Source organism: Nelumbo nucifera, chromosome 2 (assembly GCF_055504915.1).
Source record: "Nelumbo nucifera cultivar China Antique chromosome 2, China Antique-T2T, whole genome shotgun sequence".
NCBI lineage: Eukaryota > Viridiplantae > Streptophyta > Magnoliopsida > Proteales > Nelumbonaceae > Nelumbo > Nelumbo nucifera.
This window is the reverse complement of record NC_142650.1, coordinates 62,938,850-63,010,585: the sequence shown is the minus strand read 5'-3', so window position 1 is coordinate 63,010,585 and position 71,736 is coordinate 62,938,850. Positions and strand designations below refer to the sequence as shown.

Sequence of the window (71,736 nt, the reverse complement as noted above, 5' to 3'; positions counted from 1 at the left end):
TAATAAATGGGTGGGTTGGACGGGTTCAATGGGTTGGTTGGGTTGGAAATTGCCACCCCTACCCACATTGACTTGAATAGTCTTACATATGAAGTTTCGAGTAGTAATTAGTAATCGCTTTATGTAGACACGGCTTTATGATTGCTTTCTGTGGAGTTTTTTATTCTATCACAATTCATCTAACTCCTTGTTCGTCATTCCAGGTCAATCACCTTGGCCACATCCCCTGGTACCCTTCCTGATATTAAGATGCTGTCACTATTTGCTTGTGGGTCATTAATTTTTAGAAGTGCTGCATGTACAGTGAATGACATTCTGGGCCGTGATATTGACTCCAAGGTATTTGTTTAACTGATGTTTGGTCCTTGGTTAAAATTAAAATTTTGATCTTTTCCGGGGAAATATATTTTTAGTTTGTACATGTTCTATATTCACCTTCTGAACTTCAGTGAAGTATGATTACTGGTTAAGGGAACGATGAAATCTTAAGTTTTGGGTGTTCAACTGACAAAGCATTGTGTACAGTCATGTTCTATTATTTTGTTTTCATGTATAAACTTATGACTACACGTAATACTATAAATTTGCTATGTTGTTTTTGTATATCTCATTTTTCTAATATATTATTGTTGTAAGTACATATTGTTCACCATGACTGTGATGGCAATGAAGGTACCAAACTAGAACCACAGAAATACCCACGGTGACACATAAGATAACAAGGACTTACGACGAGCTCATAACTCGCCATCGACCTGTGATGAGCTCGAAGTCACCATGGACTGGCGATAAGTTCAAAGTCACCATGGACCTGCGATGATCTCAAAGCCACCATGGATCTACAATGATCTCAAAGTCACCATGAACCTGTGATGAGTTCGGAGCCACCATGAACCAGTGACGAACGAAAATACCATCAACCAAAGTCGCTCGTAACAGGACATTCAGTAGGATTAAACAGGACACGTCAGACTAGCCCTGATGCCACCTATGCCACGTCAATATAGGAGACTCGCGAAAGGAAGTAGCACACATGTACTATGAGAATCCTCAGACGAAAGGAAATTTCATCTTAGAGAGATCCCATGAGACACGTGGTAAACCCCTAGTAGTGTCCACCTAAAAAATGACATCGAATCAAAGATCCCCTTTCCAAATAGGAATCAAATCCCTTTTGAATCATTCCCTTTAGAACCTCGAGATCCCCCCCCCCCCCCCTTATAAAAGCGGGTGTGAATCACAACAAACAGACGACTCTGTCGATAGAATCTTATAGCCTACCCTTGCTCTTAGCCTTTCTTTGTCCTTCAAGAAGACCACCACACTTAGCCTTATCACACCACTTACAATTATCATCTTTCATTATCCTCAATGGGGTCAATGAGGGGAACTAGTATGGGGGCTCCTAAAGATTATGATATCACATATTCAGATTATAGATGCTAGATCTTTGATATTCAGATTTAACTCTTGTTCCATTTTGGTTTCAAGATCAGCCATTCTTGTAGGTGATAGTTTAACCAGATGGGGTTGTGATAATTTATTAGGATATGTTGATAAATTAAAGGTAGTCCCCCTTCCCTTTTTGGTCCTGGTTATTGAGGATAAGAGCCTTACACGTATTAAAGAAACACATGATAAGGATAGATAGGCTTTCCTGATTGTACTCTGTAGGTGACAGTTTAACTAGATAGGGTTATGATAATTTATTGGGAAAATTCCTGATTAGTACATTGTACTTTGGGCCTAGTGCCACTTTGATCTCCCAAGCTTTAAAATGCGACAATTCAGTACTCGAACTTTCAAAACATGACAATCTAGTACCTGTTGTTAACCAACTGTTAAGTGGCATTTGAAAAAGACACAAATGCCCTTTGAGTGTTATCTAATATTCTTTATCAACCATATCCAAACATTGACAAAAAATTAACAGCCTCAGATCTTTGCCTCTTCTATTCAAGAAAGTTGGGGTCACCAAAATGCACAATCAAACATGACCCCAACTTTCTTGAATGGAAAAGGCAAGGATTTGGGACTATTAGTTTTTTGTCAACGTTTAGATGGTTAATAAAGAAAATTAAATAATACTTGAAGGGCATTTGTGTCTTTTTCAAATATCACTTAACCGCTGGTTAACAACTAGTTAATGACAAATACTGGATTGTCACATTTTAAAAGTTTGAATACTGAATTGTCGCATTTTAAATTTAGGGGATCAAAGTAGCATTAGGCCAAAATTACAGCGTACTAATCGAGAATTTTCCCTAATTTATTAGAATATGTTTGACAAATTGAAGACAATCCTCTTTCCCTTTTTGGTTGTGGGTATTGAGGATAAGAGCCTTACACGTGTTGAAGAGCAAACACATGATAAGGATAGATAGACTTTCCCGATTGTATTTTGTTAGCTTCCTTATTTTTCTCATTGTAAATTCTATCTTGATAGAGTCTTACATGTATTAGCCTTATATTCTGACTTTTGTAGCTAAATTTGAGGTTTTGTAAGACATTTTACATTTTCAGCATTATTATACATTTTTTAGTTGCAAATTTTAAGTAAAACAAAAATAAAATGAAAAATACAAATTGTATTCATCATTATTGTACTGTAAAGTTTCAGAGAAAGGCTAAAATATTGCAGAAATACATCATATTTATAAATGCAGAAAGATAACTCTCAAAACACTTTCAAATTCTTTCCTCACTCTCATCCCAATCTTATCCTAACTCAACCACCCAAATTATCTGTTACAATAATTCCTTACACGTCCCCTCAAACACATGTGGATTAGGGATGATTCTGCATGTTTGACAAAATTGCTTGCTGCAATTTGATGATGTCTCCAAACCTCCAAGTTTGTTGCGATGATGGCATGTGGCAAGAAGTTGATTTTGACGTCGCGCTGCTTCTTCAAGAGCAAAAGCTGTGGTTATTGAAAACATTAATGGGCCAACACGGGCCAAATTTAAAATGGGCCTGTGGAATTATATTGTCACCTGCAGGGGTTGAATTGACTTGGTTCTTTTATGGGATCGCCAAATTCTTCTTTTGGCAGCGTAAGACTACATGCCCATATTTCTTACATTCTGAGACAAGTCATTCGATTTGGATATATTCATCAAAAAGGTTGTCTCTAATCCAAAATCTAATTTTGCATCAAAAACAGACTAAGTAATGAATCTAATTTCTTCTCTGAGGGATTCTCCCAAAACTGCATCAAGGGTGGGTTAAGTGCCCCTACTGATATGAATTAAAAAATGCATCATCTTTCTGTTATCAAAATGTTCTTCATAGCTTTAATGCAGCAAGCAGAATTGGAATCACCCATATGGACCAGTTCATGTTCTGTTCACAAGTCTTTTCACCTTAATTGTGAGAAAATATCTCTTATCTCTATTTGTTACCCTCGAACGACGGTCAAACCTTTTTAACGACCTAATTGCCCTTCATGTAATATTGTTTGGATGCATTAAAATAATATATTAAAGGCTGAGACCTAGATGCTCTCAAAGAGGCAAGTGTGCAGTGTCACACTTAATGGTGGTGTTGCTTCTCTAATCGATCAAGATAACAAAAGCTGGAGGCAAGACCTCATTGTGGCCTCCTTTCCCCTTTCTGTTGCAGATGCTATCATGCAATGTTGGTCTCCCTGTGAACACGCACATGGAATGGACTATTGGCGCAGTGGTAGATCCAGGACCTTGAAAAAATATCTAAGAAGTCGAATTTTATTTGATTCCATTATTTTATTTATTTGAGTGGGGGCAATTGTAAAAAAAAATAAATTTCTTCGTATACATATAAAACATTTTCAAATCTGAGTGGAGGCAATTATCCACCCAGGCTTTTACATAGATTCTCCACTAACTATTGCAGAATGGCTCTCTTGTTACACGAGCTGTGAATTTACCTTTTTGCTCCGTAGAATGTAAAGCTCTGGCATTATTAGTGTTGCTGGTCAATATGGGCTGAGGGCGATATTGTCAATTCACTCCCAAGCCGAGGTGTTGACGTGCGGTTGATGAGGCCGAGGTCCGAAGTGGTCAAGGACTAATAGGTCGATCTTGCATGGAGTGAGGTGTATCTGCCCCGGATTAGTACTCAGGGCAGAGATTCAGACGATCAAGTTAATACAGGGGAGGTGTAGAGTGGACGAGGTCTGAGGTGTGAACACTCAGACAAGGCCACGGAGGAAGCTAAACACTCTCAAGCGCTTGTTCTTGAATTTGAGTTCCAATCCTTTTACCTTGAGGGGATTAATTTCTATTTATACTTGAAGCAACCTAAAAGTAGGTGAGCTGGAACGGCTCAGATGCGGTCCATAGACGAGGAGCGCGGTGTTCCGCAAAACCCGCCGAGCTCTATCCTGTGCGCGCCTTAATTGGGTCCGCTACGAACGCCGCTAGGGGTGAGAATTCGGTTTGTTCGATTAAAAATCAAACCGAAAAAACCGATTTTCAAAACCGATATTTCTATTTGGAAAATTGAACGAAACCGAACTTTGCAAAAACTGAATTAACCGAACCGAAATTTTTTTCGGTTACTTCGGTTGATTTGGTTAAAACCGAATCTGGTGGCTAAAAATTTTTCACAGTCCAGATTCGATGGCTAACAAAAATACTAGGAAGAAGTGAAGATTAAAAGGGAAAATAGAAAACAAAATACTTGTACTTAAAGATTCAAATGGCAAAGAAGCAAACAGGGAGGGAACTAAAATGAACCCAAAACTATAGATTAAAGAAGACCCACCGGACTCTATCACTTGTTGCCGCCAGCCGGAAAAATTAGTTTGCTGGATGTTGGACCTTGGACTTGGAGTAGTGGATCTGGAACTCGTAGCTTGCTGCTACTTTCTTGTTTAGACGCTCACCGCTGCAAGGGACTCACCAACGTAGACTTTCAACGCTGCTACTTTCTTGCTCAGACGCTCACCACCGGATATTGAACCTTGAAGATGAAGGTCGGTGGTCAAAGAGACAAAGACTAATAGGTTTTGGCATTTTGGGTTTGGCCTATGGGTAATAACCTTTGGGCTTTTCACTATATTTGTCTTAAAAGTTTAACTTTTTGGTTTTGACCAAAGGCTAAAAATAACCTTTGTATTTTTCTTATATTTGCATATTTATTGATTTACCCCCTAAAATTGGGTTTTTTCGGTTAACCGAATTATTAAATCTCACAACCAAAACCGAAAACCGAAGTTTGACAAACCAATTTTTAAAACCGAAATCGAACCGATTTTCAAAATAACCAAACTAAAAATATCAAAACCGAATTTTTTATTTCAACCGAACCGAATTATGGTCACCCCTAAACGCCGCCGCCTAGCATATTATTAGAATCTTTGAAGTTGGTGGTAGAGCTGAAGTTAGACTTCATTCAGATTGAGGGAGATGAACAAGTAGTGATCATTTCTCTGTTGGAGGACCACTCTGATCCTCCTTGGAGGATCCAAACGATTCTTGCTGATTGCAGAGACTTACATTCTAAGATCTCCCACTGCTCAGTGAATATATCAATAGAAGATACAATATGGCAGCCCACCGTCTAGTGAAGCATTTTACTTCTCTCTCCAGGCCTTATACCTGGCTCTATGATTCTAATCTAGGACCCCTCAGCATTTGGGGAAGTGTAAGAGATGCCGTTCTAACATTTGTCTTTCCTTAAAATGGTCCAAGAAGAATTGGATATTTCTCCATTATTTAGTAAATAAGCAGTGGTTTCCCACTATGCACCAATGTTTTAAAAAATGATTCGGAATCGGAACGGTTTTGGCCACTAATTTCTAAGTCAGAGGTTCGACCATCTGATTTGAATGGATGGTCCATTCCAAATTAAAAAAATAATTAAAATAGAAAACAGTTAAATTCATTGTTTGAGTCAAACATGTTGACAATTTGATTGTCCAATTCAACATGTCATTGATCAAGTCAATGGTTTTTAGCCAGATAACATGCTTGGGTGAAACAGAACTGGTTCCCCAGAAAACTGCTTCCCACTTGACTCCACTGACAATATGCTTTTTGCTACCATCTCATCAAAATTAAGTTTTATTTATCATCCTAAGGTCGGGCTGAAGTGGTTGAACTAAATAACTTATTATTTTGCTTTTTAGTGAATATATAAAATATTTGAATAATAATATATTCAATGGTATTGTGAAACAATAAATCCATGGCTGAGCCTGTTTCCTATGTCCGAGAGAAAGAGATGAAGAAATTCATTATATATCAAACAATGGAATATAAGTATGAATAGACTCTCTCAAACCCTAGTGCCCCCTACACCCAAAACCTTCTCTCTGTTTGCCTTGTGTTTCACTCTCTTCTGTTGAATTTTAGACTTAGTTTGGAAAGAATATAAATACAAATATGTACAGTACAAATATATATAAAATAATATAGAATACAAATATGTATTCTGTTTGGAAGGAGTACAAATACAAATATGTAGAATATAAAAATTTGTATTTTGCATTATTTGCACTATGCATACTTGTATTTGTACTCCTTCCAAAAAGAACTGTACAAAAACAAATATGTAGAGTGTAAAACCTTGTATTTTGTCTTTATTTTGTATGTATTTATTCTGTACATATTTGTATTTGTATTCCTTCCGATCCAAATATGTGAAAATGGGTTGGGTCCACCCAAGCCCTTTGCATCCACCACAGACCTCAATGAAAAAGTGAATTCAAGGCACAAACACAACGAAAGGTATAAATAATAACCTTGGTTTAAGCTTCAGCAATCAAGTAACTCACAATCTCCTTAAGAACATGTTCAATTAAGAAACCCACAACATTCAATATGAATTAGAGATTCTATATGAAAACCAATTATTTCAGTAAAGAAGCCATTTAGAAAATAAAGCCTCCTTAACAGCTTTTGTTAAGAAGAAAGCAGGATAGACTGTTCAATTGTTCATGGAGCAAATTTATGAATCCAAATGAAATTATAGCAGAAGTAGGCTTTTAAATAAAAGGCTATTTTCCAAGAAGAAGAGCCCTTAAAATGTCTTCACATGTCCTAGTATCAAACAGGATCAGATGTCCACCATCAGGAACCTCATGATACTGAACCCAAGGCAGCCTTTCTGAGACAAAGCGTTGTAGGAGAACTGGTATCATCCTATCTTCATACCCTTGCCAAATGTGAACAGAGCCCTCATTATGAGGGAATGGATTACTTAGCTCCATAGGATCAAATTCCCAGGTGCCAAACGCCACCATCAAGTCTCTATGAAGAGATTCAAACACACCTTGCTGCTTTGCCTTAACCTGAAATTTGTAAGCATCATTGCTTTTTGCTATCAGGTACTAGATATGACCCAAGTAAGGAAGCTTTAAAAACCTCCATTGTACAGGAAGAATGTCTACCTGTTTACTACTGCCCATGGTTCCTGATATCTTCTTCAGGAGTTCTTTGTCTTTGCTGGAGAAAATTTCTGGTTTCCCCATGGCAACAGAGGATGAAGGGAACCAGTTCTGAGTCATCCACCAGTACAGTAGTCTAGGGGTATAATGTGCTATTCCCAGTGTCCATTGATCCTGCACAAGCTGCTTCCCGTATGCCTCTCTTGAAAGATTTGAAGGAAAAGAAGGCCACCAGTAATTGATGGCAGGAACTACAAGGGATGCACCTGCTAGCCTGCAAATATGAGTTTAAAGGCTAACAGATAATAGAATAGAATGCTTAGACAAGAAAGATCAGAGTGACAAAAATTACAAAGTTAGTACATGCCTATGTGGTATATATTTAAGGCAACTCCAGATGGGGTAACCCCCCATAGAGATTCCAATCACATAGAACTTTGGTCCAATCTCCAACTGATCAGCCAGTTGTTGAATGTCAAATGCTTCACTCTTCACTGTGCGCTTTGGGTTAGGATCACTTTCTCCATAACCAGCTCTGTCAAATGACAGAAAATATATTCCCAACTCATCTATGAGTTTCTGTAAACAAAAACAGTGTCAAGTCAACTATAATCCTTAGCAATGCTTAACTGGGTCATAGAATTATGTATGCTAAGGGGAAAAAGGAAACCATAAAGAGAAATACAAACACCCAATGAATCTGGCTTTGGGTTGGGGAAAATGAGAAAAGGCAAGTTTTCTAACCTCATTACTGCTTGTTAAAACGACTAACTGAAAATGTGTACTTGTCTCAAGAAAGGAAGGAAAATCTTTACAGAGAATTAATTGGTATTGATTTCCCATTTGTGATTTGTGAACCATTTAAAGCAGTGTTTCTACATAATTTTGATATCTTAAATAATGCTCCAGTGCACATGGTTACTATTATTGATTTGTGCGCAGATTTCCAATTTACAAAATGTCTCTCTTAATCCTTTTTTTTTTTTTTCCTTCCTTTCTTGTAACCTCTCTCAATCCCAATTCAGGAATTGTTTATATGAACAATTTAAAACTTGCTTTCTCTTACTGTGGTGTGTTTGGCTCCAATATATAAAAGTGAAGCGGGAAGGAAATTCAAGAAAAGCTTAAGTTGATCAGCCCCATATAAATACAGAGGTGGGAATGTCTGGTTTTTGGAATTACCTGAGGGAATGGTAGTTCCAAATCTTTGCAGACAGAAAAGCCATGAACAACGATGATCTTGTACTTGCCGTCCTGCTTAGGAACTCCTGTCTCTCTGTAGGCTAGAAGTCTTCCATCGCTGAGTCTGATTCTAGGTGAAGTAACAGGGGGTCCTCCTGGGGTTCCGCAGATTTTTGGAGGGGGAGGCACTGTGGCCTGATAAAGCCATGCCGAAAGACCTGCCAGCAACACCACTACTATCCTCTTGAACATACCTGCAACAAACATACTTTGGTGATGCTTAAATGCAGTATGGATAAGAATAGTCGAGGCATAATTTTCCTTCTCTGTGCGTGAGAGCCATGAAAACAGACCTGAAGAATCGTCTGGTGAGAATAATTCCTTGGCCAGGACATGGAAATAATAGTCCCTTGCTTCAGTTTCTGGTAGTGGTAAATTTGATATTGACCAAAAAAAAAGATTTTGACTTCTTTTGACTATTAGATGGTGGTGCCATATACTTCTGTAAAATTGATCTATTGAGCAAAAAGGAATCTATGCAAGTTTTATTTTTTTTGTTTTTTATTTTCGGTTATTATTTAAAACTCTCGTTCACTTTTTCCCATTTCTCTTTTTAAACTCTTCCTTCACTTTTCAAAACCTTGACAGAGAACTTTTATTATCTAAAACTTACCTTGCCGTGGGTCAGGTAGTGACCAATAACAGAAGTTGTCCAAATAATTCATTAAGCATTTTTATTGGAAACTACCCCATTTTTTGTTGGTTGTGAGTGCGTACTATTCATCTTCTCCACCAACTGAATCTCGTTGCCACCATGGTGTTACTCTGGATCTGCTACCTACAAATTGTTCCCACATTCTTAAGCACAGACCGTGTTGACCATGTACTGGGAAATGAGAATAATTCCTCATGAATGGTAAGGGAGATACTCTCACTATGCAGCTGTAATGTTGAGTGGTAGGTATGTGGGAACAGCTTCAAGATAGCATATTCAAACCTGTTTAGTGTATGAGATATGGGAGATGGGCCACCATATCACATGGACACACCCCACAGGCGCCCAACATGCACATCTCAGCGTGACGTACTTGTCATTGGGAGATATTCCCAATACACAGTTGGTCCTTCCAACTGGCCACTGCAACCCCACATTGGGAATATGTTCCAGTATTGGGAGCATTTTTTTGGTAGCAGATCCCTACTCATGTCATACTTTGAAATATTTAAAAGGGTAAACCTCAACTATTCCTTATTTTCCGTAGCACTCTATTCACATGTGACATCCCATCAGTGTTAATTATTTTAAATTTTTTACAATCACATCAGTGTTAAATAAAAAAAGAAAAATAATTTACCCGAAAAGGAGTATACGGTTTACCGGAGATGATGTAAATGCATCAGTTCAGTAAAGAAACGGTTTATCAGAGCTGATTCAGCGGAGCTTCGTCACCAACTCCTTTGACTGTCGCTCCCCCAGATCCCAATTGGTTTAAATACAAGAGAAGATCCCAATCGATTTAAATACAAGAGGAAAATAAAGAACCAAAACGAGGCTTACCTGATGATGTCTTGGCCTGAAATCGTTAAGTGAACAGAGCAACTAGGATAGAAGAAACGACGCTTCAGGTGTGGACTTCGCCTGAACTAAGGGAAGAGATCTCCAGGTGATAGCTACTATCGCCGGTTTTCACTCTAAGGTGAGGTCTCAGGTGGCGACCCCTACCAAAGCAACGAACAGAAGGAATAACAGATTTCGACAACCAATAGGAGGGGAGAGTGAAGAGCAGTTGCTTGTGGTTTCTGTTAACAGGAATCTCACTGTGAAATCGTTGAACGGCAACATCTCGGCTCTGTTCCAGCTCTAAAACTCAGAAACCATCATCATCTTCGACCAAAGATTTTCAAACCCATCCTATGACTAGAGTATTTTAGGTGATCTCTTGGATGTATGGTAACCAGGTCTGGCACAAACCCAATTCTGCTACTTCACACTCAAATCCAATTCTGCTACTCGCTGCCGAGCAAGATGCCAACCGGTGAAAGAGAGGGAACTTGGATTTCAAAAGAGCAGCAAGCGATTATTGGTTATTTGAGCGAATCTGAAGCTTCTCACAGAGGTGGACTTCTTATGGATCCGGGCGATGGAGTCGGTCAATGACTATTAGTATACGGCACCATTGGTGAGGGGATGGTGTGATGGGTACAGTTGCAAGATGCTATGATTCAAACTCTCTCACTGAACTACGGTTTTTTGGCAACTTCGTCTGCACTTTGTTCATTTGAATTAACCCGCGACGAGATTCAATCGTAACTCTCTCTCTCACTCAACGGATGCCAGAGCTATTCGATTTTAATGGCAATGGAATCCACAGGCAACGAAGTTGAAGTTGGAATCGGAGTTGAAGTTGGAGCTCTGCCGTCATCTGCCTGGCCGAGTCTACTGGACACAACCAGAGACTTGGAACACCACGACCACAACCGCTGGAACAAATGGCGAGAGTCATCGAAAATGGCGGGTTTCTTCTCTTCTGTCGCAAAGGAGGCTTCGTCAGTTCCGCCGTTAACGTATAGGAAATATCGTTGGTGGTCGGACGAGCTTGAGTTGGTAAGATATAAGCAAGTTGCTGAGCGGGCTAAGCCAGTTACAAGGGGTTTGCCGGGAGTGGTTGTTCATCCTACAACTCGCCCAAGGTTAGAACAATGGTGGATTTGGTGCAAGATAAAGAGTCGATGGGTAGGTGGGGTTTGCCGGGAAATGCAGCAGTTCTTGCCTCAGGGTCAAGGGGTTTTTCGAGCAAAGTTTTCAAAAAATTGGAAATTAGGAATTTTTTTATTTTGAAAATTTGATAAATAATGAAGGATAAATTTAACATTTTGATCAGCAATTAACGATAATGTCAATTGTAAAAGAAATTAAGGAAGACGATATCTAAACAATAAGAGTATAGTTTGTCAATTTGTGAACATTAGGGATAGTTATTACCCTATTTAAAATGGGCTTTGCTCATGATTGAAAAGAGACAAACATGTGATGCCCAAATTACCCCTTAGGATCTGTTTACATGTTCTTTCTAGTGTTAAGTTTCTTGTTAGATAAAGACACTTCATTCTAGGGTTAATTTGTTAGACGAAAACATGGGAAGACAAGGCAGAAGAGCAGTGGCATTGTTGGATTGGCTACGAAGAGCAGAAAAGTCAGGAAGAGTAGTTGCTTCCTTTTGGCTATTTTTTTAGTCTGGATCACCTACCAAGAAAATATGTTCCAATACCCTACCAACATCATGACAAGTCCCACTTTTATGGTGGGCCCCAATTTCATAGTGAGATGTCTGAACCCAAATGAAGTTGATAGGATGTTGGAATGGAGTCTGAATCTGCTCCTCATCTCACACCAATCCCATAGCATGCCCTAGCCTCACATTAGGAACATCTCCCGAACTTATATTCATTATTCATAGAGAGATATTCCCAATACAGGGTAAGATGTGTCTGTGAGGCACGCTGTGTGAGGATCATTGGAATATATTTTATTGGCAGGAGATCCCAATATATTGTAGAAAGTGGTTCATTTGGTGGGCACGCAGTAGATTCATCTTTGATCATAGGAAATTTTTAAAACTTTTTTCCCGTGCATAGTCTTATTTGGAAAGCCTGGCACGGACCACGACACGTCCGCCCAAGCCCGTGCTGGCTGTGCCACGGGCCTAGGCTGGGCCAGGTCGTGGGCCTGGGCCTGTGTCAAGCCACGAGCCTGATCCTTTATGCTTTCTAAAACTGCCTTGTTTCAGATCTCGTACTTCAAACCTTGCCTTTACGAGTAGTGGACGGTAGATCCCGCCACCTATAAGGGATGTAGATACACAATCCTTGTATTCTGTCTAAAAAGTGGAAACTACAGCTTTATCCGATTTGGATCATGTGTTTGATTAAAGCACATAGAGTCTAAGATACTTATGTTTTTATCCTGAATTGGGGTAGTTTGGGCATGTATATTATTTAAATGCTTATGTGAACAATTTCTATTAATGATTATTGAATTTAAGAAAAATGTCAAAAAGTTAGGATAAATTTGATGATTTTTGCATAAATAACAGATGCATCATTATTGCTTGTGTGGCCAGAAACCACCTTGGCCAGATTTTAGATTTCAAAGCCTATGATATAGGAAGCTCGACTATCAGTCTTGTTGAAGCGTGGGCAGCTTGAGAAGCTCACAATCTCGCTTTCAATTTTAACGAAAAACCCATTATCATTGAAGGTGATTCAAAACTTATTATTGACTGTCTAAAGAACCAGGTAGACCCTCCATGAAGACTGAGAAGGATCATTGAAGGTTGCAAGTCTTTGGTTGAGAGGATGGAAGGCACGGTAGAGTACAAGCACATTTCCGATAAGGGAACTGAGTTGCTGATTGACTCGCTAATTGTGTTCATTCAAATCTAACGCAGCGTGGAAGCAATGAGAACCAGAGCTGGCTATGCAAGCACCGGGCGCTCGCTAGCACCTAGCGAATAACACCGATTTCTCTAGGAGAGAGAAAAGGTGGCGAAAACTCAAAGAAGAGAACTCAAGAAAATCTAAAAATCTGAAGTATGAATTGATGATTAACTTTGGGAAAATAGTAGTATTTATAATACATTTGGAAATTGTAAAAGAACTAGGAAATAATAACTAGGATAGATCTAAACATCTAATTTGATAGGATTGAACTCTCCTTGGTTCGATCTCCTCCGTCCGATCTTCCTAGGTGCATGGATCTTGGATTATCTTGCTAATCTTGATGCTTCTTGGAGTCTTTCTTAATAATCTTGGAAGAGTCTTGGAAGAGTCTTGCCTTATCTTGCTAATCTTGGAAGAGTCTTGATAATCTTGGGTTCTTGAATTCTTGATGTATCTTGAATTCCTGAATTATCTTGGATTCTTTGAGTAATTTGGCTTATCTTGAATTCTTCCTATGAGTTGTCGCCCATATGATGAGATGGGCCTCCATCAAAATCTTAATTCTGTTTCTTATATGCCTTTCTATTTAAAATGTCTATCTTGTGCTGACATTTGGGGATGGGCTACCCCTGTTGTGTGCAGCTATTTTTTTTATCTCTAGTTTATATAAAAAAATAGTGAGCTTTAAATAATATCTCTTTTCTTTTTAATTTTCTATTTCTAATATGGATGTACCAATATTTACAATAAATTCAAGGGATAATTTGATTTCAGTCCATCTCAGAATTCAAAATGAGATCTTACAGTTCAGGTCAGTGGGGGAAAGATTTTCAATTGGAATACTATTTAGTGAGGGCTGGGGATAAATAATACATTTGACAAAATAATTTATGAATTCTGAGATGGAATGGACTATAAAAAAGCCTAAATTTCAATACATCACGTCAACTTTTATTTTTTTAATTTTCTATGTCAAAGACTGGTGTTTTCACATTTCATTAGAATTGCATTCAACACCATCATATAAATTTTTTCTTACGAGATTCGGTCTCCAAAATCCATACATCATGACTTAGAAAAAATGGATTTTAGTGACGCTGAAGTCAAAGAGATGCACTCTTGTCTTATTTAATATACCATAAAAATTACCGTTATATTGGAACTTGAAAGCTGTATTTCTCTCTCTCTCTCAAGTTTGATTCACTTGCTTTGGGTACTGCAATTAATATATTTGTTTATTAGAGGTTGGAACAGATCCAAGAATACAAATTGAATACAAATTAGATATTTTTTGGTGAGATTGATTAATGAGCCTCACCGTAGGTTCATTAGAACCTAAGCCCAACCCGTAATGCTTGGTCAGGCTTGACCTGTAAAAGCTAAGTGCATAATTAAGAATTGGGGTTTTTATTGTTCAGTTCAACCTAGAGCCCCATGTACAGATGGGATGAATCTTGACCGTGAATCGATGCCAAATCGATAAGTAGGATTAGGATGTGGTTTATAAGGTGGAGGGCTACTAATAGATTAAGAGGGAGCTGTAATTTCAGATTTCTCAAGTGAAATGCAGTCTAGTTATCCTTAAGACTCAGTTTGGAAGCAGTACAAATGTAAATATGTACAGAATAAATATATACAAAATAATATAAAATGTAAGGTTTTGCACTCTACATATTTGCACTTGTACTCCTTCCAAACTCAGCCTAAAGAATTTAGGAAGGAAGATTCTTCTAGCAAGGTAGTTCTAACTCTTCCAAGCAGTAAGTCAGTTAACGTCTACCATCATTGAGGCTTTGATGAGCTTTTAGCTTGGGGCTGTCAAGGCCTTTCCATTCAATTGGTAGGGTTTCTGTCTATTTGGGTTGAAATGCCGCTAGTCCATTCAACAATTTTAACTTCGAGGCTCAAACTCGGATTCAGTCCTCACAAAACTGGTGTGAGGTTCTCAGTGCTCACAGCCACTTGCAACTGTGCATTGAGAATATATCAGTATTTTTATGTTTTTATTCATGGAGAGAGATTTCCAATGTGCAGGTGCAAGTGGCTGTGAATTAGGTGTGAGTACCATTTTGTGAGGACTGAATCCGATCTCGAGGATCTCAGACCGGCCAGTGCTACTCATCTCTACCATTTTGTAAGCACTTCACAGCTCTCCTGTGCTATTCATCTCTACCCTTAGCTCCTGAGCTTCCAAGCTCCTTCACATCAACTGACTTGATCGTCGGAGAACTCATCATGGAAACAAAAATTTAGGGTCTTTGATGCTACTTTGTGATTGTAGGTCCCATGAATCTGAAGATCATTCCGGTTCTCTCCTTGTTGCTGAACGAAGCAACCAAATATGTATCTATGTACTTGCGTATCTTAAAAATTCTAATAGATCTGATTTTTTAAAGAAGATTGTAGCATATTTCTATAAATTATTAGTGAATAAGCAAGTTTAAAATTAAATAAATAAGTAAAGAACAACAAATTGATTATTTATAGAAATAAAAAAATATATATTATTCACAACTTACAAGTTGACTTAGTTTTCATTAGTAACTTCAGAAGTTAAAGGCTTTCTCCATGTCTAGTTATTTTTAGCTAGTGGGAGACAATATCTCCAACTCTTCTCTGAGTTCTTAATTTGTACCCAATAAATAGTCAACCTCCTTCTATTTAATAAAAACACCTATTCATGTTAGATAGAAATGGAAGATCTAACAAAAATCAATTGCAACATCATAATATCATATGCCTTAACAAGCAATTCTCCCATAGAAAATAGAGGCCAAGTCTACCAACTGAAAAATTTCAACTAACTGGTATCAAACCTCAGAAGTGTAATTGTTAAACATTCTATATGGAAAGTATATACACTCTTGCCACATTAGGTTATTAATAAAGAAGTATCACATGGGAGATGGAACAATTTTATCAATCAAGAAGCCATTGCTGCTAGCTTGGCTTATGAAGCAGATTGCCCCTCTCCAAGAAGAAGTGCCTTTAACATGGATTCATATACCTCCCTATCAAACATGATGAAATGCCCACCATCAGGAATCTCATGATACTGGATCCATGGTAGTCTTTCTGCTACATAGCATTGTAGGAGCGATGGAACAAGCCTATCATCATATCCTTGCCATATATGAACAGAACCCTCATTGTTAGGAAATGGGTTATCTAGATCTAGAAGATTAAATCCCCAATCGCCAAAACCGACCATTAGGTCTCGATGATGAGATTCAAACACACCCTGCTGTTTTATCTTTTCCTGAAATTATAGACAGATGTGTTCTTTGAGTGCCATCATATAAAAGGAGCTGCTAACTGGACCAAGTGAAGAAGCACATTTTCTTGTGCTGAATTTTGACTGTGGGAGTAAGTAATCATATTTGTTACTGCATTTAACATCTTGTAATGGAACCAATAACCTTAGGCAATCACTGGGGAAAGTTAGTTAAATACCTGGCCAACACTTAAGTCTTCTGATAACTTCTCCAGTATCTCTGTGTCTTTTCTGTTGAAAGTTGCTGGGTGTCCCTCTAATGCAGAAAGTGAAGGGAACCATTTCTGAGTCATCCACCAGTACACTAGTCGAGGGGCATGGTGTGCAATAGAAAATGTCCATTGGTCCTGAACAAGAAGCTTGCTATAGACCTCCCTTGATAAATTGGCAGGGAAGAAAGGCCACCAGTAGTTTACAACAGGAACAATCATGGCTGCACCTGCAAGCCTGCAAGTATGAATTAGAGACCAAAATAAAAGGATTGTTAAACAAGATCAAAGGAAAACAGCCATGAATCTAGAATTCAAAGAGACGTGCCTATGTGGGATGTATTTAAGGCAACTCCAGGTAGGATAACCTCCCATGGAGAGTCCAATTACATAAAACTTTGATCCAAGCTCCAACTGGTCAGCCAATTCTTGAATGTCGAAAGCTTCACTCTTCACAGAGCGCTTTGGGTTTGGATCACTTTCTCCATATCCAGCTCTGTCGAATGATAGAAAATAAATTCCCAGCTCCTCTATAAGCTCCTGCAAACCATATTAGTGTCAAACACTCTCTAACTGATAGCAGTACTTAATAGGGAGAAACCCTGGCAGATTCTATTTGTTCCTTGGAGGAGAAAAAGGAAGAAAGAATGATAAATGATGAACTGATCATGCAATTGTGCAACAGAAACCTTTTTCTTGGCAATCCTGTTTTCTAGTATTGTATAGGTCTACTGTTTCGTAGTCTTCTCTTTCTCCTTTATCTAATTGAATTCCTTCTGTTGGAAGAAATCATAAACTTACCTCAGGATGAGATGAGAAGAAAAAAAGATCTGTAGAAAGGAATAAATCAAAGAAAAGATCAAATCAATTAGCATAAGAAATTCAATTTACAGATCCAAAACAAGTCTCGACTGCATCAGTTACAGCCACTACTAAAGTGCAGATGGTTAGGAATTTAAACTTGAGCCTATCTTTTCTCCTAAAATATCAGGAAAAATTCACACAGTGGGTGGCTGTGAGGCTTTCTTCAAAACCTGAAAATTCCATTCCTCTCATTCAATCTAAGCATTCCTTGTATGTGATGTTCAAGTTCAAATTAAAGGTGGTTGTGTCATGAGTGTAGCACTAAGACAGAAATGTAATTCAAAAGAGAATTTCAAGAAAAACATCATAAATCAATATCTGGGTAGGTGGGAATTTCAGGTAAAATTACTTGAGAGGCAGCTATGTAGATGTCCTTGGAGCTATCAAAGCCATGAACTACAATGATCTTGTAGTTGGCCTCCGCCTTGGGGACTCCTCTCTCCTTGTAGGCCAGATATCTCCCATCACTGAGCTTGATTCTAGGTGAAGTAACAGGAGGTCCATCTGGGGAACCGCAGATCTTTGGAGGTGGAGGCCGTGTGGCCTTGTAAGCCCAGGACAGAAGCCCTCCCAGCAAAACCGCTGCTATCCTCCCAATCATCCCTGAAAGAAAAAGACTCTGAAATTACTTATCATTTGGCTTTCAGAACCATCAAAAGCAAAGCACACCCGATCCTGAAGAAGAGCTTTCAGTAGTGTCTTTAGAAGAGTTCCAATTGATGTTTGGGGATCTGAGAAAACCAGAGCAGAGTCAGCACAAGAGAAGAAAGATTTCTTTGCTTCTGCCCTTCTATTGGCAAAATTTATGTCCACGTGTTGGCAGTAGAAGATTCCTTATTTCCATTAAATACGTGACAAAATTTTAGCGTCCATAAAATTGGACTCTTCCTGAGTTCTGATCTCCTTTTGGCCCTATTAAGAATTTGGAAATCGGATTTCGTCCTCACATAATAGTTTGCAGCCGTGCATTAGAACTTAGAAGACCGTCGGAATTGGAATCTGTTCCTGACAGAGTGCGTTTTACACCGATCTCACAGCCACATTCCACTCTGTATTCCCATGAATAATTTATATCTATAAGTATATCTTCTTATCCATTTATAAAAAAGAGAAATGGATGAGCGTCTATCTTTCAACAGTCTGATTTTATATTTTCAATCTTACCCCTCTCCGAATTCATATTTCCAATTCAATCCCCTCTTAAAATACTGATTTTATATTTTCAATTCTACTCCTCCCTGATTTTATATTTTCAATCCTAGCCCTTCTTGAAATGCCTGAATTATATATATATATTTACTTATTTATTTACTTATTTATTTATATAATAAATAATATAATATATTTGTATCTCTATACCATTTATAAAAATAAGGATGGTGACAATGTTCCGTCAAAAAGCCTGATTTTTTACTTTCCATTTTTACCTATTGTCATGTTTTTTTATTTTAAATCTTGATTTTCAGTTTCCATTTTTATCCTTTATTATGTTTTTTATTTTGCCAATTTTATTTAATTAACAGTTAACACTTGTAATTGGATAATCTCTATATCTCATCATTTATAAAACTGAGGATGGTGACAACGTTTCATCAAAAAGCCTAATCTTCATTCCATTTTTACCCTTTATCATGTTTTTTATTTTAAATCTTGATTTTCACTTTCCATTTTTACCCTTTGTTATGTTTTTTTTTTCAATTTTATTTAATTAACGGTTAACACTTATAATTGGATAAAACAAATAAAATAACAATAAGACGATTTGGAACCTATTCCTCGCTTTATCTGATCTTCTCCCGAAGCACAGACTTAATGAACCTCTTCATTGATTAGAGCCAACACATGTCAAGTATCGGATGGTTTGCCCAAACCACGAATTTGAATTGAAGGGAAGAATGGATTTTTTCAACCTCTCTCTTTTCATCAAGGAATAATCAGATGATTAAATGAACATTCTTTTTCTCCCTATTTTTTTTCAATTGTAACATAATAAGTTGTATTGGATCAAGAAATGCTCTTAGGTTCATTATATTGATTCATTTTAGGTGTTTTTTCTCGATGATCATCAAGCTAATCCGGTAATCTGACACTCTACCAATGTAATATCATAGGGATTGTAGTTGGTAGGGCCATAGGGGTTTGGAATGCATTTTGTTGGCAGGAGATCTGGATTCTTCTATATAAATCGAATGAATGTTCAATTCGAATTCAAATATAAATGAATCTGAATTAACCTATATCCTAATGCTAGCCATTAGATATGCAAATAACTCCACCATTGACGAGTAGAACGGCAGGAAGCAAAAGGCCAAATGTCATCATTCACATATGAAGCGAATACATAAATCCTAAAACCCCAATTCTCTCCTTTAAACCCTTCTCTGCATAGTGTATATCTTATCCACTCTCCCTACTTTACAGTAGGAAGGATGAAGCAGAAATGGCATCTCTCTTATCCTACGCACATTTCTCCTCAAAATGAAGAAAACAATATAAATTACAAAAAAAACAAAGATATATGCAAAAAAATACAAAAATATAAAAAATTATAAAAATGTCTATACCATACTAAAAAATGAGAATGTTGTTTGTACCATTTATAAAAATGAGGATGGTGACAATGTTTTGTAAAAAAAACCTAATTTTCACTTTCCATTTTTACCCTTTTTTTAGTTTCTAATTTTATTTAATTAATAGTTAACACTTGTAATAGGATAAAGCAAATAAAATAATAATAGTTTTTATTTTTCCAATTTTATTTAATTAACGATTCATGCTTGTAACAAATAAAATAATAATAAAACCACTATGGAACCTACTACTCTCTCCCCTTAGGCCTTATTTGATCTTTGCCCTAATAGGGCTGCAATCGGATCGGATTCTGATTGGATGTAGCAAAATTTGCATCCGATTCGAATATTAAGAACCTACATTCAAATTTGATATGAAATTCAATTGGATTTAAAGACTCGGATTCGAATTCGAATCCTAACAAACTCATACCGGATTTGGATTTAATCTGACTCCACTTTAAATTCTCTAAAATACCAGTAAAATTAAAAATTTATTTATTTTCAACTTTTATATATAATAAATTAATATAAATATAACATACTAAATTCATTATATATAAATTCATATATAATATAATATTTAAAATATATTTTTATAAATTTTAATATAATTATATAGAACTTATATATTAAAATTAATAAATATTATAATATAATCATATTCAAATTTTAATCAAATCATATTGGGTCAAATTCAAATCCAATTTGATTATTAATCGGATGTAGATTGTAACATCCAAATCTGATATGATTACTTAAATACGTAATCTGAATCCAAGATAATCAGATTGGATGTTGAATTGGGCCTCGGATTTTTGGGTATCATTGACAGGCCTACTCTCGCCAGACCTACCTGACGAACCTCTTCATTGATTAGAGCCAACATGTGTCAAGTATCGGATGGTTTGCCCAAAACCCACAAATTCAAATTGAAGGGAGGAATGGATTTTTTCGACCTCTCTATTTTCATCATTGAACAATCAATTAGATAATTAAATGAAGCATTTTTTGTTTTTCTCCCTATATTTTAGGTATTTTTCCCATTTCCCCTCTATTTCGATTGTCTTCGTTAACACAATAAGTTGTATTGGATTAGGAAATGCTTTCATGTTCATTATATTAATATGTTTTATGGTGTTTTTTCTTGACGATCATCAGGCCAATCCAATAATCTAACACCCAACCAACATAATACCATATGGGTTTGATACTTGGTAGAGTCGTAGAGATTTGGAATGTGTTTTGTTGGTAGGAGATCCAGACTCTTTTACAAAAATCGGACAGATGTTCAATTTGAATCTGAATATAAAAGAATCAAGATCAACCTATATCCAAACGCTATCCGTTAGATATGCAAATAATGACCCCTCCATTGACGAGCAGAACGACCTGAGGCAAAAGGCCAAATATTACCATTCACACATAAAGCGAAGAGATAAATTCTAAAACCCCAGTTCTCTCCTTTAAACCCCTCTCTGTATAGTGTATATCTTATTCATTCCCCTTACTTCACAATAGGAAGGAGGAAATAGAAATGGTGTCTCTTTATCCTATATATGCACCTTTCTCCTCAAAATATAGAAAACAATATAAATTACAAAAAAACAAAGAAATACACAAAAGCATTTATAAAAAAATAGAAAATCATAAAAATTTCTATACCATATATATCTTATATACTAAAAAAAATGAGAATGTTGCGATTAGTTTGGTCAAAACACCCTAATTTTACTTTCCAACTTTACCCACAACTTTCTATTTTTTTCCATTATATATATTGTCACTACAAAATAATTATGAAAAACATAAAATGAAGAAAACAATATAAATTACAAAAAACAAAGAAATACATTGAAAATTTACAAAAAAAATGTAGAAAATCATAGAAACTTATATATCATACTGAAAAATGAGAATGGTGCAATTGGTTTGATCAAAACACTCTAATTTTACTTTCCAACTTTACCCTCAACTTTCTATTTTTCCCATTATATATATATATATATATATATATATATATATATATGTTATGAAAAAACGCATAAAATGAAGAAAATAATATAAATTGTAAAAAACAAAGAAATACATAAAAAATTTACAAAAGAAAGAAAATAACATAAATTACAAATCTATATCCGATATATAAAAGTATAGTCAAACCTCACCATTAATATCAAATACCCGTGCATCGCATGGGCCATTCCACTAGTTATCTATAAAAGACCGAATCCATCTCTTTTATGGAATTTTCATTGAACTTCTTCTACCCTCATTTGTCTAGCATATAATGAGGATATGTAGGGCATATTTGTCATTTCCTCTCACTGTAATTGAAACGGAGAGACAAAGCCCAATTTTGCAAAAAGTTAGAACAATTTCGAAATAATCCACTACTCAGTAGAACCCAGAAGGCCCTATCTCCCACAACCTTCGAGTTTCTTTCTCATAATGTAATCCACTTCTGCCTTTTGCATGAATTCATCTCCCACAACCTTGGACTTTCTCTGAATTTAATCCACTTCTGCAGGAATTTGGAGTTAATATAATCCATGCTTGTTTTATGCAGAACTAATGGACAAGTAATTTATGCGAAAATAATGATACGTACGTCATGGTAAAATTGAAACTATGCGGAAATAATGGAATGTAAGTAGTAATGGTAAAATTGAAGCTATGCGGAAATAGTGGACAACTAAATCCGTTATAATGAGCAAGTTTGGCAACTTGTTAAAAGGAACAAGTTGGCAACCCATTACATGTTATTTCCGCATACTGAATTTTATCCCCTAGGATTAGGGTTGTCAATGGGTCGGGTCTACCCGATAGACCTGGATCATTCGAACTGTATTTATCGGTTCTGGTTCTATGATTTATTCCGATGGATCGGTTCTGATTTTATTTTATGTGTCCCAATAAATATTGATTTGGGACCGGTTTTATTTTATGTAAATACAAATTCGGGATCGGTTCTGGATGGCCGAAATGGAATCTTTTTAGAAGGAAGGGTAAATGTGGGTATTTTTGGCTAAAATTTGGCAAGGTGGGGTTTTTGTGGATTCTGGATTGATTAGTGGGGTCAGATTGGCCCAACTGGGCCTAGATCAGGCATATCTGGAAAGGGATTGATTATGTTAATCTAGAGCCTCATAATGAAATCTTGGTGCGATGGAGGGGTAAGCAAAGGTGTTTTGGGATGAAATTTTACAGGTGGGTGTTTTGGGAGGTCTTGGGTCTGATGGTGGGGCCAGATCTAGTGGTTGAGGTGTAAGTAGGCGTCGATTGTGACCATCAGATTGGTATCGGATAGGTTTAACGTGGACCTAGGGGCTATCAGGGTGAAATTTGGATTTTCTGGGTTTTTGGGTGTTTCGGAAAGGTCGAAAGGGTCTGATCAGATGTTTGGGGTATCTTGGAGGTTCAGACAACAGACCGAACAAAAATTGGGTGGTGACACCATATTAACTAATCTTGGCATAAATATCTATTGTTTTAACTTCTATTCTGACCTCTGATTGATATGACAATAGTTCTATTATTTTAAATGGCTTATTTTGAACTCCTTTCGCACCATATAACAACTTCCATTGTTTTCTCTGGCCTCTATGCTATCATGGATATAACTCCAAGAGCAAGAGTTAAAAAATGGGTAGGTTCTTTGGGTAGAGTTTATAAGAGTTATTTACCTCCTATAACAACATGATTTTTCTTTAAAGTGGTAGCTAGCAAAGACTGATTTTAGCAATCAATATTGCAGCCACAATAGTTTTAAAGAAACCCCACCAAGCCACTTCAGTATTGGTGGGCAGAGTCCCTCCTAATAAATGGTCACAAAGATTCAAGAACAAATACAATGGTTCATGCTATTGTGTTATTAACAAGGTTTTGGTATAGCCTTGCAATCATAATTACCCAGTCTGTTTGTTTAAGCAGTTTGTGATTCATGATTTTAGAAAGAACCCACTTCTTAATTATATATTGTTAATGCATATTAAATAGTATGGTATTTTATCACATTAGAATTTTTAGCACTCTATTTTGGTGTTACTTGAAATTTGAAAGTCTCCTGTAAATCACCACATACACCGAATGCAGTTGAATTGACTTGTAGGCTTATTTATACTGAAGCAGTTCACTTATCTCCAAAGGAAACTAACAATTTAGTAACCATGTTTACAATAGCACACTTATATCATTTCTCACTACTTCAATGCAATCTATTTCCTTTTTGGCCTGCCCCTTGCTCTTTTAAACCCTTCAACCTGTAACCTGTAACTGATCACCTTGTTACATTGGGTGCTTTAGATGTCAAATTTAAGGTGATGTTTGGCCTGTGATATCAAACTCTTGCAAACTACACCACTAAGCAACTACCCAGTATATACAGGTGTGTACCATTTAGAAAATTTCCTATAACAAAATCCAATAGTAGAAAATGGTACTCTATCCTACTATTAAAAGGAATTTGGTGAACAGTTCTAAAACAGTCCAGCAGTTCTAAAACATATAGTGTGTACCATTTATATTGTCAGTATACAATATACAAAGGTTTTGCACTATAGACATTTGTATTTGTACTCTTCCTAGACTCAACCTAAACTGTACATGGAAAAACAAATTAAGCTCTTAATTGGGGTTACTGAGATATCCTGCTAATGGATGCCCAAGGAAGTTATATCAGTTAGAGAGAAATGCTAGAGTGATGATCTTTCACATCCTTTGTACCCTTAGGTGGCAGGGGATTTGGCTTGTTGGATTGTCCATTTCCCTGTTTTGTGGTGTCATACTTCTATATCATTCTTTATGTTCTTTTTTTTTTTTGTATTTCTTTTTTTCACCTCTTCTTCATCCTTATTGAATCTTTTGTTATTGACAAGGAGGGTGTTGTTAAGAGTTCAATCATATCATGTAAATGGAAGTGAATGCAATAAAAAAATACAATTAAAAATGCCCCTTGCTTTCTAGCAGAATTCTTCTTTCATATTGAAGACTTTGGTTCCTCAATTTAAATTTCCAAGCCAATACAAACTTATTTCTTCATTGATCTTCTGTATCTTGAGTTTGGAGAGATGGGGCTGAAGGGGTTCCCACAAAAAGGTTGTTTCTTCATCACAAATCACAGTGTCTATATTTTGAAGGTCAGAGGCTAACCTTGGCAATTCCTTGACTCGGGTTGGTTCAAAGTTAGCTGGGTTGGCCCAGACTGTTGGCAGACCTAAATGCCATGTAGTGTTGTATACATGCTCCTTGTGAATCATCCTTTCCTGACCACTGATTTATATTCATCTTACTTTGCAGATTCTACTTCAATTTTACCATGACTTACGTTGTAACAGGAATGCTTTGTTCACATCTACTGAACTTTTCTTTGATGTTGGAAGTTGTATTCTCATGACGGATAATGTGGCCTCTGAAAAGTGGGCTTAAAGGAGATTGGTTACCCATGACTTCACCCCAAACCAGTATGAAAAGCTAGAATTGTTACAATGTTACCAAATCAGATATTCCCTTTTAAAATTTTCATTACCGATGGGAACTTATGCTATTAAGAGAAAAAAAGTGGATTCTCATTTGCTAATGTATTGAGCAGGTTTTTATCACCATCGATCTCATCCTTGGAGAAGGCTTTTACAATTTTCTCAAGATAATTTTCTTCACCATTAAAACTATCCATGACAGGATGTACAATTTCTTTTTAATTTTCCATACTTTAATTATTATCATCACAACCTCCTCCCACGTGCAACGCACGTGTCCATTTACTATGGGAGGTGTTCCGAACAGGCTGTGAGGTCAGTATGAGGCGCACTATGTCAGGAGCAGATTTGAACACTTGACCATCACCCCAATGAAATGTCAACAAAAAAAAATTGGTTGATGTAATGTTTTTGTCTTCACTTTCAAGGGTTAAAATTCAATATTCAATTGGGACTCACGTGTGGGTGTGGAGCATGCTGAGATGTATATGTGAGGCGTCATGTGTGGAGCACCAATCTGAACTCTAAAGTGCTGCTCACACCAACCTCGCAGTATGTACCGGCCGCATATAAGGAACATCTCCCATACTTGTATTTGTCATTCATAACGGTGGGATGTTACTGTGAGGTTGGTGTGATGAGTGCCCTGTGAGGAGCAGACCCCTACAGAGCGCACTCTACACATGCCCACAGCACATCATTGTTGTGAATTGGGAACGAGAGATGTTCCCAATGCACGGGATCGATGAGCTGTGGGGCACCCATCTGATCTCAATATCAAAAGAGCTTTGACCAATCAAAGCACCCCTATGAATTTTGATTAATACCACTTGATTGGTCACCTCTACAATGATACCAGTTGATTGGCTATAAGTTTTTCTAGTATCATAGTGGAACACACTATATTTGATTAAATTACCCTAATTTTTTAATTTGATCCCTTTCTAATTGTAAAGAAAAATATAATTTTAACAACCACTTTTTTCACATTCAATTCCCTTTAGTTAAGTCTTATATTTAAGAATTTTATCTTTCATTAACATTCATTGAATCCTATTCTTGTTTAGAATACCCCTATTTCTGAATTTGGTTCCTTTCTAATTGTAAGGGCACAAAATGTAATTTGAACTACTACATATCTCATCATTCAATTCCCTTTCAATAAGTCATATATTTCGGGTATTAACTCCCATATTTTCATTGAATCCTATATTAATCATCTATATTAAAGAAAAATAAGTATGGTAAAGAATAATTATTTTTATTGATGATAGAAATAAAATACAAATTTAAAACTAACCAAAAAATGGAGTTATTTTACTATTTGGCGACGAGTCAACAGTTCAACCTTTTGGATCAAAAGGTGTCAACTCTTGGTGTCATAGTTAAATAATAATAAAAAATAAAGAATATAAAACACATGCGAATATATGATTGGAGAGCTCAAACCATGGATCATTATGGATTTAATTCTGACTACTGATGGTCCTCTCAACATTAAATTCCACTAATTAAATCCATGTTGATCAATCATTTTAAAAATATATAAAAAAAAACATATGATGGATATATAATCCATTTAAATTATAGACTATATATTTAATTAGTGAATCTTTCATTGGAAAATAGTCAAGTTGAATAGTAAGAAACAAAAATGCTTTAATTATTAGATTCAACGAAAGATATTGAAAGTTAATACCTTAAATTAATATAGGTTTTAATGGGAATAAGATGAATTAAAAATTAAGTGGCAATCCAAATTCTGTTTCTTTGCCTTCATAATAGAAAAAGGTTCGAATTCAAAAATATGGTATTTTAGTTAAGATAAAGTCAAAATCTTGGACCCCATTCATATTTTTAGTAGTAATATAAATGCATCAAACAAGTGATGATTATGATTTAATATCACCATCTCAACTTGGCCAATTTGCTAAGCAAAATAATGATTTATACTAAAGTTTGTTTTTTATGCATTATTAAAGTATGAATAGTTTCACATGAGTTCTAGACTTTTTCTTGACTAAAATACCCATCATTTTGAAATTGGCCGCTCTCTATTGAGAGGGTAAATTGTAGTTTGAATGCTACTACTCAATCTATTATAGTCCCTCTCATTAAGTTCCATATTTAAGGTATTAACTCGCACTCTCTCTCATTAAATTCTATATTTAAGACATCTTTGTTTCTTAGCATTAAATTCCATTAATTAAATCCATGATGATCAATAATTTAAAAAAAAAAACAACATTTTTACAATTGACTTTTAAACAAAATAGTTTTTCTCATATGGTGGGTAAGCAAATAAACTTTTTGGGCCAAATAGATCAACCCATAATGCCATAAATAATAATAAAATTTAACAAAGAAATAAAACAAAAAATAATGAACAATTATAGAAAATTGGGCACATTTCTAATAATATCTATTTGTTATATTAAACAAAAAATATGCATGACGAATACAAAGTATTTTTATTAATGATGGAAGTGGAGCACAATTTAAAATTGACCTATCAATGAAACCATTTTACTATTTAAGTGGTAGGTCAATAGTTTAACCATTTTAGACAAATGTGTCCATCCCATGATGTTATAGTTAATAATAAAACTTTTAAAATTAGAAAATATATGAAGAATTATTTAAAAATAGAAAAACTTACATATATCCCAAACATTATATATTAATCACATTAAAAACAATTAGTGTGATAAATAAGAATTATTTTCATTAATGACGTAAATAAACTATACAATTCAAAATTGAGCTAAAATGAAATCATTTTTTTATCTAGGTGGCATGTCTAGGCCAACGGTCCAACCTTCTAGATTAAATAGGCTTATCCATAATGTAATAATTAAATAATAAATATTTAAAAAAAGAAAGAAACACAAAAATATGGAAAAAGTACATAAATTTTGTAGAAAGATTTTGAGCATATCTTTAATATTATATATTCAACATAATCAAATTAAAATAAATAATTATGAAAAAGTAAGATATGTTGTACTAATGATGAAAATGGAATACAAAATTTAAAATCTACCTAAGAACCAAGGTTCCAAATATTGACTTGACAAATAGGTCATTAGTTAATACCTTAAATCTACATAAATTTTATTTACTTTTATTTTTCAAAACTGGTTTAGAGGGGTCGGTAAGTCCCGGCTACCCTCTGAACCATAGTCTGACTTGATACAACCCCTATAAGGGCGTATTGGGAAGCTCCCGATACGATACATATCAACCGATACAGGCCGATTCGTATCGATATTTTGAACCTTGCTAAGAACAAAACAATGTTTTGCATCCATGTGGTGGGCCACAATTCCGTCATCCAGGTCAAATGGACTACCCAATGATCTCATAATTAAATGGAAAAGTTTTTTAAAATAGACAAAAAATGCAATAAGTTGCAAAAAGAATATAGAAATTTTATAATGGGCACATTTATAATATTCATTGAACTAAAAAAATAAAAGTGATAAATAAAAGTTATTTTTATTGTTAACCAAGTCCATGATTGTTTGGTGGTAAATGGACCCAAAATCACAATCAAGTGATGAATCAACTAGTCTAACTAGTTAATTTGACCATGGGATATAAAACCAATGTTCTAAAAATTATTTGGAATTACATCTCCCTCCCAATCAAACAAGTCAACTTTGTGATGTCATAAATTCAATAATAAAATAAAAAATTAAAACATTTTATAAAATTTATTGATTTTTTTGAAATTATAAGGTACGTATTAAAGAGAAAGAGAATAAATACAAGGAAACTCAGCCCGATGCAAGGAGAGCCACTTGACAAAAATTTTAGCATTGTCTTTAATATTAGATATTCTTTATATTTGACAAAAATATGTTCGAAAATGAGAATCGTTATTGTTAAGGATTGAAATGGTTAAAATACAAAAATAAAAGAGAAAGATGATTAATGTCTTGACCATGGCCCATTAACCTAGCCATTTGGTTGATGACCAAATCAATGTTTTTTTTTTTTTTTTGCAACAATGGTTTGAGTTGAAACATACTTAGAAATTTGTCCAAGTGACAATTGGATAACCAATCAATACAATTGTCTAGTTCAGCCACAAGTTGAAAACATTGAAATAAATTAGAAGAAGATTTGAAGCTAGGATTTTAGATTGAAAGGCCACAAATCAACCAGTACACCATACATCAATTACTTGTCTAGTTTAGCATTGTCTTTAATATTAGATATTCTTTATATTTGACAAAAATATGTTTGAAAATGAGAATCGTTATTGTTAAGGACTGAAATGGTTAAAATACAAAAATAAAAGAGAAAGATGATTAATGTCTTGACCATGGCCCATTAACCTAGCCATTTGGTTGATGACCAAATCAATGTTTTTTTTTTTTTTTTTTTTTTTCTTTTTGCAACAATGGTTTGAGTTGAAACATACTTAGAAATTTGTCCAAGTGACAATTGGATAACCAATCAATACAATTGTCTAGTTCAGCCACAAGTTGAAAACATTGAAATAAACTAGAAGAAGATTTGAAGCTAGGATTTTAGATTGAAAGGCCACAAATCAACCAGTACACCATACATCAATTACTTGTCTAGTTTAGCATTGTCTTTAATATTAGATATTCTTTATATTTGACAAAAATATGTTTGAAAATGAGAATCGTTATTGTTAAGGATTGAAATGGTTAAAATACAAAAATAAAAGAGAAAGATGATTAATGTCTTGACCATGGCCCATTAACCTAGCCATTTGGTTGATGACCAAATCAATGTTTTTTTTTTTTTTTTTCTTTTTGCAACAATGGTTTGAGTTGAAACATACTTAGAAATTTGTCCAAGTGACAATTGGATAACCAATCAATACAATTGTCTAGTTCAGCCACAAGTTGAAAACATTGAAATAAATTAGAAGAAGATTTGAAGCTAGGATTTTAGATTGAAAGGCCACAAATCAACCAGTACACCATACATCAATTACTTGTCTAGTTTAGCATTGTCTTTAATATTAGATATTCTTTATATTTGACAAAAATATGTTTGAAAATGAGAATCGTTATTGTTAAGGACTGAAATGGTTAAAATACAAAAATAAAAGAGAAAGATGATTAATGTCTTGACCATGGCCCATTAACCTAGCCATTTGGTTGATGACCAAATCAATGTTTTTTTTTTTTTTTTTTTTTTTCTTTTTGCAACAATGGTTTGAGTTGAAACATACTTAGAAATTTGTCCAAGTGACAATTGGATAACCAATCAATACAATTGTCTAGTTCAGCCACAAGTTGAAAACATTGAAATAAACTAGAAGAAGATTTGAAGCTAGGATTTTAGATTGAAAGGCCACAAATCAACCAGTACACCATACATCAATTACTTGTCTAGTTTAGCATTGTCTTTAATATTAGATATTCTTTATATTTGACAAAAATATGTTTGAAAATGAGAATCGTTATTGTTAAGGATTGAAATGGTTAAAATACAAAAATAAAAGAGAAAGATGATTAATGTCTTGACCATGGCCCATTAACCTAGCCATTTGGTTGATGACCAAATCAATGTTTTTTTTTTTTTTTTTCTTTTTGCAACAATGGTTTGAGTTGAAACATACTTAGAAATTTGTCCAAGTGACAATTGGATAACCAATCAATACAATTGTCTAGTTCAGCCACAAGTTGAAAACATTGAAATAAACTAGAAGAAGATTTGAAGCTAGGATTTTAGATTGAAAGGCCACAAATCAACCAGTACACCATACATCAATTACTTGTCTTTGTTACATGGATTCTTACTACTAGTACTACTATAACGACATAGATAAAAAAATACTATTTACAAAACTGATTTATTTACAATAGTAACTGTAAGGACATGGAACTAATGAATGCCACACATCACACAAGATGCAGTAAAATGTAATATGAGTAAGGTGGCATATTTGAAATCTGAAATCTGAAATCTAAAAAGTTAAAAAGATACTAAGAGTGTCTAAAATCTAAAAATAGGCATAGTTGCTTTTCGACTTTTTAGAGGCTTTGAATAAAGAAGGTTGTTTGTGTTGGACCAAACCTTTAGCATCTGAAATTCATTGATTTTATTATTTTACCCCCTAAATTAGACTATGTGGTAATTTTGAGTTCAATTTGTACTATTTAATAAAAATAATTTATTAAATTCAAAATAATATTGAAAATATGAATAAATTATAAAATAAAAAATAATTTATTAAAATAAGAGAATACATATAAGTTTATAAATTATTAAAAGTTAAAATAATAATGAAATAGTAATAAAGTCCATGAAGCAATGAAAAAAATATTTAATAATTAGAAAATTAATATCTTAAAACTATTAAAATATTTAATAATTAATACAAATAAAATCTGTTGAATGGAGAAGAAAGATGAATACGGTGAACACCATAATTGCAACAACAATGAAGAGGGATTCTCAGTAGTCGTTAGTACTCCATCAAACTATTGCTATTAGAGTTGAATGCAACGATTCCGGTTTCACCTGTCCACAATCCCACGTTGTCTTCACTGCTGAGAGTTGCAACGGTTGTCGAGAGTTGTAGCGATGAGAGATTGTCTTGTTGAGAGTTACAGTGGCAATAAAAAATGAAAAACAGAAGATGGAAGTTGTGGGACCATAGAAGAAGAAGAAGAAGAAGAAGAAGAAGAAGAAGAGAGAGAGAGAGAGAGAGAGAGAGAGAGAAGGCTGGAGGAATCACTCACCGCCGCTGGTTCGTCGGAGAAACGCAAGCATGTCTTTAATTAAAGGGTATTTTGGACTTTTGACCTGATCTGAAATGCATTTGAACGTGTTCAACGCTTGGCCTAAGTCTTATTATTTCAGATCTAAAAATAATTTTCAGACCCAAATTCAAATACACTTCCAACTGGTATTTGAAAAACAACATTTTCTGACTTCGAAGGTATGAAAAGTGTTATCAAATACCACCTAAGTGATGCCAAATCGCAAGAAAAGTCTCAATAGCCATGTCATGGAATATAAGTGTATACGAGCAAAAAATACAAGTATACAAGTGCTGAAGGGTAAAGAAGGGATATTGTAGCTAGTGTATTCATACATGTGTGTTGGGAAAAGGTAGTGCCCCAAGCATTGAGGCCCTACAAGAACACATGGTGATTCTCCAACTAACTCAGGTGGCACAGATCAGGTGAATTCTAGCTCTTCCGAAGTAACATTTTAGAAAGAAGGATAAAATGAACTTTCCAGAAGGAAAAGGCTCCTTGGGAAAATCTATAAATAGGGAAGTTCCCAAACGCAATGGGGCATTAGTACCATTCTCATGAGACCCTGTGAGTGAAAACTGATCCTGTTTGAAAAGCCCCCTTCTTCCTGCCTCTTCTCTTATATCCCCTAGGGGTGTCAATGAACTGTTTTGCATTGGAATCCGAATTGGACGGACCAATAAAACATATTGAATTGGACCAGTCCAGACTTAATGGTCCAAAGTATTTATTGGATTGGATTGGACTTGGACCATCCATAATGAATTTATATAGGATTGGGTTAGATTTAGACAATATCTAGTCCATTGATAGAAGATAAAAATTCAGGTGTCAATAGATCAGGTTTGAGTTGGGACCAATCTAAATTAAAACGAATTTGAACAGATTGGACGGTCCAAACAATGAATTGGACTGGTCCAAAATATTCATTGGACCATCTACTGTCCTCCCAGTAGAGATCCTATCAATGACAATCCCCACATGACACCCTTACAAGTTACAATAACTTTTAAGAATTTAAATCCATTGATTTGCCTTTTTGGTAAGTAACAAAATTAAAAGAATGAAATATGTATAGAAAATTTGATTAAGTAATTAAAATATAATAGTTCATTTTTTTTTATTGTGTCTTGGACCCTTTGATTATGATCTTGTACATTTTCATGGATCTAAAATATTTTTATAGCAACTATATAATATTAATTGATATATCTATAAATAATATTATTGTATGATATCCACATGTCCTAGACTCCCATTATTGTAGATTAACTGTTAAAGTATACATTTTTTATGCTTTTATACCTTATTTGTAATTATTCTTTATCTTTTTACTATATTCATGCATATCCAAAGTATATCAAAATATTCCTTCATTTTCAAAATTATTGATATGATATGCCATACCAATATTTTAAACCTTGCTGGTATCTTAAACGTTCTATTCAAACAGATCGTATGGCTGAACTCAAACACTGGTGAACTTCTTTCTCCCAACAAAAAGACCACATGAAGTAAAGGGGAGGGGGTATGAAATTATCTCCATTCAAGAAACATGGATTCCAATAGCTTGACGATACTTTTTTTTATAATATATATATTTTTTGGTACTTTAACACAATACACACTAACTTTTCAATGGAGGTGGTAATGCATACTACCCTTCCATTAGTTCACCATCACATTCTGCTTACGTGTGACATTACGTGACACATTTAATTTTTCAAAGACCCAGTTTTACCCTCTACATTTACCAATGTCAGTTGCACTCCGACAATAGGAGAGAGTGGAAGACGCCCTCACCTCTGGTGGCTCAGATGTCTGCATGGCATCTCTCTACTGTCTCTTGCATAGATGCCCCTCTTGTCTCCTCTTACATTCCCTTAAACCTCTTATAGCTCTCTCTCTCTCTCTCTCATCCTCCATTTGATTCCTGGCTAATAGTCTCACCTGAGGGAAGTTTAAAATGCTTAAAGGCATTCATGAGTCCTGGAGATGTCCTCAAACCAAACCAACAAAGGGAGGATGGGAATCAAAGGGAGAAAGATGCTACAACTGTTGGAAAATTACATGAAAAACACACTTGCATACATGTCTTAAAAAATAGTTTTTTCTCTTATTAAAACTAGTTTTTAATTTATCCCACATTGGAAAATTACTAAACTTGTTTTGAGTTTTTAAATAGGAGTTTACTTATACTCCTTGGAAATATAAGAAGAGAGCATGGATGCTTGCTACCATACAACGTGCACTCACGTGTGCACACGTATGTGTGGTGCAAATGAGTTGCTTTAGAGGCACTATTTGATCAAGTGTGATTGTGAAGAGCGACTTTGACTTTTGGTGCGAGGCTGACCGTTGATGTTTCAACGGTGAATCGGGTGTGATCACGAAACACTATTTAAATTTAACAATCATTAACTGTTAACTACCTTTTAACAATCCTCTTCTCTATGATTCATCAGAAATTATTTAAGGAGTGTGAATCAAGCAATTAAACACAAGTTTAAACATGCCTCAAAGCTTCTCCTCCAAGTTTCCATGACCCCAATTCCCAACAACAGTTACACCTCACTTTTTGTGGAGTTTCAGCCTTTCGATTTCCATTAAAAACCATTACAAAAAGAGAACAAGGACTACAGAGAGGGGGGGGGGGCACCCAATGGGAGTCGGATTTGCAGAAGTAGCATGGGCAAGATTCATGGTTTCATGGTGAAAGAAGACAATACAGGTAAAATTTCAACTCTCTCCCATTGGTTTCTTCTCAAAAGGAACTGCCATTAGAGAAGGAATCAGATTTGCAGAAGTTTTTACGTGTGAGATTGTGAGAGAATACCGGGATACACAGAACCATGGATGCCCTCCAAAAGAGCTCCATGTCATCCATACTGTGCATGAGAGATGGTTTTTCCTCATTCATTGGAGGTAAAATTGGCAGCCACGACGACGAGAGGGTCGCTGGTGGACATTTTGGAGGTGGGAATGATGATTGTGGTGGTGAATACAACCCCATAGCCCATCCCAGCCGTGTACTGAGAATATCTTCCCACGACACGTACAGAAGATGTTTCCAATGCACATTGAGTAAAGCGAAATACAAATTTTTGACGTACAAGCAGGCTATGGTTCGGTCGTAAAACATGTTATAGTTGTAAGTGGGTATTCAGAAAATTGGGGATCTGTTATGTTGTAATGTTTTAGATTGGGTGTTTCTTCGGGTATAAGAACCCCAAAACTGCATTTCAGAAAATGGTATTTGTTTAAACTCCATTTCCAAAACTTAAAGGGTACTTTAAGTAGGGTTTCAAACCTTAGGGGTACTTTAAGTAATTGTCAGATAGTTCAGGGGTGGTTTAAGTAATTAACCCTAAATAATAACTTGAGGGACATATGAAGCAAGAATGCCCTTAAGACTGGAGTCTAGAACATTGAGAAAAACTTCAAAGCAAACTTATTTGTTATTACCTGATGCAAACTTCATTGCTCCAAGCAGAATACTCCCTCTACCCCAACTGACACTTCAACCACATAAAACATTCAATATGGGCTTTCGACTTAGATGATTTTCTCCATGTCCAGTTATTTTTTAGTGGAAGACAACATCTCCAACTCTTCATTGAGTCCTTAATTTGGAACCAATAAATAGCCAACCTTCTTCTATTTAATAGGAAAAGACCTTTTCATGTTAAACAGAAATGGATGATCCAACAAAAATAAATTGCAACATCACATCCCTTGACAAGTAATTCTGATTTCTTCCTTTGAAAATAGAGGCTCAGTCAACCAACTGAAGAATTTTCAAGTAACTAGTATATATCAAACCTCAAAATTTAAATTGTTAAGACATTCCATACAAAAAAGAAGCCAATGCAGCTAGCTAGGCTTCTGAAACAGATTGCCCTTCTCCAAGAAGAAGTGCCTTTAACATGGCTTCATAACCCCCTTGTCAAACATGATGAGATGTCCACCATCAGGAATCTCATGATACTGGATCCAAGGTAGTCTTTCTGCTACATAGTGTTACAGGAGCGACGGAACAAACCTATCTTCATATCCTTGCCATATGGTGAACATAGCCCTCATTGGTAGGGAATGGGTTATCCAGATCAAGAAGATTAAATCCCCAATATCCAAAACTGATCATTAGGTCTTGATGAAGAGATTCAAACACACCCTGCTGTCTTATCTTTTCCTGAAATTATAGACAGATTTGTTCTTTGAGTGCCATCATATAAATTATAGTGGCACAATGGCACTATATCTGAGTTCGGTTTCAGTCAGGACAAAGCCCATTCGAGCAGTTTTTACAGTCTTGTATTGAGAAAATTTTTCAACTTGTGTGCTTTATTTTATGGGAAGATATTTCCAATATAAGATTGTAAAAGGCTGTTAAAACGGTATAAACACAGATTTACCCCGATAGAAGCCGGACCAGATTAGCTAAACGTAACGGTTGTATTTTGCTCGCCATCCTCCACGAGAAAAAAATCTGCTGTGACAGTCGTTGCATACGACTCACATGTTGCAACACATGGTGTTTTGAAGAAAAATTCAGTTGATATGATGGATTTAGATTAATTGCATGCGACAAGGGTTGCAGCAACTATGAATTCTTTTGCCATAAAGCATACGTCCCACAACCACTCACTTTCTCAGGTGACCTGGGCGTTATTGCTGATTACGCAGCCCGTAACACAGTCATCACCTTACGAAGGAGTTGGGGTCTACTCACAACAAAAACCGTCCCAACCCACTTTCAACATGATCTGTGTTCGTAATTCCATATATCTCACCATGAGACTGGGACTGATCATAAGACTGAGAGTTTGAGACCTATTATGTATATGATGTGTGGACGAATTGGGATCCCCTGCCAATAAAACAAGTTCCAACACCCTACTAATATGATCTGACACCACACATCTCACCATGAGACCGGGACCAATCATGTATAAGATGTGTGGTATCAAATCATGTTGATAGGGTGTTGGAACATATTTTGTTGATATGATATCTAAGCTCTGTGCGGACATAGATATTTTGGAACAGTGTTTTATTGTGAACAAATGGGGCCTCGCCTTAAAAGGTGGTGATATTCCATACTATTTTATTGGATAAATTGCTGAATCATTTCCTTAAGTTTTTTGTTGTTGTTGAAATCTCCCTTGAAGTTTGGTAATTACAATCACCTATGACATAGTTGCAAGTAGATTCCTCTTGTAAAAATCCTCTAAAAAGAAGCATTAAAATGTCCAAAATACCCGTATGGTTACTTTTGACCAAAATGTGTACTTTCTAATTTTCTCTTCATATGAATTGTTACCCTAAATCCTTGCAATCTCATTTCTGAAATTGATTTATAAACAAATTTGCCCTCCATATCAACCAACCATTCAAAGGTAAAACTGCAACTTTAAATTCTTTTTACCAACTAATGGTGGCTTAGTTCGTAGGAAATCTGACTTCTTGTATCAGAGACCTCGGATCAAATCCTGCTGCCACCAAGGACAGGGGGTTTAAGGTGGTAGGGATGGGCTACCCCCCTCCCTCCATTGTGTAGCCCTAAATTGGGATCTGCTCCTCACAGAGCGCACCTCACACCAACCTCATAGCCACATCCCACCCTATATTGGGAACATCTCCCCATGAATAATAAATACAAGTACAGAAGATATTCCCTATGTGTGGCCAGGACATGCTGTGAGGTCAGTGAGGCGCTCACAGAGTAGCAGATCTGGATTGTGTAGCCCCATGAATCAAAAAAAAAAAAAAAAAAACTTTAAATTCTTTTCTTTTCTTTTTTGCTGTTGTTGTTCATAGAGTTTGTATTGTTTTTTTTTTATCAGCCTCAATAATAATTGCATGGATATTTTGGACATTTTAATCCTTTTATTAGAAGATTCTAACAATAAATGTGTTAGAAAGTTCAGGGGAGGTGATTGCATTTACCAAACTTCAAGGGAGGGTGGGTCAAGCAATTGTGAAAGATTGCGAGGCCTTATGATCTGGCCAAGGCCAAACAAAGAGAGGGTGTTGGAACATATTTTGTTGGCAAAATGGCAGGTGATCCGGACTCATTGGACCAGTGTGGTACAGGGGAGCCTGAAGGCATGGGCTTGCCATCAGCCCATGCCCAGCACCCGGGCTGATATTCCTCCTCAAATATTATAAATTTATGAAATACTATAGCCCATTGGGGCGAGCATCACAGCAAGCTCGGCTGGCCGGCTGGGCTTTGCCCATCTTTGCTTCAGCAGTTCAGCCTAGATTACCTACCACCTACACTGCAACAATTCCATCTACGGTGCTTGGTTTGATAGAAATTACCGAAGAAACAGAAAGTTAGAGGAAAATTTCTTAGCAATTTCACAAAATTTGTTAAGAACTTTCCCACAACATTCTGTTTCCCTTATTTTCTCTCAAACCAAACATAGCTTAAGTGAACCAATTGCTAGACCAGTACAGTACATCACAAAGACGTACCAATCACCATTCTCCTCAACTCCCAACAAGAAACGAGTATTAGAACCTGGAAGCCAAGCAAAGAAGGTCAAATGGAAATGGCCATCAATCATGATCAACTGCCGATTTTTGAGGTTACTCATCAAGTGACGAACATGTTATATAAGAGTATATGACATGTAAGGGGGTGTTTGTCAACATGTATGGTTTTGCTTCTTAAAACAAACACAGACTGCCTAATCAACAAAATCGCATTGTTTTCTTTTGAAAAAACAAAAGAATTCATATTGACAAACCATCTCCTAAATATTCTAATGCAATATGGAAATAGAATTTTCATCTGAAAATGGATGTAGAAACTATATGGCTGAAGTAGATAAAAAAAAAGCTCTCACTCAAAAATTGGGAATAACCAGAAGAAAATTCATCAAGAAACAGAATAGAAGGGGTGAAAGCTTGATGCATCCATAGAGGGCAACTAGACTATTTCTCTCCAAGTAGAAGTGTCTTCACAATGGCATCAGGCATGCCATCAATGTAGGGGAACATGTGGCCTGAACCCTTAAGCTCATGGTAGTGAACCCAGGGAAGCTTTCCAGCAATGAAGCGTTGCGGGCTAGTAGGAACAAGCCCATCTTCATCTCCATGCCATAAGTGGACTGAACCTTCATTATTCGGAAAGGGGTTTTCGAGATCCATAGGGTCAAATTCCCAATTACCGAAACCAACGCGCATGTCACGATGCAGAGACTCTGATATGCCTTGCTGCCTGATCTGTGCCTGAGGATCCAAAGAGCATTCACAGGATCATTTCATGGGGCATTACAGCTAGAGAAAGAAACCTTGAACAATAGAGACAGTTCATCAGAAAGCTAGGAATGGGCCAGAATAGATACCACATAGGCTTCTCTGGCCTCAAACTTGTGGAAGACCTCTTTATCTTGGCTAGAAAGAATGTCAGGATTATGGGCTATGACATTGGAAGTAGGAAGAAATTTCTGGTTATTCCACCAGTAGGCGAGCCATGGTGCATAATGAGACAACCCAATAGACCACTGTTCCCCTGAAAGTTGCTGCTTGAAAGCTTCCTTTGACAAGTTGGTTGGAAAGCCAGGCCACCAGTAGTTGACAACCGGAGCTATAAGTGTTGCTCCTGCCAGCCTGCAAGTATATAAACTCCCCATTTAAGATCTGAACTACAGAGTGAACACATTACAAAGAGAAATGCAGAAATAGATGATGAATATAGTTCTTAGAAGGCAAACAAGAAAATCAATATAATGAATCAAGGTTTAGGATCCAGGCTTGGTGGTGCTTCACTACTATCTTATCACCTTTGATATGGTGTTTGGCCTTGTGTTTTTTGCAAGTTAGCCAGGCTTGAAGCCCTATGGCTACCTTTATATCTAGCCTGTGTTTTCTAGCTAAAATGGGTTGAAATATGAGAAACTCTAGAGCAACTGAGTTTATGCAACTCTTGGAAACTTTGACCAGACATAGTGGAACCCATAAAAAGAAATACTACAAGAGAAAAGTTGGATGTCTTTTCATGGGTTCCACCTTTGTTTATAAGGTAAAGAGATCCAAGAGTTGCATGTGCAACTTGTTGTTTATCGCATTCCTCCAGAAATTTATAACTGGAAAGTGGCTTCAGAACAAAGAAATTTCTTTATAAAATTGTAGAACAGTACTGTCCAAGTCCTAACAGCTTACCGGTGAGGAATATACTTGAGGCAGCTCCAAATCACTTGCCCACCCATGGAAAACCCAATCACATAGAATTTAGATCCCAATCCCAACTGGTCAGCCAGCTCTTCAATATCCAGAGCTGTACTCTTCTCTGTTCTCTTGGGATTAGGATCACTCTCTCCATACCCAGCTCTATCAAAAGACACCAAGTAGACGCCAAGTTCTTCAGCAGTTTCCTGGAAATAACGCCATTAGCATCAAAAAATTCTATACTCGGATATGGAATTCAATGACTCAGACTACCAAAACAGTTAAAGCAAAATTAGGCAATGGATACCTGTGACAGTTGGATCACATCATATCTGCAAGAATCAAAACCATGAACAAAGATGATCTTGTATTTGGCCTTGTCTTTTGGGACACCGTTCTCTTTGTAGGCCAAATGCCTACCATCTCTGAGTTTTATTCTAGGCCCTGTTACAGGTGGGCCATTTGGAGAACCACAGACCTTGGGTGGTGGAGGTTGGATGGCCTGATAAGCCCATGCAAGAAACCCCAAAAGCAGGACTACTGATATCTTCTTCAACATATCTGTAACAGTGAACATCCACAAACATTAAGGACACCCATTTAAACCAAACCTTGACTTTCAGATAAAAAACCATTTCTTTTCATATATTCAGCTCTAGAAATGATAAGAATCCAGGTCTTGATGGAACGAAATTTTGTATCAAATTGGTTTTACTGTTCTTTCACAAACTTCAAATCAAAGTTAATATTTGAAAAACGATTTAGGGAATGTAATCTAAAACAACGATATTGTAAAAAGATTAATCATCAAAGAACCAAATGAATCAGAAAGAAGAAATGAAACCCACCTGAAGGAAGTTGAAATGAACTGCTCTCAATTGCTTTTGGGGTGTGACTTGTGAGCCCTTGCTGATGCAGCTGATATCTTTTTGTTTGCTCCCACCATTTCTACAACTGCTCTCCCCTGGACCTTTATAGTGAAAAATTGAAGAAAAGTCTCCACAAGAGAATGTTCTGAACACATATAAAAAGCAAAATTTGAAGTTTGATTCCATATGAGGTTTCTGAAAATCTCTAGCTGGTAGCTACGCCTAACTTTTTTGACTTTAACGGCTATGAGGAATTGCAATCGGAACGTACCCTGTGAAGAATCGTGCAATCGGAACGGCTATGAGCATGGTCGGTTCAGTTGCATGGCAGAACCTGGAATCTACCCTCTAGAGGTTGGTTCCAAGCTTTTGGAATTGGAAGTTTGGAAGGTTTCGGGGTTGGTTCCAGGGTCTACCTTTGGAACATGTTCTTTTTTTTACTATCCCTGAGGAGTGCAAATGGATCGGACCATGATCCGATCCAATTTGGTCAAATTCGAATAACCCCTGTTCGGATCTTCAGATCAGATTGGATTCGGATCACCCTTATTTGATATGAGAAGATTCGATCCGATATATGTTATATATTTATAAATATAAACATATAATATATATATATATATGTGTTATTTATTTATAAATATAAACATATAATATATATATGTGTGTTATTTATTTATAAATATATTATTTGTATTGTATTTCTATAAATTTATTATATTATTTATTTTTTATGAGAAACATGTATATATATGACAAAAGTAATTGAAAAAAATACTTGTATTTTATGTTTTGTCTTTATTTCAATTGGTATATTTTATTTTTCTTTTAATAATTTATTAATTTTTAAAGAAAACAAGTCAGATCGGATCAAATCCGAAGATCCGACCAATCAATAGGACTCGAATTCAAATCAAGGCCTATTAGATCCGATCAGATCTTCGGATCGGATCGAAACCGACATGAACAATGTCAGGTCGGATTCGGATATGCCCTTATTTGAATCCGATCCAATCCGTTTGCATCCCTACTCTCCCTCTTAAAAAAATGAAACATGTCCTTTAACAATTTGATTTTCAATAATAATATATAATTTAAGACTTATATTATGTTTATTGATTAAATTGATAATTTAATATGTAGATTATTATAATATATTAACATATGATTTAAAATTTATGATATTATAATTTAAATTTTATAAATATTATCTTTACATTATTTATTATACACATACAAGTATAGCAGATGATCAAATTACTTAATAACTCAATGGTCAAGTGAGATCATGGCTTTTGTAACAATGAGTGCTTGTGTTCAAATCTTCACATTCATAAAAGTATTTTAGAGTTTATTTCAAGACCAATCCAAGGTTGATTCCACTATGGCCAACTAAGGTTGGTTTCAAGGCCAACCAAGGCCGCTTCATCAGATTGATTTGGGTAGGATTAGATAAGATCAATTCAAAGCCGGTTCAAAGGTCGATTCCGAACAAAACCTACCCATTTACTCACCCCTTCACATCATATCATCCATATCTAGGATTTGGCTTCCATATGGATGGGCCTGATGGGTCTCCTTCCTAGTTATGACAGTGCAATACATCGTCAGCAGTTATTATTATAGACTTACTAGTTACTAACGAAATAGGCTACAATTTAACGAAATTGGGAGGAATGCTAATTTAGTAAGACTAATTGATGGTTGGAAGTTGGAATTTGGAAATGTTTTCCTTTTTTATTTTTTTTAATGTACAAAACAGCATATTTATTAACTATAAGAATTCAGTGCATCAGGATTCAAAGTTTCCAGAAGCCATTCAGGAGGCGAACCAGTCCTAAGTCTACCAAAAAAATTCCTAACATGCAGAACTACTATTCTATGAATACACAAGACACAGATGAGAAGTATTTATGACAAAGTTTGGTTAAGTCTATTAGAGGAAGACAATGAGAGATTTTTCGCTCTTGGAATGGTCAACCCAATTAGTAGGGGACTATTGTGTGGAATTTTTGGAACGTATGGCTGGTCCCTTTTGATTGTAATGACAACTAATGGAGGAAGAAATATCAGTTGATGTAAAAGTCATATTTGCAGGTAGGGGTGTGAATGGACTAATTTTGGGTTGGATTAGTTCAGATTTAATGGTCTAAAGTATTTATTGGACTGGATTGGATATAATCCATCTGTAATGAATTTATATTAGATCGGATTGGATTGAACCAATATTTAATTCATTGATAGAAGATAAGAATTTAAGTGTTAATGGACCAAGTTTGGATTGGAATCGATCTAAATAACGAATTTGAATAGATTGGGCGGTCCAAACATTGAATTAGACCAGTCCAAAATGGTCCCAAATATTCATTGAATTAGATTGGACCTGATCCATTTATAATGGTCTCACACTGGATTGGATCCAATTCGACCAAATCCAGTCCAATTGACACCCTTATTCGTAGGTAATTTAATTCATCCAGATTACCAACTCTCCTTGTTGCTTCCTTATTTCTATTTTTGGGAATTATAATTCCTACAAAATTTACTGAATGAAACATATTTTTTCTTTTTTTTTTTATCCTTTTGGTAAGGAAGTCTGGGGATGAACATTGAATTTAGAGCAGATATTAAACAAGAACTGAGTATAGTGGAAATGTAGCTATATCTCAGTAGGTAGACTGTAATGAACCAAGTTCTTGTTTGGGTGCAGTAAGTAAACTAGAAAAGTTTATTCTTTAAAATCTGCAAAGTTTCTGGGCTTTTTTCATTTGAGGGGATTCCCTCTTGTGACATGTGGAGATATTTGTCTGATGGTCAGAGAATTTCACTGTTGCAGACTACCTAATTTAGTGAGCGTTTGGTAAGTTGGATCATCTTGTTTTTCTTGTTTTTGTCCATCTCACTCATACATCATCAAAGCCTCAAAGGTGGGAAAACTTGCTCATTGACTATTGTTTTGTTTTTCCTGTTGAGTGAATGAGAATGACTGTTTTGAAAAAACAAACGGTTTACAAGTTTCTATAAAGCGGATATTTCTTAAGATGACACTTTTTGTTTATTTATTTATTTAGTAATAATTGAAAGAGATGTGTGACCCATTTTTTAGGAAAAACGTGGCAGTTGACACTACAAACCCATCAACTTTTCCTCTGGAGTATTCAAATTGTGTTGGTTGAAAAATTGAAAATTTTATTTAGATTAGACTTCTAAACATCCAAGTTCCAACTTTCAACTACCTTCATTTTTGGTAGTTGAAGTACTGATGATCGCCAGCCCTTTGGGAGAATTCAGTAGTGAATATGAACACCTTTATTCAGTATTAAAGGTTATGAGAAAAATGAAAAAAAAAAAAATAGCTTGAGAGATATTTCAAAGATTACATCCGTTGAATTCTATATATACTAAGTAAGACTGTACCTAAGTTGCAACTGGGTGGTTGACATGATAATAATTAAAGTATAAAAAAATAAAAAGAAATTGAAGAAAAAAATTTAAATGCATATGTAATATTATATATTCATCATATTACATCAAAAGAAAAATTTGAGATGATCGGTTGACGGTGGAAAGAAGACAACAAAGATGGAATGAAGAAAGTTTCAATAGTGAGGGCAAAGGATGAACAAATTTGTTTGAATAGATTTATCAATGAATTCCTCATTTTTTTCAAAAATGCATTCTGGTGAGTAGATGAAATAGGCCCAATTCAACTTATAATCAAGTGTTTCTCAGAGTTTCTAGATAATGAACATAAACACTGGATGCATGCTTAAGTCTGATAAAACCAAAGGTGAGCATCATTCAAAAAAAAAAAAAAGCAAGGAGAATCTCAATAATTTAGCAATAGTTAGTAACAAGATAAAGAGAAAAATAATATTTTAAGTCAAGAAGTAGCCACGTGTATAAGCTCAATTAGCTTGGCCTGTTTGTGAGAACAGCTTGCCTGAACTTGGCTTGTGCCTCATGGCCTCTATGGCACATTTAGATCCACATGAGTTTGAAACAAGCTTGAATTGTATAAAGATATGGGACATATACTCATGTAAATATATCCAGAATTCCAATATTTATTTAAGCAGATACGCTAAGTTTATAGCCCAAAGGTTGTAGGTTCAGATTTAGACATACTACGTATCATCCTGTTTTTGAAACTCAGTAGAGATATAGCCTATGAGACCGGATCTAGTAGGCAAACCCTTGTGAGCATATACACTCAATTTTCACCAAAAAAAAAAAAATTGTACACTCAACAAATATCTAATAGATTACTTAGGAATTTGCTTTAAATCATTTCTAGGATAAGTTGGAGGTATTTATGACATAGCTGCTAGAAAATTTACTGAGTATTTATTCAATGTGCTCATTAGGGTGTCCTATCTGATCGAGTGATCGGGACCCTTTTAATTATGATTAAAACAGTCATTATCTTATTTACTTAAAAATTAATGCACAATTCATGAAACACTGATACATTATAAATAATATCGGCCAATACGGACCGATACCTTATTTTCTATCTATCTTTCCAAAAAACGAATACACATGGGACCATATTGGCTGATACATTTAGAACTTTAAAACATTGGTCAGTAATGATGGCTGAAACAGAACCTATCAATTGAAAATTGAAAATAACCAGAAGAAAACCCACCAAGAAAACCATTAATTAGGAAGATCAAACTGAGGGGTGGTTGATGGGCAGATACATGCATCTATAGAAATTTACTTCTCTCCAAGTAAAAGGGCTTTTACGATGGTTTCAGGCATGCCATCAATGTATGGAAACATGTGACCTGAACCCTTGAGCTCATGATAGTGAATCCATGGCAGCTTTGCAGCAATATAGCGTTGTAGGCTAACAGGAACAAGCCCATCCTCATCTCCATGCCATAAGTGAACCGAACCTTCGCCATTAGAAAACAGGTTCTCAAGGTCCATGGGGTCGAATTCCCAACTCCCGAACCCGACGATCAAGTCACGGTGCAGGGACTCAAAGTCTCCTTGCTGCCTGATCTGTGCCTGTGGAGAGCCAAAGAGAATTTTGATTAATCAGAAGTTAGTGTTTGATAGTGTGTTCTCTATAAGGTGTGGTGTGGTTGAAATCACATGGTTTGAAGTTTGAACCACACTTCACTTTATATAGGGTGCGGTATGTATCAGGACCAAGCAACCCACAAATATCCACAGAAACTTTATAAAAACTAGTGGAAATCAAATCTGCATCACACCGGATGGTTGAACCAGTGGCCTGGTAACCTTTCTGGGTCTAACCAGCTGATTAACCAGAAAACCCATGACCCAATGAGCTTTCCAGTTCTCAAGCCAGTCCAAATCTGGGATTAAAATTCATAGAGCTAGCTAGGGATGGATGGGCCAAAACAGATACCATACCACATAGGATTCCCTCGCTTCAAACTTCTGGAAGACCTCTTTATCTTGGCTACAAAGAATATCAGGGCTATGGGCTATAACGCTGGAAGCAGGAAACCATTTCTGAGTGTTCCACCAGTATGTGAGCCAGGGAGCGTAGTGAGACACTCCAACTGCCCAACGATCCCGGGGTAGTTGCAGATTATAGGCTTCCAGGGTCAAATTGGTGGGCAGCCCTCTCCACCAGTAGTTGACAACCGGTGCAATTAGTGTTGCTCCTGCTAGCCTGCAAGCATTTCAAACTTTCTATGTCAGAATTGCGATACATACCATACTTTTGGTATCATATCAAAACATATCGATCGATACATATCAGCTTTCAGGGTCATTGATACATTAAATACAACGATTTCAGACTAATGACCATATCCAATGGAAAATAGCCTTCTTAGAGATGGCCTGATTCAATTCAAGCTTGCAACCTGAAACTTTTTGTTAAGGTTATGTTTGGTTCAAAAGAAAAAGTAGGGAAAGGAAGGAAAAGACGGAAAAACCTATATAATGTTTATAAAAGATTTATAGTGAAACAAGATCTCCTGAAAGCAAAAGTTATGTGCACACCCTGAGATCATGGCATCCGGTCACGCTTAAGGAATGCCTGCCAATGAGTTTAAGATACAATTAATTATGGGAGATTCCCAATGTGTTTGGATTCTGCGTGTTTATTTATGGTAAGTCAATTATAAAAAAGTAACTTATGGCATAAGTTAAATTATTGTTAATTAAAAGTAAGTTCTTTACTTCTTTTACTTGGCGTAATTTACTTACTTTTCTGTTCATGGTCAGATGATGTTGTAGAAAAAGCATTTGTTTATAGGAAAAGAAATGCCCCCAAGGCCTTGTTTGTTTGCAGTGTAATTTTATTTATACTGATGAAAATGTATGGAAGTGCAAATGAGTTGAGTCCAAATTATAGTTTAATTTTGTTAGAGGTTTTACTTGTTTTCAGTCACTTCAGCTGTAACTAGAAGGCCCCTTAAGCATGGCTTATGGCTAGCACTGGTACAAAATAAAACATGGCCTCATAAGGCCTCATTTGGGAGGGCTTAGCTTTATCTTAGCCTGTAAGTGGCTTCTTTGAAATAGCTGAGAAAATAGGCTAAACAGGGGGCTACATGAATATGCAATGGCCAATTTGAGTCTCTTGTATCTCAAGTTTGAGGCAATGTGGGTCATGTCCTCCCCTGTTTTCTGTTTTTGGGTATATTTTTTATTAATAAAATAATTTTAAGATAGATAGTTACCCCTCCACTTGGAGTAAAATTTGGTGTTCAGCTTTTTAGGTGAAACCCACCTCACAAAACCAAAAGTCAAAGTAATGAAAACTTTATCAAACAGTCACTAAACAGGTATTTGATTCATCATACATTTATCATAAGTTATATTTTATAATAATAATAATAATAATAACAACAACAACAATAACTTATCACATAAATTAATATATATATATATATATATTTTAATTTTCTAGTGATGATCAGTTGACATCAATAGTAAAGTTATCTATAACACATCATATATGAGAGCTATAGTTGAGGTCATGCCGTGCTTTGGGCCTAAGTCATCAAATATGTTATATTAGTAATTTATATCATATCACATATAATATATGTATAAAATATATATTATTTATATTATATAAAGCATATATTTTGATTTTAAGACAGGTTATAAAAAGTAAATAAAAACATCATATTGTATAAGATTTACCCTAGCTTTATTTGAAAACCTGTCCTTACATCAGTAATTTATATAAATATAAAATATAATATCTAATATATTGAATATGTCATTTTATAATATATCGTATAATTAATATAAAATGACCACTTTGGAGTGTTTGTGTAAAGAACAAAGGTTTTTCAAATTAAATTTGTTCCAGAAGAGAGAATACAGGAACATGTTGGGGCACTTCTGTAGACAGGTTCAGCCAAAAACCCATGCTTGTCCATAATAAGCAGTAATTTAGCCAAACACATATGAGACACCTCTTAATTCTTTATCATTTTTTTTTCTTGAAAATGTAAATAGATTTGAATGTTTTGATAAATTTATTAAATATGGTATTTACATCAAGGGCAAAATTGTAACATAAATCCGAAAAAAAAAATAATTGTTATTTGCTACAGTAATAAATAATATAATATTTAGTGTACAAGCTTTTATAGAATTAAAATATTAAGGAGAGTCAATAATTATACTGTTAAAATGAATTATTGCAGTAGGCAAAACTGTCCTTATGCAATAAATTGCCTCTTACCTTTTGTTTTTTAAATAAGATAATTAGAGAAAGGTTTGGTGTAAAAAAACTAGCTGTAAAAAGTAATCTGGAGTTTTTTTTTTATTTATTTTTTAAGTGAATTGAGTGGTTAAACCAAGTGGTCCTACAATTCGATTCATGACTCAGTGGCCAAAACGGTTTTTCAGTGTTTTTAACCCATTGTTGATGTCCTTGAGCGGGCAGTTTAACAGTGACTCATTTAGGAGGTTATCGGGTTCTTGTATTATTTTATTTTTTATAGAAAAAAATCTATAATATCGCAAAGACATGATCTTAGAGGAACCTTGACCGATGAAAACCCATCTATAAATTTTCATAAATACCACCGGAATGGTTAACATGTTTTGGATACCAATTGATTGGTAACAAGTGTTTTTTGGATATCATATCTTTCCGATATTATAATTAATCCTTTTTTTTAAATATTTATATCTTTTAAATATTATAGTTGAATCCTTTTTTAAAATATTTATAAATTTTAAATATTATAGTTGAATCTTTTTTAAAATATTTTATATTGACAACATTATAGATCGACCCATTGATCTAAATGGTTGAACCTATAACCGATTGACCTAGAGGGAAGAACAATCCAATCTCCGGATCGGGTTTAAAAAAAAAAAAAAAAACTGGTTTACATCCGATATGTCTGAAAGAAGTGTTTGATACCGTACCTATGAGGGATATATTTGAGGCAGCTCCAAATCGCCTGTCCACCCATGGAAAACCCAATTACGTAGAATTTAGATCCGATTCCCAACTGGTCTGCCAGCTCTTCAATATCCAAAGCCGTATCCTTCACGGTTCGTTTGGGGTTAGGATCGCTCTCTCCATACCCAGCTCTGTCAAATGACAGCAAGTAGATGCCCAGCTCTTCAGCAACTCTCTGTAGAAATTAGAAAATACACCACTGGAATCAGCAACACAACTCTTTATCTTCAGATATGAAATCGAAAGTCTCAACCGAGAAGAAAGAAGCAGAAGTGAAACCAAAGCGCAGAGAGATGAGTAAACCTGAGGCAGTGGGATGGCATCATATCTGCAAGAGTCGAAGCCATGAACGAAGATGACTTTGTATTTGGCCTTATCTTTTGGGACACCGTTCTCTTTGTAGGCCAAATGCCTTCCATCTCTGAGTCTTATTCTAGGCGCTGTCACAGGTGGGCCATTTGGGGAGCCACAGATCTTGGGTGGTGGGGGTTGGATGGCCTGATACATCCATGACAGAATCCCGATGAGTAGAAGGACCGAAACTTTCTTGGACATGCCTGAAAGTGTTGAGTTTTCATCACGGAAAGTCATAAACATCGAGCAGATCCATTAAATTCAGATCAAAATCCAGTATTTTCCAATGCATCACTACAATTTAAACAACTTAAGATAACGAAATCTCGATGTGGAAGCGAGTTCATGAAGATTATATTATAGAAAGAGAAGGAACCCAGAAGTCAGAGTTAAGCGATGGGGCAATAAGAGATGTGATCTAATAAAAGAAAGAATGTGAAGAGATCAATCAAACAAGTGAAAGTGAGAAAAGAAAGAGAACCCACCAGAAGGAAGATGGAATGAGTTGCTTTGCATTGATTTTCGTGTGTGAGCCCTTACTGAAGCAGCTGATACTTTTCTGTTAGCTTCCGTCATTTCTACAATAATTGCTTTTTCCTGTACCTCTTATAATCCAGAGTCTGGAAATAACAATATATAGCAATTTATGAAGGTTGAGACTTTTGGCGTTGACAAAAATACCCCTCATTTATTTGACCACAACTCCCAAGTCCGAGACTTTACCAACCAGCTATAGTTGGCGCCTTGCAATGCGGCCAAGTGTATTGAGTTTTGATTTTACACAGAATATATATAATAATACATCAACAGTTTTAAAATGACTGATATTCAAAGGTTAGATATTGTGTGCAGTTTTTCCCTTTTTCTTTATTTGTTTCTTTCTTTTCTTTGTAGGCATTGATGAGTGGAAGATTCTCTGTCTTTATCTGGCAAATCTGTTAAATGTCTTCACCTGTTTTAAACTGTACGTTTCTATCTACTGGGAAAAATATCTCGATCAGTACTGTGAAAATTTGGTCCTCGAACGTTAAAATGCCATAATCCTGAATCTGAATTTTTGAAACACGACAATCCAGTTCTATCGTTAATGAACCGTCAACTAAGACGTAAAAGGACATAAATACCTATCTCATTTTCGATAGTTGAATTTGTGTCATTTTCAAAATGATAAAAATGACCTCCACCACTATAATAACATTTCTCTGTGAGTGGGAACTACTATTCACTGTTCTAACCTATCGAAGAGTACAGTTCTCGCCGATGCCGATGCCGATAAGCAGAATACGCCACTGAAAAAAACTGAAATCAAAGGAAAAATATGGTCGGAGAGTATGCTTGTTGCTGGTAAGGTTTAAAATTTCGATACGATATACCCGATATCGTATCTTTGAAAAACAAATACAAGATATGCATGGAAATTGGGCATTTTGTCTTTTTTTATACATATCAAACTTGTTTCGAAGGCGTATTGGGGTGTATCGGACTGTACCAGTAATGTATTGACGAAAAAGATGCGGCCAAAAACTGAAAAAAAAAGGGGAAAGCAAGCTTTTTTTCCCTGAAATAAGTCTTCTTTCACCCCCAAATGACTAAAACTCCAAACCTCATTCCTAGAGAGCTAGATTTGCAAAAATTTGCAAGAAACAAATGTGAATCGTTATTATTTTTGAAAATTTTTCAAATTTTGAAAAAATATGGCAAAAATAAGTAAAATTTTTCAATTTTTATAATATCTTGTGATTTCTTTTTTTCTTGAACATATAAATTTATGTTGATCTACATTTCTTACATTGAAAATCACAATTTTTTTTGAGTTATCAGTAGATTTATGGAAATTTTATGAAGATATTTGGGGAAATATAAATTAACAAAAAATTGAAAAATGTAATTTTTTTTCTCTGCTTATAAAGACTAAATATGTTTTAGATCTATGGATTTATCTATCATATCCATAGAGCAATTGAAATTTCTTTTTAATATTTATTTTTTATTTTTTTATGTTTATAATAAAAAAATAAATAATAATTAATAATATTTTATCATTTTATCACAACAATTGAATATATTATAATTCTATGGATGATCTATCATATCCATAGACCAATTGGAATTTATTCTTTAATAATTATTTTTTTATTTTTTTATTTTTAGAATTAAAAATAAATAACTAATTAATTATATTTTATCACTTGATCACAATGATCGAATATATTATAATTCTATGGATGATCTATCATATACACAAAGCAATTGAAATTTCTTTTTTAATAACTATTTTTTGAATATATTATATGATGTTAATTTATTTTTTATGATTTTTTAAAATAAATAATAAATAATTATTAATTATATTTTCACTTAGAAGTTGTGCCAATGCATGTTTTATGGTCGGATAGGAGAGTTGGGTTTTTCCCATCCCATAAATCATTAAAACTTAAGAATTTTAATTTATAAATTATAGTTAAGCATAGGATTTTTTTAATGAAATTATAACTAACTACAATATATTTATTCATAAAAGCATTAAAATACATTAATTTAATGTATATACACCTCATTGAGGTCTTATATTTAGTGTTGTTGATGTATTTTTATGATTTATTTAAGTATTTATAGTGTTTCCAAGCGTATCTATGCGTATCTTACTTTTTCTCCAATACGCATGTGTATCCAAGGTATATTCCAATATGTCTCTTAAAATTGTCTTTCTAATACACTTGATGTTTCCGATACTTTGAACCTTGGTTGATGGAATAGAGAATATTTATTGGGAAAATATCACTGGAACAGAGAGCATTTGCTGCCATTAGAAGTGTTTTTAATCCCACTGTCATCGGAGAAGAGAACACTTGTTGTCACGTTAGAGAAGACAAACAAGGTTTGTTTTAATTTTTTTTTTTTTGCTATTTTATTTCTATCCATTTTTCTTTAATGAATTTCATGTGATTCTTTTGTTTTATAACATGAATTTTAATGCCCTTTCTTGGTTGGTTTTGTTTAAAGTTCACATCTGTAATTTTTTCTTGGTTTCCGATCTATCTTTCTTCCCTAATGTTTTTCTGGTGATTCTTTTGCTTTAAAGCATGAATTCAATGTCCTTTCTCTGTTTTTTTTTTTTTTGAGGTTTGGATTTCAGAAACCTAATTAGTGATCTTGGACTTATTTTATTTTTAAATGGTGATGGTTATTATTTTTAAATGCTAATATTATTTTAATTATATATCCTTCTATTCTCTCTGCAACTCCATATCCTCAGAGTTTTGAACTGCGATTCTTCGAGGCTTTATTATTTTGATTAATAATATTTTTTTCCTTTTTTAGTTATTTCTTTGACACCTTTTTCTTTCTTATCTACTTTTCAAACACAGGACTCATTTGATATTGCATCTGAAAACAGATCTGGATTGATTTTTCAAATCTGAAATCGTAAGCGCGCGGCCCATCTCTCAATGCGCTCAGATACATATAAGAGATACCACAAAGTCAAAAATACCCCTTAACAAATTTTGAAATGCCACGATTTGCCCCCTGTTTAACCCCAAACCTAAACTCTATCTCATTTCTGCTTTCTATCGCCGCCTGTGTTCTCAACACCATCGCCGCCTATGTTCTCAGAGATAGCATTGAAAGACCATCGTCATCTGCGTTCTCAAGACGACTGCTCCAAGTATATTCATGGCCATCCCTCCTTTTCTTTCGATCTGGCTCCTCTGTCCTCATAGTATTCTTCAATTTTTTAGGGTTGAAATAGCACCTACACGCCAGACGCTAACCACCGGTGAATAAGCATCAAAGGTATATTCTTCTTCTTTTTCTTCTTCGAGGCAAAGGTCGGCTTCAAAGCATATTTCTCTTCCCGTACCTCAAAGCTGCTTCTTCAAAAAAAAAAATGGCCACAGTTTATGCAACTGTGATGACAATGAAACACACACATATTTGTCTTAAAATACCCAATTATTTGCTTATGAAATATAGAATTCATTTCTAGAAATTTTTTCTTAAAATACCCAGTTATAAAATTTATTTGCTTATGAAATAAGGTTGAGAAATTTTGTAAAAGCTTTTCTGGAATTGATTTGAAACTTATCAAATACATACATGGGTCGAGAAAGATTGTTAAAACTTTTCTAGAATTCATTTAAAATTTATCAAATTTTCTAATTTGTATTCCCTTAATTACAAGTCATATTACTCATGATGATGCATAATCCGGCCGATCTTATCTGTCAACGATCTTGCCTCTGAACTGAGTGGTAGGGCCCTGAAACGGAAGGAGAAGAGAAGCTCCGGGGAGAACTCGACATAAGGGCTCCGAAGCTCAAGTTAGAGTCTTTCAAAGGCAAGATAGACCAGATAGCGCAAAAGTTAGCATACCCCGTTCCTGGGGGGTAGGAGCCTTTTATAATCACCTCGCGCACTCACTTCCAGGCTTCTGTCAGATCAGGCATGATTACTTCTGAACTCATGCCAGTTCGGATGTCATTTCCTCTGGCCGGACAGAACCGCCACTGCTCCTTTTGTCGGAGCCGTCTCTGCGGCTAGTAACGACGGTTGCAGGTGGTGGTAGCAGGAGGCCGTTTGAAGTGCGGCTGTCAGGCGTCAGATCCCAAATCAGTCAGGTGCGTTGCCCTTGGATACGGACGTCCTTGGTGTCAGGTACGTTTGGTCAGCCTGGTGTTTCGGAAGCGGAGTGTTGGAGTGGCGAGCGAGATGTCTTGAGTTCGGTTTGGGGAGTGTTCCGAGCTGCCATGGGCTAGCTCGGGTCACAGCTTTGTGAGGGTTGGGGCCCAGTATAGTTCGTGCTCCTTGCAGGGAGCTCGTGTTCTCAATAGGGAGCTCGCTCTTAATAGGGAGCTCGGACTCCCAGTAGGGAGCTTGCTCTTAATAGGGAGCTCAGACTCCCAGTAGGGAGCTCAGGTTCTTATTAGGGGGCTCGGACCCTTAATAGGGAGCTCGCTTTTAATAGGGAGCTCGGACTCCCAGTAGGGAGCACGGTCTCTTGGTAGGGAGCTCGGACTCCTAGTAGAGCGGTTTGGAGTTCGAGCTCGGTAGTGAGATTGGACTTGCTTTCGATGCTCGCTTTGGGCGCTCTACTGTCTTGAGTTGTTTGCTTTTGCCACGTGTCGGGTGATTGCGAGGTCGGGCCAAATTCCCCTTCATCAATTGCCCCCCACTCCCTGCGACAAGGGTCCTGTCTTGGCGCGGGGAGTTGGTAAGGTAGCAGGAGGGTTTTGGTCCGTGCTGAGGGTGCTCGCTTTAATTTGATTTTCAAAAAAGGGCGCGCGTTTGGCAGTTGTTCGAGAGTTGAGCTGCAGATGCTTTTATTGCGAGGAGATGTGCGCCGACACCCAGTTAGTTTCGAGAAGGTGCGTGCTGACACCCGTCCTCTGACAGGACGTGCGCGACGCCTCGACAGTTTCGGAAAGACGTGCGCTGATTGGCCTCGAAAGACGTGCGGTTTAGCGTGGCTGTGGGCCGTGGGATTGGCTTCGATCTGGGCCGTCGCTTTCCGGCCGCTGTGGATATAAATAGCGCGCGGGGGGGGGGGGGGGGGGGGGGGGCGACCTTGCCACTGTTGTACCTCTTGAGCTCGCGCCTAAGTTTCAGTTCGCGTCCAGGCTCTTCAGCTCGCGTCCCAGGTTCCTTGCTTGTTCGAGCTTTCGTGGTCTACTTCAGTCTTCTTCCCGGGTGAGTGCTTTTGGAATCCCGTTCCATTTCCCGATGTCTAGTTCGGAGGGTTCAGACTGTTCAAGCGGGTCTGATGTAGGTTCTACGAACCAGTTTGCGTCCCCCGGTAGTTCAAGTGAGCCCGATGTAGGTCCTGAGGAAGGGGTCGAGCCTACAGCCCGAGGTGCTTCGGGTAGGTTGGCGTCCACCTCCCGTCGTGGCCGGGTTGTAGATCAGTTCGGCCCTTCGACTATGACACCTGAGGGACTTCAATCCCTCATAGACTACTACGACTTGCCCGGGGAGCACGGTTACTTCATCCCTACGGGTAGCTTCCCTTGGGAACACGGTCCTGATGAGATCGTGATTTTTCGGGAACAGCTTGCTGCGGGGCTGCGACTGCCCTTTCATCCTCTTTTCGTCGAGGTTCTAAACCACTTCGGTGTGACGGTCGGCCAGCTTCACCCGAACTCCATTAGGAATTTAGTGTGGACGATCTCCTTATTTTGTGACGAGAACTTTCCTTTGGATCTGGAGATTTTCTCCTCTATTTTAATGCTGAAAAAACAAGCGGGTCCCCTTCCTGGGCGTAGGCGGGCATACTACCTGTCTCCTCGCCCGGGCTTCAAGCTCTTACACGGACTCCCTAATAAGGTCCCGGCGTGGAAGCGGGACTATTTCGGGGTGCGAAGTGCGCTGGGGTGGCCGTTTCAGACCGGCTAGGGGATGGCCGCTCCCGACTCCGGCGTCACACTTGATAAGGAGACGGCGAAGGGCCTCCGGCAATGGGCGCGGCTTGGGCTGGATTGTCAATGGTATCTAACGGAGGCCAAGCTTATTGTTGCGGGCCTGAGTTCAGGTAGGTTCTTTCCCTAGCGATCCTGTCTTGCTCTTCTTTTACGAGTCTTACTGATGCCGAACTCCTTTTCGCAGGTACGATGGACTCTCGAGGGACCCGAGGTGGGCACTTGTTCCAGGGCATGAAGAGGAGAAAACGGGTGGCTAAGCGAGCTCCTGCCGAACCATCCCAGGGTGCGGAGCCCGAGGTGCCAGACTATCCGGCGGAGGTGCCCGAGATGGTTCCTCCTATGTAGGAGCCGGCGGGGGCTCCTTATGCCGAAACCACACACACAGGGGCTCCCGCTTACTCCGAGTCTGCCCATACGCGAGCTGGGTCGTCGGGCTCGGAGGCCCCGGGGGACTTCAGGAGCGTGCTGTCGCCTGTTCATGCTCTTCAACGGAGTAAGGAAGCGATGTTTCCCGAGGAAGTTGCGGCGTGGACCGAGCTCCCTCTGCACCAAGTGGCCTGCCGTGCCGTTACTCATGCTATGGTGGTAAGTGCTCCATTCTTTAGAGTTTTTCGGCTTTTACCCTTCTATTCGTTCCTTTGATCCCGTTTTCCTTTGATAGGTGAACTCTTCCATTCACGCCTTGGCGAACCAGGTGGAGAGATGCTCGAGGCGAGGTCTCAGAGAGATGCCGAGGCCATGGGAGTGGTAGTGAAGCATATGGCGGAATTAAAGCTGGACCTGGAGCACCAGGTCGAGTATCTTCAGGAGGATATCAGGGAGAGGACTCAGATCTTCTCTCAAGGCATCGAAGACGCGAAGAAGAAAGCTGTCAGTGATTATATTGCTTCGCCGGATTTCGATGATATGATGGTGGACTCCTACAGGAGGGGTTTCAAGCTAAGCCGGTGGATGATCCGGAATACGTACCCCGACCTCGATACCAGCGCCATATCCACTTCGCGCATTACTCAAGAGATGGCTAATGCTGCGGATGCCAAACCGGACTCCGAGGGGGAGGCAGGTCCTTCGGTGTTGTCGAAGTGGCTTCTGATAATGATGAAGTAGCCCCTGGCTTGTAATGGCTTTTTTTTTTTTAATGTACACATCTATCTGAAATGAAATGGCTTTTTGTTCAAGTGCTGGTTGTCTTCGAGCTGCGTTTTTTGCCGAACTGACCATTTCGGTCCTTCAGTTCGTTTTCTACCTAGGCTTCGGGGTACTTGCCTTGGTGGTTTATAGGTAGTATCTTCTTAAGTTGACGACATTCCATGCTCGGGGTACTTGTTTTCCTTCTAGGGTTCCGAGCTCGTATGTTCCCCCACCGAGTGCTTTCTTTACTCTGTAGGGTCCTTCCCAGCTTGGTCCAAGTTTCCCTACGCCGGGTTCGGGCACCATGACCTTACGGAGAACCAGGTCGCCGACGCGGAAGTTCCTCTTCTTTACTCGCGCGTTATAATACCGAGCTACCTTTTGTTGGTAGGCCGCAGTTCGGATGTGCGCGAGGTCTCTCACTTCGTCCAATAGGTCGAGGTTGGTGCGTAACTCGCCCTCGTTTGTCTGTTCGTCATATGTTTCTAGTCGCAACGTAGGCACTTCGATTTCTGCCGGGATCACCGCCTCGGTGCCGTAGGTGAGGTTAAAGGGGGTCTCTCCTGTGGCGGTTTTTTCCGTGGTTCGGTGAGCCCATAGAACACTTGGTAGTTCGTCTGCCCACAAACCTTTGGCTCGGTCTAATCGTGTTTTCAGTCCGCAGAGGATGGCTCTGTTCATTACTTCTGTTTGGCCATTTGCCTGCGGGTGTGCGACCGACGTGAAGTTCTGACTAATTCCCATATTTTGGCACCATTCTTGGAACTTGATATCTTCGAACTGTTTGCCGTTGTCGGAGATCAGTACCCGATGTAGCCCGAAGCGACATACAATGTTCTTCCAAAAGAAGTTCTATATGTTTCGGGCTGTAACTATTGCTAGGGGTTCAGCTTCTATCCACTTTGTGAAGTAATCTACTACCACCACTAGGAATTTTCTCCCGCCTGTTGCTGGTGGGAATGGCCCCAGCAGGTCGATGCCCCATTGGGCGAAGGGCCATGGGCTGGTGAGGTATTTGAGGTCGGACGCGGGCTGATGGTGGATGCTGGCATGCTTCTGACACTTGTCGCATTTTCTGACGAGCTCGATTGCCTCTGTCTTCATTGTTGGCCAGTAGTATCCTTGTCGAAGTGCCTTTTGGGCTAGGGCTCTGCCCCCCAGGTGTCCGCCGCACAAGCCTTCATGGGTGTCGCGGAGTACCAGCTCGGCTTCGGTTGGGCGCAAGCATCGCAGGTAGGGGAGCGTGTAGGATCGTCGGTACAACTGTTCGTCTATCATGACGTATTTGGCTGCCTGGCGCTGCACCCTCTTGGCTGTGTTGCGGTCCGCGGGGAGGGTTCCGTCTAGCAGGAAGCTTGCGAGTGGGTCGATCCAGCTCGGCTCTGCTTCAGTGACGGGAGCGACCTCTTCTGCCCCACCGAGAATGCTGGGCCGAGGTAAGTCCTCTACGTACACGGTTCTCCTGGCATTGTGGCTCGTGCTAGCCAGTCGGGACAGGGCGTCGGCCTCAGCGTTCTCTGACCTCGGGATTTGCTTGATGAAGTGTGACTGGAAGTTGAGCAGAGCCTCCTTTACTTTTGCCAAATATGCAATCATTGTGAGCTCGCACGCTTCGTATTCGCCTGTAACTTGGTTGACCACGAGCTGGGAATCACTGCAGATAACCATGTGCTTTGCTCCTACCTTGTGTGCCAAGTTTAGCCCGGTTATCAGTGCCTCGTACTCCGCCTCGTTGTTGGATGCCGCGAACTCAAAGCGTAGTGCGTATTCCAGTTTTGTTCCGCTCGGGCCGCGTAGCACTATTCCAGCCCCGCTGCCTTGTTGGTTCGAGGAGCCATCTACGTGAAGGATCCAGGGCTCCTCATCCCAATTCGCGCTTGGTCTAACCAGGAGGGATGCCACACTGGCTGCTACTTCACGGGGTTCAGACTCGTTTGGCTTGGGAGCTCCGAGTTCGCCCGAACTAGGGATCTCGGTTTCGACCGGCTCAGGGGCTTCGAGGCTAAACGTGCATTCTGCGATAAAATTTGCCAAGGCTTGGGCCTTAATGGCAGTTCTTGGCTTGTACTGGAGATCATACTCGCTGAGTTCGATGGCCCACTTCGTCAGCCGGCCGGAAACCTCGGGTTTGAGTAAAACTTGTCTCAGAGATTTGTCGGTCAGGACGATGACGGTGTGAGCCTAGAAGTACAGGCGGAGTTTCCGTGCTGCTACCACCAGTGCATACGCTAGCTTTTCTATCTGCGGGTACCTTGTCTCTGCTCCCTGCAAGATTTTACTAACATAATATATGGGTCGTTGGACCCGGTCTGCTTCCTTTACTAGTACCGAACTAACCACCTCGTCGCTAGCCGAGAGGTACAGTTCTAAGACTTCGCCTTCCTCGGGCCGAGCTAAGGTTGGCACACTGGCGAGGTAGCCTTTTAGCTCGTCAAACGCGAGCTGACAGTCTTGGGTCCATTCGAACCCTTTGCCTTTGATTGCTTTGAAGAAGGGTAGGCAGCGATCTGCCGACTTGGACATGAAGCGGCTTAGAGCGGCTATGCGGCCGTTTAGCCTCTGGACTTCTTTTATTTTCCGAGGTGGTCTCATATCTAGGATGGCTTTTATCTTGTCCGGGTTGGCCTCGATACCGCGTCGATTGACAACATAGCCTAGGAATTTGCCCGAGGTGACGCCAAAGACACATTTGTTGGGGTTCAATTTCATGCTATACTGACGCAGGATTTGGAAGACAGAATCTAAGTCTTGTATTAATTCTTGTGAAAACTGTGTCTTGACGACCATGTCGTCTACATAACACTCTATCTTTGTGTCGATCAGGGGCCGAAACAGCCTATTTACAAGTCTTTGGAAGGTCGCCCCGGCGCTTTTTAACCCGAAGGGCATGACCTTGTAACAGTATAGACCGAACTCGGTTATGAAGCTGATTTTTTCCTCGTCGAATTGGTCCATCTGGATTTGGTTGTAGCCTGAGTAGGCATCTAGGAAGCTTAGCAATTCATGTCCCGAGGTCGCGTCCACTAGGCGGTCGATCCTAGGAAGGGGGAAGCAGTCTTTCGGGCAAGCTCGGTTCAGGTCGGTGTAGTCGACGCACATGTGCCACTTGCCGTTCGCCTTTTTCACCAGCACAGGGTTGGCCACCCAACTCGGGTAATGGACTTCCCTTATGAAGTCTACCGCGAGGAGCTTCTCGACTTCCTCGTCGACCGCTTTCCAGCGCTCTGGGGCTAAGTTTCGTTTCTTCTGTCTAACGGGTCTGACTAAAGGGTCAGTGTTAAGTTTGTGAGTTATAAGACTAGGGTCAATATCGGGCATATCGGCCGCGGACCATGCAAAAATATCCAAATTTTGGAGTAGAAAACTTACCAGTTCGGTCCGTAGGGGTTCTTTGACAGAAGCACCGATCTGGAGTGCGCGAGCTGGGTCCGTAGGCGAGGTCGGGATCGCGACTGTTTCTTCTGTGGGCGAGGCTCATTCTTCGCCTTGTTCCGCGGGCCGCTCCAGATCGAGGTCGCCGGCCGCCTTGGCCTTTCCCTTTAGGGCGGCAATGTAGCACTTGCGGGACTCGAGCTGGTCGCCCCGCGCTACCCCCACACCGAAGTCCGTAGGGAACTTCATGGCCAAATAGTAGGTGGAGACCACCGCCCGCAGGATATGCGTGATTGGTCGCCCTATTATGGCATTGTATGGGGAGGGGGTCGTGACCACCAGGAAGTCGTGGTTGAGTCTGACCGCACAAGGCCACGTGCCGACTTCCACAGGAACCGTTATTTTTCCAAGGGGCCTGACTTCCTCTCCACTAAAGCCCACCAGGGGAGTGCTTGCGGGCATTAGTTCGCTCCTTGGCAGCTGTAGCCGATCAAACACCGATTTGAAGAGGATGTCCGCCGAGCTGCCCGAATCTACGAGTACGCGCCTAACCTCGAAGTCGCTGATCTTTAGTTTAATGACAAGCGTGTCATCGTGAGGGTAGCGAACTCCTCGCGCGCCGTCTTCTGTGAAGAGGATTGGCTCTTCGGTCTTTGGCCTTTTCAGAGGGTTCCGCTCTTCAAGGACCGCTTCGCGAACTGAAGTCCGGGCTGCCGCCGATGTGCACCCCGCTACCACCGAACCTCCCACAATTACATGGATGGTTCCCCGAATTGGCCTCTCTGCTGGAGGCTGTCGCTGCATCGGTTCGGCAGGCCTGCTGCTAGTCTCGGGGGCATCCTTTTCGTGCTCGCCTGGCCGATCCGCTTTATTGCTATTATTGTTGTGTTGTACAAAGTTCCTTAAGTATCCGCGACGGATGAGCCCCTCTATTTCGTCTCGGAGGTTATTGCACTGCTCGGTACTGTGACCATGGTCCCTATGGAAACTACAATACAAATTCTTGTTTCTTTCATTCGGATTTCCCTTTAGGCGAGGTGGCCATTTCACGTACAGGGCGTCCTTAATCGTCATTAAGATCTCGGTCCGCCTCGTGTTCAGTGGCGTGTAATCCGTCCGAACTGGCAGGGGAGCTCGGAACGACCGGTTCGGTTTTGGGTCCCGGGCTGGGTTTTTTTGGTCGGCTGAGTTAGAGGGCTCGCCATCCCTCTTTCTTTTCTCGTTTCCGCCCTCGGTTCGCTGGTTGATTTCCTCCTCCGTCCTCATGAACTTGTCCGCGAGCTTGAGGAACTCGGCCACGGTCGCGGGCTGGTTGGCTACCATGTGCCATTTGAACTCCTTGTGCGTCACCCCTCTTTTTGTTGCGGCGAGCTGCACCGTGGGGTCTAACCGCGGTATCTGTAAGCATGCTTCATTGAATCGTTTGATGTAGCCCTGTATGGGTTCTCCTTCCCTTTGGACTACCCCGAAGATGCTTTCCTCTGCTCTGGGGCACCGTTTGCTGGTGACAAAGTGTGTAGTGAAGACCTGCACGAACTGAGCCCAACACTTTATCGACCCGGGGGCCAGGTTCCTGTACCAAGTGTGGGTACCCCCTTGAGGGTGGTGGTGAAAGCCACACACATGCATGATTCGCTGGCTCTGGCGAGGTGCATTTGGGACTAGAAAGCGTTAACGTGGTCGTTGGGGTCGAAGGACCCGTCATAGTTGTCTAGAGGCGGGAGCTTGAAATCTCTGGGTAGGGGGACTGCCAGGAGTTCTGACGCGAGGGGGGAAGGAACTGAGAGAATCGGGGCAACTCCTACCTCGTCCGAGCTCGTCTCGCCTTTGCCTCTGAGCTCTGATAGGACGCGGGTGGTGGTTCGTCGACCTCGACGGCGCCTTCGCTGCTGAGTGGGCCTTGTACTAGAGCTGCTGGCCTCCGTGTTGCCGAGCTCGATGGGCCCGGAGTGCTGGTAGTCCGCTGCTGCCAGTCCGCCGAATCGGTTTTCCACGAGTGGGAACTCCGGTTTGGAGCCCCGAGGTGCCGATCTCGCGGGCGAGGTTCTCGACCTGCCTGCGAGCTGCGAGGCGGGGATGACTTTTCTCTCTCTCCGGCCTGGGGACGAGGCCTGGCTGTTTGGGGGGATCTGGGGCCTGGAGGCCTTTCCTTGGTGGAAGCGTCCATCCTGCGGAGAGGCCTTGACTGGCTTCGGAGCAGGGTGGCGAGGTGGAAGTAATGGTTGGTTCGGTGGCAGTTGGGGGAACTGCTGTTGATAGTGATACTGGGAGAGGTTGTGCAACACTTGGTGCTGGTGAAGCTGGTGTTGCTGGAATTGTTGCATCTGGGCTTGCATTGCCCGCATGCACTGCATTAGGTCGTCCAACCGATTTTGGCTAGCTGCCAGGGGGACGGCGGTTGGTTCAGTGAGGGTAGTTTCGATGGGGAGAGGAAAGGGGATGTTTGTGGCAGGTAGGTTTGCAGGCGCCACTACTTGTGGTGTATTCAGATTGGGAATTCCGTCCACCGAGAGGGGGATGGTGAACTTCCCAACACACACCACGGGAACTTGAGGCTGTTCCCCGGTGGTGTTTGTCTCTGTGCCACGTCCGGCGTTGCTGGAGGAGGCCATGAGTATTGAGTTTTTCAAGGAAGAAGAAAGGGGTATGAAAGTTTTGGAGGGAGGCCTTTTGAAGCGTTCCCACAGACGGCGCCAATTGATGGTGCACAATCCGGCCGATCTTAGCTGTCAACGTTCTTGCCTCTGAACTGAGTGGCAGGGGCCTGAAACAGAAGGAGAAGAGAAGCTCCGGGGAGAACCCGGCGTAAGGGCTCCGAAGCTCAAGTTAGAGTCTTTCAAAGGCAAGATAGACCAGATAGCACAAAAGTTAGCATACCCCGTTCCTGGGGGGTAGGAGCCTTTTATAACCACCTCGCGCACTCACTTCCAGGCTTCTGTCAGATTGGGCATGATTACTTCTGAACTCCTGCCAGTTCGGATGTCATTTCCTCTGGCCGGACAGAACCGCCACTGCTCCTTTTGTCGGAGCCGTCTCTGCGGCTAGTAACGACGGTTGCAGGTGGCGGTAGCAGGAGGCCGTTTGAAGTGCGGCTGCCAGGCGTCAGATCCCAAATCAGTCAGGTGCGTTGCCCTTGGATACGGACGTCCTTGGTGTCAGGTACGTTTGGTCAGCCTGGTGTTTCGGAAGCGGAGTGTTGGAGTGGCGAGCGAGATGTCTTGAGTTCGGTTTGGGGAGTGTTTCGAGCTGCCATGGGCCAACTCGGGTCACAGCTTTGTGAGGCTTGGGGCCCAGTATAGTTCGTGCTCCTTGCAGGGAGCTCGGGTTCTCAGTAGGGAGCTCGCTCTTAATAGGGAGCTCGGACTCCCAGTAGGGAGCTCGCTCTTAATAGGGAGCTCGGACTCCCAGTAGGGAGCTCGCTCTTAATAGGGAGCTCGGACTCTCAGTAGGGAGCTCGGGTTCTTATTAGGGGGCTCGGACCCTTAATAGGGAGCTCGCTCTTAATAGGGAGCTCGGACTCCCAATAGGGAGCTCGGTCTCTTGGTAGGGAGCTCGGACTCCTAGTAGAGTGGTCTGGAGTTCGAGCTCGGTAGTGAGCTTGGACTTGCTTTCGATGCTCACTTCGGGCGCTCTACTGTCCTGAGTTGTTTGCTTTTGCCACGTGTCGGGTGATTACGAAGTCGGGCCAAATTCCCCTTCATCAACTCATATATATTTTTATTGCGAATTAAAATCTATTCAACTCCCTTTTTTTTCAAGATAAAGGCCTACCTGTATATATGGCAATGGGACTGCAGCCACATATGGGGAACAACTCTCCCAGAATTTAACATACATGATGGGTGATATTCCCAATGTGAGGTTGGATTCTATATGAACAGAGTTATTACTTGTAGGAGATCTGAATTACTTGAAGTATACAAATTCATTCATGTATGTTAAATTTTGATGTTTTTCTAATGTTTGAAGTATTCCCATCTACTTCATCTTAATTAATAGTTGTTTTTAGTAATTATTAGTTATTTTTCTTAATTATTAATCATTTTTATTAATTTATATTTGCATTTTATTAATTATTAGTTATTAAATATTTTTATTAGTTAATAGTTTTTATTAATTATTAATTATTTTATTAAAAATTAAATATTTATTTATTATTAGTTATTGTTTTTATTAATTATTAAATATTATTTTGAATTTGATAAATTATTTTATTTGAAATAGTACAAGTTGAGTTCAAAATTACCAAATAATCTATTATAGGGGTAAAATAGTAAAATCAGGAAATTTCAGATGTTAAAGGTTTGGTCAAAAACAAACAAGCTTATCTATTCAGAGTTTATGTCTCTTTTTAGATTTCAAACACTTTTAATATCTTTTTAACCTTTTAGACTTCAGATTTCAGATTTATCAAACGCCACCTTTGACTTTTTGTCTCTCTTTCTCTCTTTGAGTTTCAAACTTGTACGTTCTCCAGAAACTAAACTCTTTTTCTTCTCTAGAACAATCAAAAGCAATTCCTCTTTGTTTCTCGTACTTGTGCAAAATACTAAATTTCTATACTTCTGATTGCTTTTGTGATTGTTTCTAATCAAACCCATTTCTCTGTTTTACCCTTCTTTTATTTGTTTAAAGAGAAAGGGTAAAAAGGTCTAAAAATTACAAACAAGGATAATTTTGGCATTTTATAATTATTTAAGCTGTATACGGTGTTGGTTGATGGTCTGTTAACGGTAGGTACCAAATTGTCACGTTTGAAAAGTTCGGGTACTGGATTGTTGCATTTTAAAGTTCATGAACCAAATTGTCACTCGAGCCAAAGTACAAGGTACTGATATGGAATTTTCCATATCACTTATAAATTGTTCCACACGAGTGATAAAATACATCGGACCCACAACCATTCAACCTCTCAATGTGGGCCCATGTATTTTATGAACATTATTATTGGTTATACAGCTTGCTAAATAACTAAAGCATTTAGCTAATCCGAATTCTTACAATAGAATTTAATTAGTCATCTATATACAGTAGGTTTCGTCCTCACAAACTTGGTCTTTACACCATCCTCACAAGTCACAACCCTTACAGCTGTGCATTGGAAACATCTTCCCATAAATGAAAATATACAAGCATGGAGATGTTCCTAGTACACGGTTGCAAGGGTTGCAGGGACAATGTGATGACCAATTTTGTAAGGACGAAATTTAATCTCCCTTAACCTTAAAATTTGTTTCTTGAGTGTGACTTAGGCGGTGTTTGGCACTGTGTTTATCTCGTGGACGGGACTGTTTCGGTCCTGTAACCTTAAAATCTGTTTCGGTCCCATCCACGGGATGAACACCCGTTCGGCTGGCTGTGGATGGGACCGGTCCACACCCCAATTTCTCATCCACAACAAAGACTCGTGGTTAGAGTCCGCCCACACTCTATTTTTGATCCCCTGCTTCACACTCTCCCTAAAAGGCTAAAACCCTATTGTCTGTTTCACATTTTAATATTTTTGTAAATAAAATATTAATTAATTTACTTAATTTTTAAATTTTTAATGTTTTTATCAATAAAATAATATTTAAAATATGTTTTTTAAAATTTTAATTATTTTACATTTTTACTATTGTTTTTATCAAGGTTTTCGAACTACTGTTGACCTGGATGGTCGAACCGTTCAACCTGGGAACCATCCAAGAGAGCGGTTCCATTTTACCCCAAACCCGGTTTTTGGCCAAAAACTATTGAAAAAGTCAACAACCCGTTGACCCGGGCGGTCGAACCATCGACCCGTCGACCCGTTTAACGGTTTTTTACCATTTTTTATTTTTAATTATTTTTTTAATTTGTTTGTGAGAATGGGCCATCCGTTCGAACTGGACCTGGAAATCAGTGGCCAGAATGGTTCCGTTTCCGTGTCGTTTTTTAGAATGTTGGTTTTTATAAGAAATTAATATTTGTTGGTTAATATTAATTCAAAATGGGCCATCCGTTCGAACCGAACCTGGAAATCGGTGGCCAGAATGGTTCCGTTTCCGTGTCATTTTTTAGAACGTTGGTTTTTATAAGAAATTAATATTTGTTGGTTAAAATTAATTCATTGATGCATTTTTCAATATATTTATCATATAAAATGCAAAAAATAGATATTTATGATTAATTGTGTAGAATTATAGATCATTCATAAATGTATTTGAGATACATGAAATCAAAAAGTGTGGTATGGACTAGTCCACGCCACGCCTATAGAACGCCACTGTGGGTGTGGACTGATCTAGTCCACAGTTTGTCCACAGTTCAGAACAATTGCGTACTGTGGTGTGGTGTGGATTGGTTCCTGCCACAGGGTATGGTGTGGACCAGTCCACACCCACCAATTTTTCCTCCACACTACACAACACCCCCTTAGCTTTCTATTGTCAAGTTCTTGATGGATGGTAACCTCCCTACCATATCTGCACTATAATTGCCCACTGCAGGACACATTTTTTGTGTTTGCACTCAATTACAAGTCATTACACCCCTTGGTCTTCAAATGAAGCAGCCCATATCTTAGCCAAACAAACTGATTGCTCCATTTCTATTTCCTTCATTTGGTCTAATTGCCCTGATTTTTTGTATCGTGTTCTTAGAGACTGTCGCTTGTGCTAAACTTCTTGTTGAATGGAATTTGTAGTCGATAATTCAACAAATAACAAATATGCAGTCAAATTAATAAATAATAATATCATGTTCATTGTATGCAACATGTATAATCACAGCACTTATAATGTTCATTGATATAACAAATTAACAAATAAGTAAATAACAAATTAATATTGATCCAGATTTAATATATTTCTTGAATGCATTTCTGTTCAGGAAATATTGAAATGCATTTTAATATTGAATCTGGATTCATACAGGAGGAGGAGGAGGAAGCGACAGAGGGAGGACCTGTACGCACTACGCAGTATGCACAATTCAAGAAGGAGGGGGAGGAGGACCTGTACCTCTGTACGCAAATCGATTTGTCTTCCTCCCTCTAATATTCTTGATCTTGAATCTTGAGTTCGGTCTATGAGAACTGAGAAGTCTTCTTGAAATCTTGAATTCGATTGAACAAAAAAGGAGAAATAGCAGTTTTGATCGATGGTAATCCACATTTTTTAGGGTTTTCATTTTTCTTTTAATTTTTTCCAAAATTACCAAAACCCTTTTAACTTGAGGCTATTGCCTCATGTAAATTGAGACGAAAGGCCAAAGGCCTACGCCTCACTAAAACTGAGGCTTACGCCCCTTGAGTTGAGACTGAGGTTACCAAGGCCAGGGGAAATTTGGTCGCCTCGCCTTGAGGCGTGCGCCTCTCACCTTCCTCAGCCTCTTTTTAAAATCGTTGTGCGAATGAGTATGCATTGCAAACAAACTGACCTTATGGAAAATATCAAGGAACCAGAATTTGAACTCTGATGCATTTGTAGAATGAATAGAATTTACACTGCAAACAAATGAAACCCAAGGCTCGAAATAGGAAGTCAACATTTCCAAAACTTCCATTTGTTAAGTAGAGACCAAAGCTTTTTGATGTATGAAATCATAAAGAAATGAGATTCCAAAAGTGATGTCTGAAAACAAAACCTGACCTATTTTCTTATTTTTATTATTGAACCTTCAATTGAAGGTGCAACTTTCAACTTTCTTCCTCCGATCTTCTGCAAACTTAAAAATTCAGTTAACTTTAAGAGTAGAACAGGTGACATCAACTATTAGAACACCTTATCTATACTTAATTTTTATAAATTCTAAAAGATAGACATGTTTACATAAGCATGGTATTAATTAGTTTTTCCTACTTATTGCGTCAAATTAGGTGGAGTATGGGTATGGTTTTCCAATTCAATTCTATGAAACGATATCTTATATCTTGACCCATTCTTTTGAATCACAATCTTATATCCTATATGCATCTATATGTAAATATTTTTTTTTCTTTTTTATTTTTTTCATAAGTTAGTATATACTTCTTGAGATAAAGGTTCAAAATATCGATACGTCAGATACGTCGGTAGGAGCGTATTCGATGATATTAATACTATTTTTTATATATATATATTTTTTGAAATCGGTTCAGGGGACCAGTTTAAGGCTCTTCAATCCCCTGAATCAGTCAGAACCCTGATACACCCACTGTAGGAACGTATCAGAGAGGTCCTGAAACGATACGTATTGGCAAACATGAGCCGATACATGTCGATACTTTGAACCTTGGTTGAAATATATAATATATTCTAACATTATATAAAGCTTAATCCAATAAGGTACCAACTCATTTATTGGTAGAAATATAAAATACCAACTTGAATCGTATGAAAAAGGGTTTACTATAGCATATATGCTTGTGCCGATTATATTGTATTACATGGTTGGGGCAGGGTAAGGCGGGACAAATTCCGGAATCGGACAATGAATTGGTCAGGGTTTGGTTTCCAGGTTAAACGGTTTGATTGTTTCGAACCCAAGGGATGGATTGTTTTGATAAAAAATAAAATAAAAAACCACTAAAAGCATTGGGTGGTTTGAATGATTCGAACAGTTTGACCACTCAAATCAGTGGTTTTTTTACCAAATTAATAGTTTTTGACAAAATAATGATTTTGGGATAAAATGAAACCGATCACCTGACCGGCTCTTAGTTTTTTTATTAGGGCCAAGATGGGGCGGGATATTTGACATGCAAAACCCAACCCCACCCCTTTCCCATTTCCATTCCTAGCCCATCACCCAAACCCATAAACTGTCGACCCAAATGTAGTGGGACCTCAGCTGCTTTTGCATCACCTCTACAGAGTACAGACAAGATTGGAGACCTCGAAAATGCCATCTTTTATTGTATAATTTAATTAGTGGGCACCAGTGTCCTTAATAGCCTGCAGAATGCAGTTGAGCTGCCTGCAAGAATCTGACACAGAGTATTGGCGATGTTCTCAGAAGTTGAAAATCCTGGTTTTAATTAATGGTGTGCAGATCCCTCAAGAGTAGAGATTATAAATTCGCCCACTGTATTTTTCCTTTTTCCTTTTCTGATTTAGTATTTTTTTTATTAATTAAACTGTTTTTTGGTAAATACTAGTTGATATTAATTAAGCTAGAACATGAAACAAGAGCTGTGGATAAGCTCTATTTGAGGAAAAAAAGTGTAAATTAAGCTACATCATAGAAAGACCAATTGTAATGGTTTGCTTTAATCATTCTTGTTATCAACAGATAAAAATTAAAAAAAAAAACAGCCTGGTCACTGTCATATTTATACTATATTATGGATTAACATAACCCTCATATAGAATATTAGATATAATTTTCAGGATTTGTAACTCCTAAAATTAAATACAACGCATGTCCATGGAAACTAAATAATTAAAACAGACAACTACATTTATTTCTGATTACAGTAGCACCACTCTTTTGCATTATATAACTGTGTACTTAAATGGGTCAACGTTATAGATGCATTGCACTAATAATATTTTAATACTTAATAGATCAGCATTTCAGATGTAGATGTGAAGCTAGCTCAAGAAACGATTAAATCTCAGTCTTGTTGATTGAAAAGAAATAGCCAAAAATAGAAGATAAAAAGAGAGAAAAGAAGTTAGGGAAAGAATGGATATGCTAGGCTATGTTAAAGAAAAGGCAAAATATAAGGATTCATATTCTTTTAGTCAGTCAAGGGATCAACATGTAATGGCTGTACATACAGGAATTTGCCCCTCTCTATTCAAATAATCCCATTCCACAGACTTTATATGAAGGACTACAGTTTTGGTTTAATTTGGGTTTGGCCCAAGTCCAACCATGTCTGTAGCTGGCAAAGCCGATCTAGGTCTGAATATGGGCAAAGCTTTTAGCTCATGTTGAGGGAATCCCTCCTAGCGAGGGCCCATTTGGAAATGTAAAGTTGTTCACTGCTTAGTGTTTAGATGAGGTCTCTTGAGAAAACAGTGTATGAACATGCTGAGAGCATAGCATCCAGTATATAGGAACATCTTCCCATGAATTTAACATATAAATACGGAAGAAATTCTTTATGCTCAGTTTGGAAGGAGTATAAATATAAATATGTAGAGTGCAAAACCTTGTATTTTGTATGCATTTGTATTATACATATTTATATTTGTACTATTTTCAAGCTGAGCCTTATGTATTTCTGGATGACATGCTCTCAACATGTTTGCACACTTTTTTGTTTTTCGGAGATCTGGGCTCCTCAGTGGTTCACCCAGGCATATCTTCATCTATAGATTGTTAGATAATAAAAATCTATTCAGGAACCTCATCTAACAGCTTAAGCTTTTAGATTGAACAGATTCCTTGAGTTAATATCAGAACTGTTAATTGCTACAAAGACTTGTTTACTTTGAAACACTAAAGTTGTTAAATGTAATTTGGCAATGGAAAAGAAGAATATGCCCTGGACTTATTTCTGCTAATGTGATGGTGATGGCATTTTCTGAGGGCATCTTTTATATTATTGTGGTTGTTCAGCTTCATGCTTTTAAAGTAGTCATCTTCATCGTGATGTACAATAACCAAGGATCATGATCCAACTTTTCCTAAAGATGGATCCATCATCCATATGTGGATCCACCCGAATTTATCCTTGATGTCCACAACCAACCTAAAGATTCATGTGGATATTGCAGAGGGATGAAGTGATTTTGATTTTGGTGTCAATTCTTCTGCTTTAATTTGTTTTTTATGTATGTTGGGTACATAGCAAGAATCTTTTTAGACTAAAGAACTAAGATCCGAATAAAACCCCATAATAACCAAAATGGATGAAGTGTAATCCAAGGATAGCTATGACTAGCAACTTT

At 38.0% G+C, this 71,736-nt stretch overlaps 4 protein-coding genes across 7 annotated transcripts; all 4 read right to left on the bottom strand.

The window, feature by feature from the left end:
- Nucleotides 1-6,720: 6,720 nt before the first annotated feature.
- LOC148802268 (uncharacterized) lies at nt 6,721-11,252 on the bottom strand. Of its 3 annotated transcripts, none has more exons than XM_088898434.1 (5): nt 10,117-11,252; nt 8,559-8,812; nt 7,744-7,955; nt 7,380-7,650; nt 6,721-7,280 (listed from the first exon to the last, which is right to left on the bottom strand). In XM_088898434.1, the coding sequence occupies exons 2-5, from the start codon at nt 8,808-8,810 to the stop codon at nt 6,987-6,989; spliced, it is 1,029 nt and encodes a 342-aa protein (XP_088754560.1). In that variant the 5' UTR covers nt 8,811-8,812; nt 10,117-11,252; the 3' UTR covers nt 6,721-6,986. The 3 variants fall into 3 exon arrangements, with proteins under 3 accessions (XP_088754560.1, XP_088754559.1, XP_088754558.1); XM_088898433.1 differs by lacking the exon at nt 10,117-11,252 and adding an exon at nt 8,912-9,068; XM_088898432.1 differs by lacking the exon at nt 10,117-11,252 and having other exon boundaries at nt 8,559-8,953.
- A 4,453-nt stretch (nt 11,253-15,705) lies between these two features.
- Nucleotides 15,706-18,430, bottom strand: LOC104607689 (uncharacterized). 2 transcript variants are annotated; one of them, XM_088899061.1, is made up of 5 exons: nt 18,293-18,426; nt 17,695-17,948; nt 16,810-17,021; nt 16,452-16,719; nt 15,706-16,257 (listed from the first exon to the last, which is right to left on the bottom strand). In XM_088899061.1, exons 1-5 carry the CDS (start codon nt 18,312-18,314, stop codon nt 15,949-15,951), a joined length of 1,065 nt encoding a protein of 354 aa, XP_088755187.1. In that variant the 5' UTR covers nt 18,315-18,426; the 3' UTR covers nt 15,706-15,948. The 2 variants fall into 2 exon arrangements, with proteins under 2 accessions (XP_088755187.1, XP_088755188.1); XM_088899062.1 differs by having other exon boundaries at nt 16,221-16,356; nt 18,293-18,430.
- Nucleotides 18,431-38,813: 20,383 nt separating this feature from the next.
- On the bottom strand, nt 38,814-41,603 carry LOC104607690 (uncharacterized). Its single transcript, XM_088898878.1, has 6 exons — nt 41,466-41,603; nt 41,174-41,339; nt 40,633-40,886; nt 40,320-40,531; nt 39,503-39,767; nt 38,814-39,386 (listed from the first exon to the last, which is right to left on the bottom strand). Exons 3-6 carry the CDS (start codon nt 40,882-40,884, stop codon nt 39,090-39,092), a joined length of 1,026 nt encoding a protein of 341 aa, XP_088755004.1. The 5' UTR covers nt 40,885-40,886; nt 41,174-41,339; nt 41,466-41,603; the 3' UTR covers nt 38,814-39,089.
- Nucleotides 41,604-45,647: 4,044 nt separating this feature from the next.
- On the bottom strand, nt 45,648-50,609 carry LOC104607691 (uncharacterized). The gene is made up of 5 exons (XM_010273383.3): nt 50,459-50,609; nt 49,923-50,176; nt 49,583-49,794; nt 46,586-46,850; nt 45,648-46,213 (listed from the first exon to the last, which is right to left on the bottom strand). The coding sequence occupies exons 1-5, from the start codon at nt 50,547-50,549 to the stop codon at nt 45,917-45,919; spliced, it is 1,119 nt and encodes a 372-aa protein (XP_010271685.1). The 5' UTR covers nt 50,550-50,609; the 3' UTR covers nt 45,648-45,916.
- Between the last annotated feature and the right edge of the window lie 21,127 nt (nt 50,610-71,736).

Bases quoted from the DNA above. Each gene is read 5' to 3' on its own strand.
- LOC104607690 (XM_088898878.1), bottom strand. From the start codon at position 40,884: ATGTTGAAGAAGATATCAGTAGTCCTGCTTTTGGGGTTTCTTGCATGG. The intron at 39,768-40,319 runs GTAAGCTGTTAG...ATATACTTGCAG, and splicing joins CTCAAGTATATTCCTCACCG to GCTGGCAGGAGCAACACTTA. The intron at 39,387-39,502 runs GTATCTATTCTG...TTGGATCCTCAG, and splicing joins AGGCCAGAGAAGCCTATGTG to GCACAGATCAGGCAGCAAGG.
- LOC104607689 (XM_088899061.1), bottom strand. From the start codon at position 18,314: ATGCACGGCTGCAAACTATTAT. The intron at 17,022-17,694 runs GTAATTTTACCT...TATGGTTTGCAG, and splicing joins TCTACATAGCTGCCTCTCAA to GAGCTTATAGAGGAGCTGGG. The intron at 16,258-16,451 runs GTATTTAACTAA...CTATAATTTCAG, and splicing joins AAGACTTAAGTGTTGGCCAG to GAAAAGATAAAACAGCAGGG.
- LOC104607691 (XM_010273383.3), bottom strand. From the start codon at position 50,549: ATGACGGAAGCTAACAGAAAAGTATCAGCTGCTTCAGTAAGGGCTCAC. The intron at 49,795-49,922 runs GTTTACTCATCT...TAATTTCTACAG, and splicing joins ATGCCATCCCACTGCCTCAG to AGAGTTGCTGAAGAGCTGGG. The intron at 46,851-49,582 runs GTACGGTATCAA...AAATGCTTGCAG, and splicing joins CTCAAATATATCCCTCATAG to GCTAGCAGGAGCAACACTAA.
- LOC148802268 (XM_088898432.1), bottom strand. From the start codon at position 8,825: ATGTTTGTTGCAGGTATGTTCAAGAGGATAGTAGTGGTGTTGCTGGCA. The intron at 7,651-7,743 runs GCATGTACTAAC...TCATATTTGCAG, and splicing joins CTTAAATATATACCACATAG to GCTAGCAGGTGCATCCCTTG. The intron at 7,281-7,379 runs GTAGACATTCTT...TACAAATTTCAG, and splicing joins CCATGGGCAGTAGTAAACAG to GTTAAGGCAAAGCAGCAAGG.